Genomic DNA, 72,089 nt, shown 5'->3' with positions numbered 1-72,089 from the left:
TTATTAAAGATGCATTGCTAAATGGAGGTAAAAAATTTTCCACCATTGCATTTTTTTCATTATTTTGTGATGATTTGGTGAAGACGAAGTAGGAAGCAGAACAAGAATTGAAAATTGTAAGTGAATCATTTAGCCCCTAAATGATTTAGCTATACATTTTGGTAGATCGGTAATGGAGCTACAACACAAGTTAAAAGATTATGAAGGAGAACATGTTAAAAGAATGCAGTCTTTACAAGAATTACAGACACTTTTAATTCCTAAGGTTGAAATCTTGTAGAGAGGTTATAAAGAGACTGAAGCTATATTACTTACACCTAAGATGAGTACTATTGATGCCATGGAGGAGCTGGTTATCAGACCAGAACACATGTTGATATTACAAGCACTCTTTTGGAGACTTGGCACAATGACTTGAAACAGTTAAAGTTACATTTTACAGATGCTTTTTCTAAGATGTCATTGTAAAATCATTTTGAACTTTATATCTATATGTGGTAATGAAAATTTTGATGTATATTGAATTTATCTTTCATGTATTTGCTTATCTTTGTCGTTGTTGTCAAAGGGGGAGTAGTAGTATCAGTTCAAATTTCGTAATTGTAATGTGTCATGCCCAAAATTTTGGGCAAAAAACACAAGAACAACAACAAAAAAAATTAAACCTAATTACATGCAACCTATGCTTAATTAGTTGTGACAACTTAACAAGTTGTTTCAAACGAAATCTTAAATGATATTAAAATGGGTTTCTAAACTAAGCGATGAATTAAAAATTTAACTAGAAGTCTAAGGCTTCAACTCTAACTCCTAAAGTGATAGGAAAATATTTTTACTTCCGTAACAATTACGATAACTCCTATTATCAAAGCGGAACAAATTAATTTTGTAAGGACAATAATAAATTCACTCAAATGACCCTTGAATTTTAGTTGTGTTTTATAATACTTAAATATCTACCAACTTCTACTAAATTGACATTAATACAATTACTTGATTCAATATCAATTATTTAACTAATATCAAGTTTCCTCCATCATTGATAATTATATTCTTCATTTACAACTTAATTAAATCTTGCATCTGTTAATTAATTATTAATACGATTTTAACATAACAATATTAATTAATTGAGCAAAAAAAATTGGAGTGCCAAACATTAATACGTTAATTTATTTATTTAATATAAGGTTCCATCTGGGTTAAATAAGTTCGCAAGATCAAGTTCATTAACTTATTCTAGAAAAATATATTATGCCACTACAATACCCTCATACAAATAAACATTTAATAACCTATATTAAATTATTTCATCTAATTATAAATACCATTAAAATCTCTAAAATGTAATTATATAACTTACATCAAGTTTATATATTACTTCCCCAAACATTAATATAAATATTTAATATTCAACATTTACGTTACCTCTAGGTTTAAATTTAATCATTAAACTTTATTAAATTCCCATCAATAAACCTCTTTAATAAATCTACTAAAAAAGATTATGTTATTTTTCTATAAATAAACAATCCCCAAATTTAATAAATATTGACATTAAAAAAATACTCCTAAAACTTAATTTTAATCATCATACTATTTAAACTTTTCATAAATAAATTTTTCAATACATTTACCCAAAATATGGAAATAATACGATTATAAATAATTGATTCCTCATACAAGAAAAACCAACCCAAATAAATAAATAAAAAATTTAACAAATGGGGATAACCCATTTCAAATTTTAAAAGGGAACTCCCATCTTTCCCCCCCTTTATTATTTTATAATTATTCTCTTTTATAACCCTAACTAGGGTTTGTTTTATTCTTCTACTTTTAAAACTATAAAACTCATATCTTTATTTCTTTCCTATCTATTTGCCTCTACCCTAACCTAAAATTTGGGTTAGGGTTTATATTTTTGTGTGTGTGTGTATACAGGGTCCATGGCGGCGGAGGAGACCAATGGAGGCGGCCATGGTAGAGGACGAGGCAAGTCTAGCATGGCACAGGGGTGAAGGTACCACTGGGAACCACTATGGCGGCCCCGTACTGCTCACTATGGTTATCCACAAAGGCAACCCCAATGCCGCCCACTGTGGATACCCACAGTAGCGGACCCGATGCTGTCCACTGTGACTATCCCCAGTGGTGGTAGCTGCCCATTGTGGCTATCCCCAGTGGTGGCAACCGCCCATTGTGGCTATCCCCAATCGCGGCAACCGCCCATTGTGGCTGTCCATGGTGGTCGAGTCTGCCTTAGGCTATATTTTGCTTTTCCCTTTTTTTAAAAAAAAATGTAAATGCATTAAAATATGTATCATATAAAATTATATATATATATATATATATATATATTGACATAAAGATGCATGAGGATAAATATATTAAATAACCAGAATACTAAGATATAATGTATTTTTTTAATTTATTTAATTTTGAGCTTACTAACATTAATATATATATATATATATACCTCTGTTCATTTCCTTTAATTCCAGATTACTCATAAATCATTAATTTATATATTTATACTTTAATGTAGAATATGCAGTTATTCTTTTCTTTTAAAAATAAATACCACAGTTTATATGTAGGTTTAAAACATTGGGCATATTCATTACAATATACATATTTCTTTGTTTATATCTGTTTTGTTTTAGAGTATTATAATAGGATATTCTTAAGTGACAAGGTAGACTAAATTCATTTTCCCTTTAATACATGTAGTTGACTTTTGATTTAAATAGTCATAACTGGATTTATTTATTTCCTACTATACATGTATTTTTAGAATAGGAGAATATAACAGTAATAAATTTATTTACAGAATAGAAATTATGACAGTAAAATTTTCGTTTACAGTTGCAACTAACTATTCCCAAAAATAAAACTTCTAAATCAATAAACAACAAGACATAATGTATTATCAATAATAACTCTTAAAATACCTATTTATTCTTTCTTTGAGTTTAAACTATAATTGTAAGTCAATATTTCATTCCCTTATTTAAAAGTGACTACTTTATTAACATTTAGATTTCCATTTCTTTTTGCATAACAACACTACTAACTTTTAACTATTTTTATTTCCTTTCAAAAGCTCAATAAGGAAGAACTAAATTTCATTCCTAATCTATTTCAAGTAACAAATATCAATAGGGAAAATAACTCTAATCTTATTCTTTTCTTTGCAAGAATATGCTCAACTAAATTACATTTTATTTCATGATAAAAGTTAGACAAATATTTGCATTCAATACATCATGGTAAACTTTTACAACTAGGTAGATTCCAAACTTAGCCTCTCATTTCTACTAAATGAGGGCTTCCCAAATACATATAGTTTTGCAACTAAATACATAAGGCATAGGATCATCTCCAAGCTTTCCTTTCCAAAACTTTTCCAAGCAAACCTCCAATAAAAGTTTATAGGTTGTGACCATGGAGGCTCACCTCCCAACCTAGGCTTACTAGAAGCCACCCCCGAGTTAGGAGAATCAAGGATAGACGGGAAACACACATACAAACACGTACATGCAGAAAATAAAAACAACAAAAACACTCTCAACCCAAGGTTTAAACAATGTCACTTATGTGACATTTTAAGTGGGGTGAAGGTGGACTAAGTACCCTTGAGGAGAATTCTGCAACTAGTGAACATAATGCCATAACAACACTACAACAAGTGAACACAATGTCATAACAAGGCTGCAAATAGTGAACATAATATCACAAGTTCCAAACCTATCCCTATAATTCCTTATAACCCCCAATGCATACAAGCCTACAACTCCCCTTATGACCCCCATTGTATAAACAATCATAATGCAGCAAGGGTCACAAAATCCCTTGAGAATCACTCTCTTCCAAAGAGAGGCTCTCAGTCAAAAGGCTATCAAACAACCCTTCACCCCAAGGCCACTCTACCCTCCCAAGGGTGAGTTTGGCCTTCAAAACTCCCATAAACAAAGACATAAAAACACAACAAAAACACATAAGGAATATTTCTACTCCTTCCTACACAAAAACAACAACAATGGAAAAAAAAAAACAACCTCAATCTTTTCAAAAGCAAACAACATCATACAATAGTTAGAAATTCAACCAACCGTAATCTCCCAAAAAGGGTAAGGAAGTTTTGTAGGAGAGCTACCCAATTCCACCTATCTTCCTCCTTCAAGACCTAGACAAAAATCCTCTGCCAAAAACTTGCCAAAAATTCTCAAAATTTCAAGTCTCCAAAATAGAGAGTGGGTGATCAAACGTTTCCCTCCCAAACTATTCCCTATGAAGCCACACCTCACTCTTTCCAACCCACTTAGGAAGGGTGAAAGATACTCATTGGTTGGTCTTCCCAAAACCTTACACACTCCCTAACCAAGGCACCTCAAAAAGGGAAAATGGAATGGGGAACAGGAATGACACTCATGTAGTGGGTTATCTAACCAAGGAAGGCTCTTCTAAAGATGAAATTCGGCCAACTTGGGAAACTCACTTTTTGGGGAGGTTAAACATGACCTAGGGAGTCAACACATGGGTAAATTTGGCCTTCATCCATAGGTACATCATATGGCCCACTAAAAATTCCCTTAACTTGACCCCAGGAGTTAGTTTAACCCCTTGGAAGTCCACCCAAAGTTTACCTATGGGTCAAATCTGAGTTGACCCTTCTAATGGCTTCCTATCCTAGGTTTACTTGGGACCATTTTAGGAGAATTGAAAATATATGCATTGGTAAAAATAAATTTCCTCAAAAAGAGACATGACAATGCCAACTCAACTTACAACACATGTGTCAAGTGACACTACAAAAGAATTACACATCACTAAAACACACATGGCAAATGTCCCTTTTGAAATTTATAAAATAAACAAATTTCCAAATTAAACACTCATCCAAGCATAACATTTACAAATTAAAATACATTTACAAACGAGGGGTTGTCTCTCCAAATAGACAACCCATGGCTTCACAATCGCACATAGGCCCAGACTTGATTCTCCAGATAATTTCCATGGTCACATGGATAATTTTCTTGCACATATCACTCGCACATTAGTAATTCCAAAAATCACGTATAATATTATCAAAAAAATACAATTCAGACATCACATACAATTCAGACACTTTGCATATAATTTCAATCATAATGATCAATTTATCATTTATCCAATAAAATCCACATAATAAAATTTACTCAAAAAGCATCATCATAATCCTTATGAAACTCAATCATTAATACGATATGCATCCATGTTTTCTAATAGCCTAATGAAGTACTACAAATTCTGAGATAGCTGACATATGTCATATCAAGATTATCAAATCAATGGATCCTATAGGATCTAAATCTATAACACATCAAAATATGCACCGTAAGGTAAAATACTTCCATAACCTGGTTTAATTACTTTTCTCACTAATTTATCCATCTAACATAGTTCATCCTATTGAATTATTGCATTTATTAATATGGCCAACCTTGGTCAACTAAGTTAACCAGAGCTTGATTGGGGAGGGGCTCTACATGCTCCACCCTAGGGTTCGACTTACTCCTAGAAGTCGCATGACTAGGATACAAAATAGGGACATATCATTTCCCACAATTTTACTAGGTTACTCTAAATCTTATCTTGCCTACTTAGAAAGATGCAATACTAAAATCATCCTTCTTTTGTAATAGCTTATTTCCTCCATAAAGTACTTATCTATCATTTTTATTACATTTCCCCTCAACCTCAGTTAGGTGTTTACAAATTATATCTTACACATTCCTTACTTTCTTTACATTAATGCACCATCCAAATCATATCAATACCACACATCAACTCTCATGATCTAGGTTACACATATTAGGTTACTTATTAAATTTTTAGAAATCATATTTTGTTAAGGATTTTCTTAAAAACATATTTATCCCACTGCAATTCTCATTCATTACATGATACTAAATAAAAATGACATTATAACTTACTTTATCCATAAAGAGTCTTCTTATTTACTTCAAGGTGCCTCACAAGGGTGTAAATTTCATATTTGTTAAACCACCCTAGGTGCATGATTTCTTCCCACGTCATAAGGCAACAAGGTATATCCAAGTTTAAGTTCTTCCAATCTGCCCATAATTAGGGAAATTTTCTACCTCAAGGATTACAATCCTTAGACTTCTAGGCACCAAGGTTTAAGTTACATAGGTTACATTAATCACAAACCCAAATATTAAGGTATATAACAATCCCATTCTAAGGGAGTAATGAAAAATTATTATACTTAATTTAGATATCATCCATGCAGTCATCTCCATACACATGCCAAATTAGCAGATCTATAATTATCAACGCTTTCATAATTTATTAGGTCTAGATCACACTTTTGTTATTAATTTTCTTGCTTAGATTACTGCAAGTAATTTTCATTTAAGAGGATATTCCTTCCTTTATCCTAATTTGATATAATACTCTTTATTTATTCCTTGTGCCTAATTTCCCTCCTTGCAATATTCTCCCTTGACACACTATCAGTGGTTCAATAAACATGATAGACATTACTCAAAACACATTACTAGGGCTAGCTATATGAACATTCAAAATGACCACCTAACACTTTAAAAGATCAAAGTAAAAGTTACACTTGACAAATCCAATCAAAAGAAGAAAAATGTCGGCAATTGAAAAAGTTTTAAAATTAGCAACATGGCAAGCGCCATAGCTCCAATGAAAAGAAACATAAATTTAGTGGTCCTTCCATCATAAAAAAAATATATAAAAGAAATTTCTAGCCCCAAGGTCACAATATACTATTCAAAGAAAGTCGAAAACAATGTTGAATCAAAACTCAAAACAAGGTGACCATTTTAGCCACACTATAGGGAGTAACCGCAACACATCACCAAAACCACACGTCCTGAGTGCATTCAGAAGTGTTTATTAGACTCTTAAGGTTTTTTTTTTAACATTTATATTCCTTTAGTATTACGAAATATCTTATACATAAGATATTTCAATCAATTTATAGATCATGTTCCATTTAACCTTCACGTGATTATTATTACAAGCAACACTTTCCGATATAATCCGCTATCCATTTAGGGTTAATAACATCCATAATTATATTCTAATAGGTGATTGTACTAACTCTACCATTCCTCGCCAATTCTTCTTGGATTTACATTAAATATCATAATATGTTAAATCTTGGTTTAATGATACATGGTAACTCATGCATCGACACTTTTATGTCTTTCTTGTAATAACTCACCAAAATTGATCCAACAAAAATTGAGTATATATTTTTTTTTTTCCTTTATTATGTTTTATTCAATTGCATACTCTAGGCATCCATCCAATTAGGATTAGGCATTCATCCATTCGGGATGAGCTTCTAACCATACGGGTTAGGCAATTGTCCATACGGGACGTAAATTCCATCTATCCAATACGGGATAGGCATCTACCCATACGGGGTAGGCATCCATCCAAACGGGATAGGAGATGCTCTGGCCAGAGACTTAGACTCATCGGGACCATTCAGGTCCTGAGCCACTCACTAAGTACTACATTCTTCTAACAAGAATGCACCGAGGTCGCTGTCCTTAGGAGTAATTTAAAAATAACACAAGCTTGAATTCCGCCTCGGAATTTGGCTTAAAGCCTCGGAAAGTCAAGCGAATCCATACGGGATTCCTTCCGAGTATGCATTGAATTAAATTGATTATCTTATTTTTCATTTAGGATTCTTACTCAACCAAGCCTAGACCCCACCCACGAATGCCTGAGTACGAGGGACAACTCCGTCCCAAGACTGCCTACATACCCGCTTCGGCATGGGATCAAGGCGTAAAGTATGTAGTTCTATTTTCTAATCTATGGTTTGATGTAAACTGATTTGTGGGTATGCAACCCTTTCTAGGGTCAGTGTCCTAGACAGTTTCTCTGCGGTTGCTACCCATGATGGTAGCACTTAAGCAAAGGCTCAAGATGGCCTATTGCTTGTGGCCTAAGAAAAAGGAAATAACTAGATCCTAATACTTATCATGAACGTCACCCAATTGCAAAACGCCAATATCCCTTCAATAAAGAAATCAATTTCATGAGAGCTTTTGACTTGACCATCCCTAAGAGGGGTTTACTATGGTTTATCTCAACGGATGTGAAATTCGTTTAAAAGTTATCTTATTAAATTATCGATCCAAGAGGGATTACCTACCCCTTGGATTTTTAACTTCCAAATGTCCCTTATTACTCCCCGACGATTTATAGGGACGATGCCACAGACGTCGTTAATGCAGCTTTATTAGGCATTAAGTGCAGTAGTTCAACACAACGGCATTACCCGTAAGCGTGACCCAGAGGCACCATATATACCGAACGCTGCTAGTTTGGGTTATCCAACTTCCTTTGTTTAGTTTTCTAACTACGAATAACAAAAATGAAAGCGTAATTAATTGAAGTAACTACTTGAAGTGTAAATTGCATAATAATGACCGTCACGAAACTTGCATGATAGTAATTGCATGAAAGGTGTAATTATTCCATAAATAAGAACCATCAATGAAAGCAATTAATCTATGAGAAACTTGCATGATGTAAGAAGACTTAATGAGTCCAAATAATGATTAAATTAAGCGTTTGTATTAATGTAAGTTAATCTCTAAAGACCAATCAAGTGTCCCTATGGTCCTTAATGGGTTGAGTAATTTAATTTTAAGAGGATATAATCTACAATTTTTAATACTTACTAAGGGCAATTTAAATATGATCTTGCTACATATTAGCCCAAATTTTTTTTTTTCTAAGTCGAAATACGATATCTTAAAGTTTACACAAAATAAACAAAAAAAAAAAAAAAACATTATTTCCTAAATGCCATTACTATCAACTAAAAACTTAACTAAATAACCTAGTAATTGACATAAGGTATTCATTCCTGAATGTCATTACTATCAAACTAAAAATTAAATAACCTAGTAATTATCATAAAGTATTAATCTATTTACAAAATAAAACCCCAAAGTAAAATTTCAATTTACAATTTAGAAGGAAAAAAAAACTTTAATTAACGCACTGTTTTTGGTATTATATAGGGTGCGGGGTGGGGACCACGGGTCCCATCACCCTTGCGGCCCTGCATGCGCAGGTCCACAAAGATGAGGGGACCCGCGGGTCCCCCCCCGTACTACTGTGACGGTTACATCGTAACCGATGCATGCTGCCGACATAAAACGCCGTGCATTACAGAGTTCGAGGGGGAAATTTTAAAGTTCGAAATGCTTTCTCCTTTTTTTTTTTTTTTGGTTATTTATTTATATATATATATATATATATGTTCTTACATATAATATTGTTATTATTTTTTTTTTGTATTTTAATTTATTGAAAATCACCCAGAGCAGGGTGTTGAAAATATTCAGGACTAACCAAGTTACTAAGAGGGGAGGGGTGAATCAGTAACTCTTAAAACTTTAAATTCATTTCTGCACTTGCATATATTAAACCATTCATTCATTTAATCTACTGTATGCATGAAAGTATAACCATTCACAACACTTAACACAAAGATTTGGTGACCCAAAAACCTTCCAAATAGAAAGTAAAACTGGGGTGGGGATGGTACCCACAAAACTTTGGTACTGCAGTAAAAGTTGGCTGGTTAAGGCTTACAATGATCACTTCTGATGATCTGCCCTGTTAGAAGCAAATTTGGACTGCTAGGTCCACCTTGTTAGAGGATTTACAAACATACAATGAAGTATGCACTCGGTCAAGAGATTTACAAAAGACTGTTAAGTCTACCCGGTAAAAGGATTTACAAACTGATTCAACTGTTAGGATGAAACAGTAGATCTTGACTTACAACTTTATTGCTGATAAGATCCTTTGAGGATTGATCTCCTTCTGAGATAGATATGTCGATTCTGCTCCTTTACTGACTCTGCGAAAATGTTTTGGTCTGCTGCCTTAATGCAGTTTCTGCTCTGCTCTTTCTAATTTCGCATATCCATACATCTTACATACATACTACAGATGGTATAATACATTACATATATATATCATCCATAATTACATTTACATTTCATAAAGTCGGCCTCATACAAATTAATAACATAAACTCATTCTTAAGTCGGCCTTACATAGGTGAACAAAATATTACTGAGTCGGTAGATACTCGGTTCCTCAAGCTGGCTCGGTGATCTTCTGATACACGGCGTCCACTACAGTACTCGGCATCGTCATGCTCTTGGTAAGAGTAGAAGCTCGGTCCATACTAGTCCCGAAGTGTAGCTTGGAACTCAGTAGCTGTGGTGACTCGGTGGATATAGTGTCACTCGGTAACCACTGGTGACTTGGTTTGAACTAACTTCTCGATAACTGCTATTTGTCTCATATGCTCGGTGACAGTCTTACTGCTCGGTTGAACTGTTTAATCGGTGAGCTTTGCTGAATGCTCGGTACAGGCTGTGGACTGAGTGATGAGCTCGGTAACATTCAAAATCGAATAAGTGTTTTCACTAAGTGTATTCACTAATGACAAATATATCATTATTCCAACACAGGGTAGATAACAGGCAATAACAATGTTGCAGATTGATTTTCAGGGATAAAATACAATGAAGCAGTAACTAGAGAGGGTTTTTCTTCTCTTTTTTTTCATTTCTTTTGTTCTTTACACAGGGAGGTCTATTCATAGAGAAGGGAGATGATTTATTTATACACACAGGGAGATTTGTTCACAAAGAAAAGAGGAATTTGTTTGTACACACAGGGAGATATAATTTTTATCAAAAATGAACTGAAGGCAATGAATATAATTTCCATCAAGTGACTCTATTCTCCTAAACCATTTAATCTACTTCTTTCAAAACTGAAACTAATTTCTTATCAAGAATTTAGACAATGAATCTCATTTTCTACAAAATCTAAAACTAATTTCTTATCAAGAATTTAAACAATGAATCTCATTCTCTACAAAATCTGAAAACTAATTTCTTATCAAGAATTTAAACAATGAATCTCATTCTCTACAAAATCTGAAACTAATTTCTTATCAAGAATTTAAACAATGAATCTCATTCTCTACAAAATCTGAAACTAATTTCTTATCAAGAATTTAAACAATGAATCTCATTCTCTACAAAATCTGAAACTAATTTCTTATCAAGAATTTAAACAATGAATCTCATTCTCTACAAAATCTGAAACTAATTTCTTATCAAGAATTTAAACAATGAATCAAACAATTTAATCTACTTTTTATCAAGCATTTTAATCTATTTCTTATCAAAATCTGAAACTAATTCTTAACAAAACACAAATGAATTTCATTCTCATAAAATAATTTAATCAAATCTAATCTACCACAAGAATAAGATGCACAAACTAAGTTTAAAGGAACCTGGGTGCTTGAAAATGGTGTAGAGTCTTCCTTGATCCTCCAAATTGAAGAGAAGTCCTCCCAACAAAATCTTAGCTGAAAATGAAAATGGACTACAAAGGAGAATTTAACTTGTAGAATTTCTTATGGAATAGCCAACACTTATTTTGAAAACTTGTACCTCTTTTATAAAAGAAATTTCAATTTACCACTACCTAATTTTTAATTGAAAAGAAGAGATTCTCTCCCAATTTGGTCTCCATGCAAATTGATTAGGCTTAGTGGGAGGAGTTACATGCAAGGTGGTGGAGAAGTCTCTAGAAGCTTCTTATCCCTCCTACAACATGTGCCTTAATTTGGTGAGGGAAATTAAATAACTAATTAAAATATATATGCATTTTCCATGTGTGTGTGTGGTTTATTATTTTTATTCCCTTACAATATTCATTCAATAGTTTATCCAAGGAAATATAATAGAGTTTTGTATTTAAAAAAAAAAGTGATAAAGGAGGGTTGTGACATCCTCCCCCCCTTAAATCTGTGCATCGTCCAGATGCACTTATTAAATGCATTCAAAAGAGTTTATAGTTCATGTTCAAAACAAAAAAGGAAACAGCTGTTGCATCTCCTTAGTATCCTCCCACGTGGCATTCTTTTCATCATACTGGTCCCATTGCACTTTGCACTGATCAACCTCTCTGTTGCGCAACTGGCACTGATGCCTCTCCAAGATTCTGAATGGCTCTATCATTATTCCCCCCATTTCTTGGACCTGTAAAGCATCCCAATTCAAAATGTGTTTCTCATCAGGTACATACTTCTTAAGAAAAGATACATGGAAGACATCATGGATTCGGCTCAATTGGGGAGGTAAGGCCAACCGATAAGCAACTGGATTAATTCTTCCCAATATTTCAAAAGGTCCGACATAACGAGGTGCAAGCTTAGTCTTTTTCCCAAATCTTATGGAACTCTTGTGTGGCCTAACCCTTAGGAAGACTTTCTCTCCTACCTCAAACTCCCTTGGTGTTCTGTTTTTATCTGCATAACTTTTCTGCCTATCCGAGGCTTCCTTCAATCTTTGCCTAATTTCCTTAGTTTTCCTTTCCATTTCTTTCAACATATCTAGCCCAATAATCACTCTATCTTCAAGACTATCCCAACTCAAGGGTGTTCAACATGGTCTACCATACAAAGCTTCAAAAGGTGCCATTCCCAAAGATGTTTGATATGTATTATTGTAGGCAAACTCTACCAAAGGTAGGTACTCTTCCCATTTTCTCTGTTGGTCCATGCAGTACATGCGAAGCAAGTCTTCCATAATCTGATTTGTCCTTTCTATCTGACCATCGGTTTCCAGATGGTATGCAGTGCTAAAATTTAGTTGAGTTCCTAGAGTTGATTGAAGAGTGGTCCAAAACCTAGAAGTGAATCTTGCATCTCTGTTTGATATGATTTTCTCTGGTATTCCATGCAACCTAACTATCTCCTTAACGAAGCGTCTAGCCAAGGTGGGTGCATCATCTGTCAGATTTCCTGGTATAAAGTGTGCCACCTTAGTGAGTTTGTCAATTACCACCATTATTGCATCATGCCTAGAAGGTGACATGGGTAACCCTTGTACAAAATCCATGCTGATAACTTGCCACTTATGTTGAGGTACATCGTGCAATTGTAACAATCTAGTTGGGTGTCTATGTTCTGCCTTTACTCTTTGACACTCCAAACATTTAGCTACATACTTGACAATATCGCTCTTCAACCCTTGCCAAAAGTATAGTTTCTTTAGATCTGCATAAAGTTTGTTAACTCCTGGGTGGCCTGAATAAGGGGCATTGTGAGCCTCCGAAAGGACTACTTCCCTTAAGTTCCCTGAATTAGGAATATAGATTCTATTATTATATCTGAGCAACCCATCTTCATCAAATGTGTACCCTTCGACCTTAGGGTCGGTCGGGTTGTGTCTTATAGTTAATTTGACTCGCTCATACCATGGGTCATGCCCTTGTTCATCCATTACTTGCCTTTTGAAAGAGGTTTTGAAGGTTGCTATAGTCATCAAGTGTCTCCTCCTACTTAAGGCATCTGCCACCCTATTTTCTTTTCCCTTAATATATTCAATTTCAAAATCATATTCACTTAGAAACTCTAACCACCTTCTTTGTCTGGCATTTAAGTGAGGTTGGGTAAAGATGTATTTTAGTCCTTGGTTGTCCGACTTAAGCTCAAAGGGCTTCCCTAGTAAGAAGTGTCTCCACTTTTGCAGGGCATGCACAATTGCTGCCAACTCTAAGTCATGGGGTGCATAATTGACTTCATGAGTCTTTAGCTTCCTAGATTCGTAAGCTACTACCCCTTCATCTTGGACAAGTACTCCTCCTAACCCTTCAATAGAAGCATCTGTTATAACTATGAAGTGTCCATTTGGGTCTGGTACCTTTAGAATGGGTGTTGAAGTTAGTTTTCCCTTCAAGATTTGAAATGCCTTATCACTTTGCTCGGTCCATACAAACCTTTTGCCCTTCCTTTGCAACGAGGTGATGGGGTTTTCTATCTTAGAGAATCCTTCCACAAACCTCCTATAGTAACCTGCTAGCCCCATAAAGCTTCTTACCTCTGAAACATTCTTAGGGATTGGCCATTCTACTATCGCCTTTATTTTATCTGGGTCGACTGCTATTCCTTCCCTTGATATTATATGCCCAAGATAGTGAATCTTTTCCTCAAAGAAGGCACATTTGGACAATTTTCCATATAACTTATGTTCTCTCAATCTTTGCAAAACAATTTGTAGGTGCGCTAAATGTTCCTCTTCATTTCTAGAGTAAATCAATATGTCATCCAAAAATACCAAAACAAACTTATCCAAGTAGTCATGGAATACACTATTCATCAGGTTCATGAATGCAACTGGGGCATTAGTTACTCCAAAAGGAACTACTGTGAATTCATAATGTCCATATCTCGTCCTGAAAGCTATCTTCGGAATGTCTTCTTCCTTAATTCTGAGTTGATGATACCCTGACCGAAGATCTATCTTTGAGAAAACTGCCGCTCCTTTCATTTGGTCAAAAAGGTCCTCTATGTGAGGTAAGGGATACCTATTCTTTATGGTGACTTTGTTCAACATCCTATAGTCGATGCATAGCCTTAAGGTTCCATCCTTCTTCTTAACAAATAAAACTGGCGCTCCCCATGGTGATACACTTGGCCTTATTAATCCCTTAGCTAAGAGTTCCTCTAATTGCATTTTGAGCTCTTGTAATTCGGTTGTGTTCATCCGGTAAGGTGCCTTTGATACTGGTTCAGCTCCTGGGAGTACTTCGATAGAAAAGTCAAACTTCCTCTTAGGGGGTAAACCGGGTAGTTCTTCTGGAAAAACATCCTTAAACTCCTTTAAGAAAGGGGTATTTTCAAATGTTGGTGTATTTTCCTCCTTTCCTTCATCAATTTCAACCATAAAGATTTGTCCTCCTCTTCTCCTTTCCTTCTTTAATTGCATTGCTGAGATAGTTTCTATATTAATGGGTTTAAACTTTCCTTGGATTTTGACCCTTTTCCCCCCATCATCCAAACATTCAACAACTTTTCTATAACAATCTACATTAGCTTGATGGTCTGCTAACCAACTCATTCCCATAATTACATCATATAATCCTAAGGGTGCCACATAGAGATCTACCCTTGTTTCGAACTCAGGGAATTGTACCCTTGCCCTCGGTAAACACTTGGTTACTTCTCTAGTTGCCTTATCCCCATATTGAACCGTCCATGATGACTCCATTTGATTAACTTTTAATGCATATTTGTTCACTAATTCAGGTGAGATGAAACATTCAGATGATCCAGCGTCAATTAGAATTGATATTGGTTGTTCAAATAGTGTACCTGTAGTTTCCACGGGAACATTCTGGTATCTTCTTCTTTGGTTCCTAACCGCTGCATGAATCCTCTGTTGGGGCCCTTGTTGGGGTTGATTGGCTCTAATTTGTCCTTGCATCCTGGGGCAATCTCTAGCAAAATGATTTTCCCCACACATAAAGCATCCGCCTGGAGGACCTCTCCTACCTTGATTTCTAGGGGGATCGTTCCTTGTTTCATTTCCCCTGGGTGGATAAGTTATCCTGTTCTGCTGGTCATTCCTGTTATAGTTGCCCCTGTTATCATTGCCCCTGTTATTATTGCCCCTATTGTTATTGCCCCTATTATTATTGCCCCTGTTATCATCATTTCCATTCCTCTAATATTGGTTAGGCAGTGGTCTCCTTTCGGAAGAGTTATTCCTTTGACCCTTGTTGAAATTAGTGTTTCCATTGAATTCTTGCTTCCTTTTAAATGAGTGGTTCCCATTATAGTTCCATCCTGCTAGTGTTTGAATCTTCCTCTCTTGCCTTAGGGACTTTTCAAGTACTTCATTCATATTTCTGGGTCCATGCATATCAACCTCTGCCCCTATGTTGGTATTCAGCCCCAAAATGAATTTCCTTGCTTGGCCTTCTTCATCCTTTTGGTACATAGGCACATATTTAAGCAACTTGGCAAACTTATCCCAATATTGTTGAACGGATAGGGACCCTTGACGTAGATTATGGAATTCTGTCACTTTCTCATCAAAGAAAAATTGAGGGAGCCACCTATCTCGAAAATGGTGAACAAATTGATCCCATGTGATCGTATCCCTGTTATACCCATTTTGTTCCTTGGTGTTGGTCCACCAACTAGTCGCCTCCCCTGTGAGTTGATAGGAGCCCCATAAAGCCTTGGTTGTTTCGCTAAAATCTCTTAGCTCAAAATATTTTTCCATTTCATTTAGCCAATTCTCAGCCCCTTCACCAATCTGCCTCCCATCGAACTTAGGAGGGGTGATTTTCTTCAAATCCTTGGAGAGTTCCAATATGTTATTTTCCTTCCCATTACCCATCACATTTCCTTGATTGCTACCAGGGTTTCCATTCTCGGTACCACTTCTATTCTCATAGTCATTCTGCCTTTCCCTAAGGTCCTGCAGTGATTGTTCCAGGAAGTTGATTTTATCTCTTTGCTCGGTTAGAAGGTCGATTATAGCTTGGACCCCATCTCTGTTATTCCCTAGGTTGTGTCAAACCTCTTCATGATCTTCCTCATGGTTCCCTTCATGGTTTTCCTCATGGTTTTCCTCATGGTTTACCTCCCTTTGACTCCTAGTACGTCTTCCATTACCCCTTCCTCTTCCTCTTCCTCTTCCTCTTCCTCTTCCTCTTGCCATTCTAGGTTTTACCTGGAAGTTAAATTATGTAGTTAGTTTTTTTTTTGTGCAGAATAAAATTTAATTTCTATTATTGTAAAACATTCCCTTAGTTGAATAAATTGAAGTGAGCACAAGGCCTAGATTTGAACCTTTGCTCTGATACCACATGTAATAACTCACCAAAATTGATCCAACAAAAATTGAGTATATATTTTTTTTTTTCCTTTATTATGTTTTATTCAATTGCATACTCTGGGCATCCATCCAATTAGGATTAGGCATTCATCCATTCGGGATGAGCTTCTAACCATAAGGGTTAGGCAATTGTCCATACGGGACGTAAATTCCATCTATCCAATACGGGATAGGCATCTACCCATACGGGGTAGGCATCCATCCAAACAGGATAGGAGATGCTCTGGCTAGAGACTTAGACTCATCGGGACCATTCGGGTCCTGAGCCACTCACTAAGTACTACATTCTTCTAACAAGAATGCACCGAGGTCACCATCCTTAGGAGTAATTTAAAAATAACACAAGCTTGAATTCCGCCTTGGAATTTGGCTTAAAGCCTCGGGAAGTCAAGCGAATCCATACGAGATTCCTTCCGAGTATGCATTGAATTAAATTGATTATCTTATTTTTCATTTAGGATTCTTACTCAACCAAGCCTAGACCCCACCCACGAACACCTGAGTACGAGGGACAACTCCGTCCCAAGACTGCCTACATACCCGCTTCGGCATGGGATCAAGGCCTAAAGTATGTAGTTCTATTTTCTAATCTATGGTTTGATGTAAACTGATTTGTGGGTACGCAACCCTTTCTAGGGTCAGTGTCCCAGATAGTTTCTCTATGGTTGCTACCCACGATGGTAGCACTTAAGCGAAGGCTCAAGATGGCCTATTGCTTGTGGCCTAAGAAAAAGGAAATAACTAGATCCTAATACTTATCATGAACGTCACCCAATTGCAAAATGCCAATATCCCTTCAATAAAGAAATCAATTTCATGAGAGCTTTTGACTTGACCATCCCTAAGAGGGGTTTACTATGGTTTATCTCAACGGATGTGAAATTTGTTTAAAAGTTATCTTATTAAATTATCGATCCAAGAGGGATTACCCACCCCTTGGATTTTTAACTTCCAAATGTCCCTTATTACTCGCCGACGATTTATAGGGACGATGCCACAGACGTCGTTAATGCAGCTTTATTAGGCGTTAAATGCAGTAGTTCAACACGACGGCATTACCCGTAAGCATGACTCAGAGGCACCATATATACCGAACGCTGCTAGTTTGGGTTATCCAACTTCCTTTGTTTAGTTTTCTAACTACAAATAACAAAAATGAAAGCGTAATTAATTGAAGTAACTACTTGAAGTGTAAATTGCATAATAATGACCGTCACGAAACTTGCATGATAGTAATTGCATGAAAGGTGTAATTATTCCATAAATAAGAACCATCAATGAAAGCAATTAATCTATGAGAAACTTGCATGATGTAAGAAGACTTAACGAGTCCAAATAACGATTAAATTAAGCGTTTGTATTAATGTAAGTTAATCTCTAAAGACCAATCAAGTGTCCCTATGGTCCTTAATGGGTTGAGTAATTTAATTTCAAGAGGATATAATCTACAATTTTTAATACTTACTAAGGGCAATTTAAATATGATCTTGCTACATATTAGCCCAAATTTTTTTTTTTTCTAAGTCGAAATACGATATCTTAAAGTTTACACAAAATAAACAAAAAAAAAAAAAAAACATTATTTCCTAAATGCCATTACTATCAACTAAAAACTTAACTAAATAACCTAGTAATTGACATAAGGTATTAATTCCTGAATGTCATTACTATCAAACTAAAAATTAAATAACCTAGTAATTATCATAAAGTATTAATCTATTTACAAAATAAAACCCCAAAGTAAAATTTCAATTTACAATTTAGAAGGAAAAAAAAACTTTAATTAACGCACTGTTTTTGGTATTATATAGGGTGCGGGGTGGGGACCACGGGTCCCATCACCCCTGCGGCCCTGCATGCGCAGGTCCGCAGAGATGAGGGGACCCGCGGGTCCCCCCCCCCGTACTACTGCGACGGTTACATCGCAACCGATGCATGCTGCCGATGTAAAACGCCGTGCGTTACGGAGTTCGAGGGGGAAATTTTAAAGTTCGAAATGCTTTCTCCTTTTTTTTTTTTTTTGGTTATTTATTTATTTATTTATATATATATATATATATATATATATATTTATATATATATATATATATATTTATATATATATATATATATATATATATTTATATATATATATATATATGTTCTTACATATAATATTGTTATTATTATTTTTTTGTATTTTAATTTATTGAAAATCACCCAGAGCAGGGTAGATAACAGGCAATAACAATGTTGTAGATTGATTTTCAGGGATAAAATACAATGAAGCAGTAACCAGAGAGGGTTTTTCTTCTCTTTTTTTTCATTTCTTTTGTTCTTTACACAGGGAGGTCTATTCACAGAGAAGGGAGATGATTTATTTATACACACAGGGAGATTTGTTCACAGAGAAAAGAGGAATTTGTTTGTACACACAGGGAGATCTAATTTTTATCAAAAATGAACTGAAGGCAATGAATCTAATTTCCATCAAGTGACTCTATTCTCCTAAACCATTTAATCTACTTCTTTCAAAACTGAAACTAATTTCTTATCAAGAATTTAAACAATGAATCTCATTCTCTACAAAATCTGAAACTAATTTCTTATCAAGAATTTAAACAATGAATCTCATTCTCTACAAAATCTGAAAACTAATTTCTTATCAAGAATTTAAACAATGAATCTCATTCTCTACAAAATCTGAAACTAATTTCTTATCAAGAATTTAAACAATGAATCTCATTCTCTACAAAATCTGAAACTAATTTCTTATCAAGAATTTAAACAATGAATCTCATTCTCTACAAAATCTGAAACTAATTTCTTATCAAGAATTTAAACAATGAATCTCATTCTCTACAAAATCTGAAACTAATTTCTTATCAAGAATTTAAACAATGAATCTCATTCTCTACAAAATCTGAAACTAATTTCTTATCAAGAATTTAAACAATGAATCAAACAATTTAATCTACTTTTTATCAAGCATTTTAATCTATTTCTTATCAAAATCTGAAACTAATTCTTAACAAAACACAAATGAATTTCATTCTCATAAAATAATTTAATCAAATCTAATCTACCACAAGAATAAGATGCACAAACTAAGTTTAAAGGAACCTGGGTGCTTGAAAATGGTGTAGAGTCTTCCTTGATCCTCCAAATTGAAGAGAAGTCCTCCCAACAAAATCTTAGCTGAAAATGAAAATGGACTACAAAGGAGAATTTAACTTGCAGAATTTCTTATGGAATAGCCAACACTTATTTTGAAAACTTGTACCTCTTTTATAAAAGAAATTTCAATTTACCACTACCTAATTTTTAATTGAAAAGAAGAGATTCTCTCCCAATTTGGTCTCCATGCAAATTGATTAGGCTTAGTGGGAGGAGTTACATGCAAGGTGGTGGAGAAGTCTCTAGAAGCTTCTTATCCCTCCTACAACATGTGCCTTAATTTGGTGAGGGAAATTAAATAACTAATTAAAATATATATGCATTTTCCATGTGTGTGTGTGGTTTATTATTTTTATTCCCTTACAATATTCATTCAATAGTTTATCCAAGGAAATATAATAGAGTTTTGTATTTAAATCAAAAAGGTGATAAAGGAGGGTTGTGACATTTCTTACTCACGGGGTGATAGTTGGGTACAAAATTGATACTTGTAAACTTAGAACCACTTGGGATTCATATAATTCAATCACATAACTTCACTAGGGACGTCATCTATTCTCTTAGCACCTTTTGCTAGCTCTTGTATTTTCATTTCTAATCATCCATTTGTTCCCATCAAGTAGGAGCATGTTGCCAAATTACTAACACTTATGATTAAGAACCATTAGGGGTTGAATAATTATCAAGTAAAATCCATAACACTTGACAACTAATTCCTACTCCACACATACTATGACTATTTCACATGATGCAAAGAGTTGACTTATTCTCTCCTACTCCACTTATGCAATTATGAAAACAAGGGGGTGTGCACTTCAAGATGTGACCAACATAGAAACCAACACCCACCTTTTAATTTAAATTTTAAAAGAAATTATCTCTTTCCATATGACTTATTTTATATTTACTCGCTAGCCGATTCCGACGTATCACCACTTTTGGATTATCTTCATTCCAAATAAACCACCTTATCATTCAAATATCAAGTTACCCAATTATGACATAACACGAAGGTGTCCAATAATTACCAATGTCTTAAGACTCCCATAATTTCCAAGTTCTGCCTTATCTAACCACATAATTCGGATCCTTATCATTGTTCTCATAAAATATTTTATACTACCATCTAGTTCTCATTAAAACTTTGGTCTTATTATACTACCATACTATCCTTCCAAAAGCCTTATCCAATTGTATGTTGTCTCATCCATATTTAATGTTTCACATACTTTCACACTTGAGTGTCGTGATTTTCACATACCTACTTCGGTTGTGCCCAAGTAGTTGAATTGAGTTCCATACTATCATGCATCTAGCTACTAGTCATTATTGGGTTGCACTTTTCTCCTTAGGTTCTGAACGGATATAAGTTAATCATTCCTTGATTATTAGATCATGATTCTTCTATACTCTTTGTTATTTTAATAGGGATTTTGCATGGTTCCCAAATCATCTCTATCCTTTTCTCCATTTACTTAGTCCTTTAAAAATTATCTTCCCATAAAGGAACTAGTTGTGACTATACTTTGCTTGTTTCCCCAATTATCTAACTTATGGAAGGACTTGGGGTTTATTGCAATTACGTGTTTTAACCCAAGAAGTTCATGTCTCCTTTCTTCTTATCTCAATTCATCTATAGTATTACTAGAGTTCACTTATCAAGGAGATTTTCATTCATCATTTTAGTCCTTATCTTCAGGGTTATCCAACACTAGCTTCTCTGCATTGCTATGAGAATTTTGTAACAAATGTTCTTAATAAGAAACCTAGCATGACCACATGCTTAAGGTACCTATTCATTAGGATAGGTTAATGCTTCTTTTTGAGATTCGCAAGAGTACCTCTTAACTCTTCTTTATTGATGTCTCAAATGGTAGTCATGATTCTCGAACCACCATAATTTCGCATAGCTTAAAAAAAAGTTAACTAGTTTTGTATCTATCTTAATTATCTTGTTTATTGTGCCTTCATCTCATGTCTAATTATCTTGCTTGACTTGCCATGTCAAGAACATACCTCGATGGATGGTATTCTCTTAGTTACCATCAGAGGTATTTTATTGAAGAATTAACTCCTCATACTTGATTTGGTTAGGGCAATTATTGCATTTAGGTTCCAATTGAATGGTAACCTCATAAGTACTAATGATCTAAATTCCATTATTAAACATTGGAAATATTTATAATTTAAAATTTTTGTAGCCTTTGGGGTCTTATTACGCCATAATCATTATGACTAATAAGTTTCAAATTTCAGGGATTTTAGTGACCCTTGGAACCCCTTGAATTGATATATGTTGATTTGTTGGTTTTAAAGAATTTTCACTTATGTTTTACTTTGTTATTTCGCAAGTTTCCACCTAGGTGTTATACTCTGAAGTCATAGTTTGGTTCAACTAAGTTATGATTGTAGTCGATGTTCACCAATGTATGAACCTAGGGCTTTGATACCAAAATGTCATGCCCAAACTTTAGGGCAAAAAACACAACAACAACAACAACAACAACAACAAAAAAAAAAAAATTTAAACCTAGTTACATGCAACCTATGCTTAATTAGTTGTGACAACTTAACAAGTTGTTCCAAATGAAATCTTAAACGATATTCAAATGGGTTTCTAAAGTGAGTGATGAATTAAACATTTAACTAGAAGTCTAAGGCTTCGACTCTAACTCCTAAAGCAATAGGAAAAGATTTTTACTTACATAACAATTACGATAACTCCTATTATCAAAGTGGAACAAATTAATTTTGTAAGGACAATAATAAATTCGCTCAAATGACCCTTCAATTTTAGTTGTGTTTTATAATACTTAAATATCTACCAACTTCTACTAAATTGACATTAATACAATTACTTGATTCAATATCAATTATTTAACTAATATCAAGTTTCCTCCATCATTGATAATTATATTCTTCATTTACAACTTAATTAAATCTTGCATCTATTAATTAATTATTAATACGATTTTAAAGTAATAATATTAATTAATTGAGCAAAAAAAATTGGAGTGCCAAACATTAATATGTTAATTTATTTATTTAATATAAGGTTCCATCTGGGTTAAATAAGTTCCCCAGATCAAGTTCATTAACTTATTCTAGAAAAATATATTACGCCAAAACAATACCCTCATACAAATAAGCATTCAATAACCTATATTAAATTATTTCATCTAATTATAAATACCATTAAAATATCTAAAATGTAATTATATAACTTACATCAAGTTTATATATTACTTCCCCAAACATCAAAATAAATATTTAATATTCAACATTTACGTTACCTCTAGGTTTAAATTTAATCATTAAACTTTATAAAATTCTCATCAATAAACCTCTTTAATAAATCTACTCAAAAAGAGTATGTTATTTTTCTATAAATAATCAATCCCCAAATTTAATAAATATTGACATTAAAAAATACTCCTTAAACTTAATTTTAATCGTCATACTATTTAAACTTTTCAATGCATTTACCCAAAATATGGAAATAATATGATTATAAATAATTAATTCCTCATACAAGAAAACCAACCCAAATAAATACATAAAAACTTTAACAAATGGGGATAACCCATTTCAAATTTTAAAACGGAACTCCCATCTTCCCCCCACCCCTTTATTATTTTATAATTATTCTCTTTTATAACCCTAACTAGGGTTTGTTTTATTCTTCTACTTTTAAAACTATAAAACTCATCTCTTTATTTCTTTCCTATCTATTTGCCTCTACCCTAACCCGAAATCTGGGTTAGGGTTTATTTTTCTTTGTGTGTGTTTGTGTATACAGTGTCCATGGCAGCAGAGGAGACCGATGGATGTGGCCATGGCAGAGGATGGGGTGAGTCTAGCATGGCAAAGGGGCAAAGATACCACAGGGTACCACTGTGGTGGCCCCATGCTGCTCATTGTGGTTATCCACAGTGGTGACCCTAGTGCTGCCCACTGTGGATACCCACAGTGGCGGCTACCCGACGTTGCCCACTATGGATACCCACAGTGGCAGACACGACGCCGCCCACTATGGCTATCTTGAGTGGCGGCAACCACTGACTGTGGCTGTCCACGGTGGCCGAGTCTGCCTTAGGCTATATTTTGCTTTTCCCTTTTTTTTTTGTTAAATGTAAATGCATTAAAATATGTATCATATAAAATAATGTATATAATATATATGTATAAAAGTTATTATATATACCATATATATATATATTGACAGAAAGATGCATGAGGACAAATATATTAAATAACCAGAATACTAAGATAGAATGTATTTTTTTTAAAAAAAAATTCAGCTTATTAACATTAAAATATATATATAGTAACAACAACCTGTTCATTACCTTTAATTCTAGATTACTCATAAATCATTAAATTTATATATTTATACTTTAATGTAGAATATGCAGTTATTCTTTTCTTTTAAAAATAAATACCACAATTTAGATGTAGGTTTAAACATTGAGCATATCATTACAATATACATATTTGTTTGTTTATATCTGTTTCTTTTCAAAGTAATATAATAGGATATTCTTAAGTGACAAGGTAGAATAAATTTGTTTTCCCTTTAATACATGTAGCTAAATTTTGATTTAAATAGTCATAACTAGATTTTTTTATTTCCTACTATACATATATTTTCAGAATAGGAGAATATAACATTAATAAATTTATTTACAGAATAGAAATTATGACAATAAAATTTTTATTTACAGTTGCAACTAACTATTCCAAAAAATAAAACTTCTAAATCAATAAACAACAAGACATAATGTATTATCAATAATAACTCTTAAAATACCTATTTATTCTTTCTTTGAGTTTAAACTATAATTGTAAGTCAATATTTCATTCCCTTATTTAAGAGTGACTAATTTATTAACATTTAGATTTACATTTCTTTTTGCATAACAACACTACTAACGTTTAACTATTTTCATTTCCTTTCAAAAGATTAATAAGGCATAACTAAATTCCATTCCTAATCTATTTCAAGTTACAAATATCAATAGGGAAAATAACTCTAATCTTATTCTTTTCTTTGCAAGAATATGCTCAAGTAAATTTCATCTTTATTGCATGATAAAACTTAGACAAATATTTGCATTCAATACATCATGGTAAACTTTTACAACTAGGTAGATTCCAAACTTAGCCTCTCATTTCTACTAAATGAGGGCTTCCCAAATACATATAGTTTTGCAACTAAATACATAAGACATAGGATCATCTCCAAGCTTTCCTTTCCAAAACTTTTCCAAGCAAACCTGCAATAAAAGTTTATAGGTTGTGACCATGGAGGCTCACCTCTCAACCTAGGCTTACTAGAAGCCACCCCCGAGCTAGGAGAATAAAGCCTAGACGGGAAACACACATACAAATACGTACATGCAGAAACTCAAAACAACAAAAACACTCCCAACCCAAGGTTTAAACAATGTCACTTATGTGACATTTTAAGTGGGGTGAAGGTGGACTAAGTACCCTTGAGGAGAATTCTGCAAATAGTGAACATAATCCCATAACAAGTTGCAACTAGTGAACACAATGCCATAACAAGGCTGCACATAGTGAACATAATGCCACAAGTTCTAAACTTGTCCCTATAATTCCTTATGGCCCCCAAGGCATACAATCCTACAACTCCCTTTATGACCCCCATTGTATAAACAATCATAATGCAGCAAGGGTCACAAAATCCCTTGAGAATCACTCTCTTCCAAAGAGAGTTTCTCACTCAAAATATTGTCAAACAACCCTTCACCCCAAGGCCACTCTACCCTCCCAAGGGTGAGTTTGGCCTTAAAAAATACCATAAACAAAGACATAAAAACACAAGAAAAACACATAAGGAAGATTTCTACTCCTTCCTACACAAAAACAACAACAATGGAAAAACAAAAATAACCACAATCTTTTCAAAAGCGAGCAACATCATACAATAGGTAGAAATTTAACCAACCTTAATCTGCCAAAAAGGGTAAGGAAATTTTGAAGGAGAGCTTCCCAATTCCACCTATCTTCCTCCTTCAAGACTTAGCCAAAAAGCCTTTACCAAAAAATTGCCAAAAACTCCCAAAATTCTAAGTCTCCAAAATGGAGAGTGGGTGATCAAACTTTTCCCTCCCAAACTATTTCCTATGAAGCCACACCTCACTCTTTCCAACCCACTTGGGAAGGGTGAAGGATTCTCATTGGTTGGTCTTCCCAAAACCTTACACACTCCCTAACCAAGGCACCTCAAAAAGGCGAAATGGAATGGGGAAAAGGAATGACTCATGAAGTGGTTTATCTAACCAAGGAAGGCTCTTCTAAAGATGAAGTTCGGCCAACTTGGGAAACTCACTTTTTGGGAAGGTTAAACAAGCCCTAGGGAGTGGACGCATGGCTAAATTTGGCCTTTATCCATAGGTACATCATATGGCCCACTAAAAATACCCCTAACTTGACCCCAAGAGTTAGTTTAACCCCTTGAAAGTCCACCCAAAGTTTACCTACGGGTCAGCTCTGAGTTAACCCTTCTAATGGCTCCCTATCCTAGGTTTCTTGGGACCATTTTAGGATAATTGAAAATATATGTATTTGTAAAAATAAATTTCCTCAAAAAGAAATATGACAATGCCAACTTATCTTACAACACATGTGTCAAGTGATGCTACAAATGAATTACACATCACTAAAACACACATGGCAAATGTCCCTTTTGAAATTTATAAAATAAACAAATTTCCAAATTAAACACTCATCCAAGCATAACATTTACAAATTAAAATACATTTACAAACGAGGGGTTGTCTCTCTGAATAGACAACCCCTCGCTTCACAATCGCACATAGGCCCAGGCTTGATTCTCCGAATAATTTCCATGGTCACATGGATAATTTTCCTGCATATCTCACTTGCACATTAGTAATTCCAAAAATCACGTATAATATTATCAAAAAAATACAATTCAGACATCGCATACAATTCAGACACTTTGCATATAATTTCAATCATAATGATCAATTTATCATTTATCCAATAAAATCCACATAATAAAATTTACTCAAAAAGCATCATCATAATCCTTATGAAACTCAATCATTAATACGATATGCATCCATGTTTTCTAATATCATAATGAAGTACTACAAATTCTGAGACAGCTGACATACATCATATCAAGATTATCAAATTAGTGGATCCTATAGGATCTAATTCCATAACACATCAAAATATGCACTGCAAGGTAAAATGCTTCCATAACCTGGTTTAATTACTTTTCTCACTAATTTATCCATCTAACATAGCTCATCCTATTGAATTATTGCATTTATTAATACGGTCAACCTTGGTCAACTAAGTTAACCGGAGCTTGATCGGGGAGGGGCTCTACATAATGGAGACTAGTAGTATGAAAATTTTGTAAAAGGTAGTTGTATATATGTTTGTAAATTTTGTAATAGCATGCAATTGCTAAGGGGGAGTATGTATCATGAGTTGAGTCAATTATTGTATTGCACACTTGGTCAAAAAAAACCTAAGTGTTGCCATCAATGCCAAAAGGGGAGAATGTTAGTTTGATGATGATGTTTTGTTGTAATAGGTTGATTGATGACTTGTTTTATGTTGTCATTGATGGCAACTATGTTTTGATAGTCAACTAAGTCTTTTAGGCCAACCGGTAAAGCATAACCGGTATAGGAGACAGTTAAACAGTGAAACGACAAATAGGACTTCAACTAGTAAATGAGGAACATTATTACACTCAGGAAACCGGCATGGGTGATCGATGAAGAGTTAGGTGATTTGGTTACACTGGAGTGTTGGAGATAGGTATTGGAAGATATATCCCACACCACATTAGCAGATTCAATAATATGAATGAGTTATGATATACAGAGCAGTCAATCTTGAAAAAATATTAACCGATAGAGAAGAATGACATAAATCGGTTAATTAGTAGTGTTTGTGTTTTATTTTAGGGTTGTTATGTTGGTGGCCAACATAAGCGAAGCATGTAGTGCAAGATTGATTAAATTCATTGAACCTAGGAAATTGTTCCAAGGTTGTTAGCTGACTAAGTTGAGATGTTTATAAAAAGGTGTAATGAGTTATGAGATGCGGTATGAGATCATGAGCGAAGACTAAGAATTTGATTGTGCAGTTGACGGTGAAGTATTGTATTGATGTATTGTTGAATTGTGTAGCAGAATTGAAGTGGATCTTATCAAGCACAAAGGTTCTATATGTAGATCATCTAGTCGTTGTTTCCTAATAGTTGCAGCAGTCAAAATCCCTTAATCGGGTAGGTCCTAATTGTCATGCCCAAACTTTGGGCCAAAACACAGACAACAAAAAAAAATTTTGAGACACTTATTTACATGCAACCATTGCTTAAATAGTTGTGACAACTTAACATGTGGTTCTAACGAATTATTAATTGATATTAAATACTAACATAACAATTTACGATAGTTCCTATTATCAAGTGGGGCGAATAAAATTTATAAGGGCATGTTAAATTCTCTCAAAATTCTTTATCATTTAGGTTGCGATTATTAGTACATAAATTAATCTGCCCCTCTTAACTAGACATTAACATAATTACTTGGCTCTATATTAATTATTTATTACATATCAAATTTCCTCCATCCTGTAAATACGTTCCTTCTTAATAACTTAATTTTACAAAGAAAATGGCTTCTATTAATTCAATACCAAAGCTTATTTTATTGCGTTAATATTATCAAATGGAGTATTTACAATTAAAGTGCCTAACATCATTAAGATGTTTTAATTTACCTGATAAAAGTCCCCACTTGGGTTAATAGGGTTCACAAGGCTTAGTCCACTTAGAGGGAATAATTTTACACCCCTACACTACCCTCTTAAATTAATTATTTAATTACTTTATTAAATAATTCCATTTATTTATAAAAATCCATTTAGATCTCCAAAATTAATTTACCAAATTCATTAAAATTTTCCATAAGATTGAACTCCAAAACACAATTAAAATCTATACATCCTTTTAAAATATGCCCAATTGATTATCAAAAGCATTTATAAATTTATGAAAATATTTAGTCTAAAATTTGCCCTATTCTTTATATCAAAATGTTTATTTAACATTGATATAATATGAAGTTTTTTTTTTTTTTTTTTGAATAAACATTTACCTCATGGACTATTTATACTTTCCTAATTTAACTACATGTTTTCACATAAAAAGAATATTTCTTGTCTAAAATATACTTATTTCCATATAACTAAACTAACTATAAAAAAATATATAGAAACCCTAATTTAAAATGTATATTATAAAATACCCTATATATCCTTCTTAAAAATCTTTTTTTTTTTATATGTTACCCTAGCCCTACCCGAGCTAGGGTTTTATTTTTAGTTTCTTGCATTGCAGGGCTGATCGAATTCGAAATCACGATGGAGTGGCCGAAGATTTTTTTTTTGTTAAGAGGGAGAGGCAGTGGCACGGGGGTTTTACCCGGCCGCCACTGTGTGCGCACACAGTGGTGGCGCGGGCGCTGCCCATTGTGTGCCCACACAGTGGCAGTCTATGGGCTGCCCACTGTGTGTTCACACAGTGGCGATGCGGGCACCATCCACTGTGTGCCCACACAGTGGTAGTCCATGGGCCGCTCACTATGTGTCCACACAGTGTCGGCCTTTGCGCCACCCACTGTGTGCACACATAGTGGGTTTCGGCCCTCCGCCCGAAACCTTTTTTTTTTTTTAAATTATTATTACTTTTTTTTAATTTTTTTTTTAAAATAAGTTTATATATATATCTTTTACATTATATATACAAATATGGTTTAAATATGAATATAAATAAATATATATGTATATATATATATATATATATATATATATATATATATATATATATATATATATATATATATATACTTTCTATTTATATACATATAATTTAGATATAAACTTAAATAAACATATTTTGAATGCACTTAGATTTAGAGCTAAAATTTTCTGTAAGTAAATACATACTATTATTCCAGTCCTTTGAATAGATTGATTAAATTATCCCTAACTAGATCAATGTATTATATTTCTTTTCTTTCTTTGCTAACCTTGTTGCTTTAATCAAAAATAGGCAAAATAATTTAGATTTATTTAAATTTAGTTTTACTTTCTACCAAAAGTAAGGTAGTTATCAGGATTAAATTCACTAAGAATAGTATAGGTTTTATTTTTTGCAAAAAATTAACTAATAGAGTATGATAATTTTGACAGCAACTATATACATATGTGATTATTAAAACTAGATAGACCATTTAATTTCTAGACTTAAATTTCTGCAAATAAATATGTGAATTTAATTTCTTTAACTTAATTTATCTAGAATCCTTTAAATTTAGCCATGCAATAGGATTTAAACTAGAACTTTCATATTCGAAAACAACATGCATGCAATCATTAAATCATTTCTTTATTTCCTTAATATATTTCATATGCATAAAGGGGTAAAATAAATTTCATTTCTCTTTCCAAAATATTATATAACCTACAATTATTAAAGTTCAGAAAAACTTTAGGAACTAAATCCATATTCATTTCTTTAGTATAGCATAAAACAATATTTCATCTCTTTAAGGTACATCAAATTATGAAATAACCTTCAATACTAATGGATCTCTCATTTCTATTCAATGAGGCTCTTACAAACATTTGATACATTTCTTTTCGAAAGATAGATACGACATAATTTCCTATTACAATGTTGCTACTTAAAACATAAATATTCCATTCCCACATCTTTTCTGTAACAAATGAAATCCAGCAACCTCTACTTGTCCTCTTTCCTTTCTTCCAACAATCCTACAAATAAAACATAGGCTATGACCATGGAGTGCTCACCTCCCAGCCTAGGCTAACTAGTAGCCACCCCCGAGCTCAGAGAACCAAGCCCTAGACAGGTAACAAACATGCAACACAAAAGACAGAATACTCACAAACTCAAAACACACTCCCAACTCGGGCTACACTACACCACACATTGGTGATGTCCTTACAAGGGTGGTAGTGGACCAAGTACCCTAAGAAGACTGCAAGTATGGCAAAACAAATAGCCACCTCATGGAAAACTAAAGCATATAGCCACCTCATTGCAAACAAAATACATCAAGTATAACATAATCAGCCCCTTATTCCTTATGCCCCCCAAGGTGTTCATGCCTCATTTCCCTCCTTATGACCCCCAATGCATAAACAAGCCATGCAGCAAGAGTCACATAAATTCCCTTGTGATCGCTCTCATAACAAGAGTCTCTCACTCGAGGGCTATCACTTCTACCACCCACAAGATCCTCCTCTCTCCAAAGAGTAGGAGGTCTCAATTACTCCCAAACATACATACATTGCATAAAAACAAAACACCAAATAAATTTCCAAGAGAACATGCATGGAAACAAATATTTTACACAAACCTTACTTTCAAACACATGCAATAATAAATCCATTATAAGGAGATTTCAACCAACCTTAATCTGCCCAAAGGTAGGTTAGTTTTGTTCAGGATGAGCAGCCCAATTCCATGTTTCTTCTCTTTCTACCCTTAGCAAAATTCCCTATTCGACAATCTGGCTTATTCTTTTCACAATTCTCTTTATCTCCAAAAATGGAGAGTGGGTGATTACCCCCAAAATGTCTCTTTCTTGCTTAAGAAGACACTAGTGTGAGTTCTCTCAAGTTTCTAAAACTGAAAAGGAAAGTGAAGTGAAATGGGAAAAAGGAACTTTCATTCAAAAGGAAGGTTAACCACTTAGCTCAAGCCTTCTAATTTCAATTTTCTCACAACTTAGAAAACCTACTTTTTAGGGTGTCTAAAAGGTCACATGGGAGTAGAAACTTGCCTAAAATTACCCCTAACCCTTAGGTATACCTTATGGGCTTTAGAAAACCCTATTAAACTACCCCTAGGTGTCCATTTAACCCCTTTTAAACCCCTCTGAAGTTAATTTTCGGGTCAAACTTAAGTTGACCATCCCAAAGATTCTTTACCCAAGGCATTTATGGAAATCACATCACATTAATTGAAAATCTATAGTTAAACAATTCCCACCAAGAGACAATTTTAAAAATTCAAACATAAATCCACACGTGTCAAGTGACACAAAGAAAATACTTTTACAAATTCATACATGAAATCATGTCTCTTGTGGATTTTACATAAATCAATTAAATGACACTTAACACACATGCATCATTTACGGTTACGAATAAAATACAACACAATGGGGTGTTGTCTCTCCAAATAGACAAACCCTAGTTTTACGAACATACAAAGGTCTAGGTTTGGTTCTCCATAATATTTCCATGGTCACATGGATAATTCCTGCACAACTCAACTTACACATTAGTACTTCCAAATAATCTCATATAATATATAACACATGAATAATAATGCACTGCAAACACTCTACATACAAAATACATTTATCAATCAATACATCTTTCATCCAAATAACTCCACATGACCATTATCATCATTCACATAATTTTGATCCATTCATTAAAACATGCATTCCTATTTCTATCATCATAGTAAAGTCTTGGAAATCCAATAATGACATACCTCCTCTCAAATTTATCCTATTCTAGGATCATATAGGGTTCTGTATCTATAAAGCATATAAATGAAGCATCCACATTCATCATTGTTACCCAATCATAGAATCATATAAGTCCTACATCCCGACATAGCTAACATACGTTAAATCAAAATTATCCAATAAATGGATCTTTTAGGATTTCAATTTCTTAACACATCAATATGTACACCACAAGGCACAATAACTCTATAACTTGGTTCAATACCTTTCTCACAAATCTATCTGTCTAACACAGTTCATTCTATTGAATTATAAAGCATTTATTAATAGGGTCAAACATGGTCAACTAAGCTAATCAAAGCTGTGTTTGGGGAAGGCCTTACACTAACATGCTTGATTGTATAAATCCCTTGATCGGGTAGCTCAACAAATTGAGTTCAAATCCTCCAGGGAGGTTACTCCTAGCATGTTAAAGCTCCTAATAGGTATAAGTTGTAAATCTCCTCACAGGGTCTTCTCTTAACTGGGAAAGTTTGTAAGACCTTAACCGATCAAAGATTTATATTCTACAGATAGTGAATCTTGTGGGTACTAACTCTCATCATGGTTTTTCCCATTTGGGTTTCCATGCGAAAATCATTGTGTTATGGTGTGTATGTTTTATTTAGTGTTATCTTATGTGGTTATCTTTCTTGCATGCCTATTGATTTTAAAGTTTATTAAAGTGGTGATCAGATTTATATTGTTTTTGCTTGCATTGATTAACCCCCCCCTCCCCCTCTTAGTGCCTTATAAGTTTATCAAGCTACCACTTCAATAGTCTCCTATAACTCTTTTATCAAACTCCAATGTCTTACCGATATGAATTTTTGGCATAGATGATGTCTTCGATTTCTTCTTGAAATATCTTACCAAACATTAAGGCTACACCAAAATCAGTTCTTGTCTCACCAATATCTGTAAAAGATATGACTTATGCAAACTACATGAAGGGTCTCATCAAACCCAAATGTTATAATAAAATCTCTTTTCTCCCAGACCACTCAAAGGTCTCACTAAAACAAAACCTCATCAGAGAAAGAAGTCTTATGGAAAATGAACTTTGTAGAAATTGAATTTCATCTATTTATTTGTGCTCACAAGCTTGGGAAATGCATATAGAGCACGTATATCCTCTCCTAATCTCAACACGTCAACTACAAAGCATGTGCATACAAACACATACAACCCTAAAACTAGTTTGCATTGACATTGATTCAACATGCCTGTATTATTCAATCACACGTCATGTATTAACTTACCTATTCCTTCTTCAACAACTTATGGACATCACCAACCTGTATTATGATGACTCTGAGACAAATACCTTTTGACATCAATGAAAACATGCCAAATCCAACAATAAGTGTCAGAACCTATAGACTGCCAAATAGTAGTCCATGAGCTTCAACATCTAAGCATCAAGGAGTTTGACTATGCCAAGGAATATTATGATCCATTTAACAAATTGAAGCACATGATGTTGAATTCTTATAAAGGACATAAGCCTGCACTAGAAGACTTTTGGGAAATATTGTAAGATAGCTTTGATACAAGAAAAAGAAGATATTGAAGATTGACTTCTTGCCAGATAAAATCCTTTGAGTGATAAATTGATATACCAAAGGACTTCAAATATGATGGGATTATCCTAGATCCACTCTACTAGGAGAAAAAGGAAGATCAAAGACCCCTCTCCCCCATAAGATGTTCAAAACCTAAAAATGTAAAAATTGATTATGTCTCTGAGGAAGTGGTTGAAAGGAGTAGACATTGGATAGGACTCAAGAGAAACTCAAGAGTATGAGAGAAGAAAAAGAATTGATTCCAAGAATCCTACTCCTATTGAAGAAGAGACTCCTCTAACACAAGTAGAAAAGGAATAATTCTAAAAATAATTAGATAATAAAATCAAGGAGTCTTATAGAGTTGTTTTACAGACCAAAAAAAAAATCAAGGAGTCTGAGTCCTTGAAAGTGGAACCTGATCAAGGGGTAACTATTGGGTTGCTTGCTACACCATGAGCTTCAATTGCTCCAATTGTACCTACTGTTGGTATCATCCTAGGAGAAAGAACATCACAAGACCCGAATCAAGGACAAGAAACCACTTCTTCTCAAGCCCCTATAGCTACAACTAAACCAACTCATGAGCAGGTTACTATTCATAATATTGATTCTGATCCTAATTCGGATAATGAGCCTATTTTCTTTCGATAATTTTAAATTTAATTTTAAAATTAAGAGGCTCTTTCAACAAAGCCCTAATTTTTAAATTTAAATTATTCTTTGCTTACTTAATTGAATAATCTTTTTTTTGAAATTTTGCATTATTCAATTATTTTACAAGTTTCAAATTTCCCTCCTAGATCTCATTTGAATTACATGAATTTAGTGGTTGAATTTACAAAACCATTAATTTATAATTCTAAAGTTAACTTGTGGATTGCATAATTCTTCAATTGTTTTTTTTCAAATATAGTTCATTGCATTCACTTCTTTCATTGCAAGTTTCCTTTTCTTAAAAATGTCAAATTTCTTTTTGCAAGAAGAGTTTATTAAGTTGAAAGGATTTAAGAAATATGAAAACCCCCTTTATGATCCTTTCAATGATTCCTCTACCAAAGCTTCTCTCCATAAAGAGGACACATTGATGCAAGAAGATATTTTTAACACTTCTCTCAATGATCTCCCTATTTGGGATGAGGCATTGGAGGATGATGTGGATTGTTATCTTCATATGTACCTCCCTCATAAGGATTATTTGGTGCAAGAGGATCATATTATGGCTACTTTTCCTAGAAATACCATACCTTATTTTCATGATCTTCCCCCTAGAGATGAAGCATTAATTACATATGATAGTCCCTTTCCTAATGTTTGTCTTAATCATAAAGATAAAGTAGAGCAAGAGGATGATACTATTTCCCATCATTATAATACTTCCAATGCTCTCTCTCCAAAAAAAGAAGAGACCAACAAAGATCAAATCAATGACATTCATATTGCTATGAAACCAAAAATTGTTCCTGATTATCATGCAGTTCCTTACACATATAATAATGAAGTGTTTGCTTTGGAAACTAATGAAAACATATGAATTGAAGCACGATATGCTTTGTTAGTTCCTACAATCCTCTCTCCAATTCAGAAAAGTACACCATCTCCTACTAAAGAAGAACTCTTGGAGGATGATTGGGGGTCCTTAGATTTCACACCTTTTTCTAGAAAATCTAAGATGCCTGAATTTGATAATCAAAATTGTTATCTAAATGCATGTCTAGAAATTCATTGGACCTCTTTAAACTTCAATCCAATTCCACCTAAGAGTAAACTTCTTTTGATCTTACACATGGATATAATGGACAAGTTTTAGGATGTGTGCCACAAAGTATTGAAAGTCATGAGAAATCAAAATTTTCTAATAAAAATATAGGTTTCCAACCTCTTCCTTTGTCAACATTCCCTCCTCCATTGTCTAGTGAATCCACACCTTCTCATTTCAATATGGTATTATAGAAATAAAATGTTTTGTCTTGTCTTCTCCATGCCAAGTTAATCTCTCTTCATTGGCCTAAAAGAAGAAGGAAACATAGACAACATCTTGAAAATTCTCCTTTTTGCAAGTATCATCAAATTCAGGGTCATTCTACTAATGAGTGTCAAGCTTTGAAAACAAAAATACAACATTATATTGATATAGGTGTCATAAAAATAACATCTCACAATGAATGGCATATTTCTCATAATCATTTCAAATAACATTCAAGTCCCTATTATGTTGCTCCTCACTATGTGACATTGTTCACCTAAATCTTGGGGGCTCATTGTCATTCATGGTGGTACAATTTTAGGTGTAATCATACTTATTGAGCAACATAATAGTCTATTTATTCTTGTCTCTATTCTTGGGAGACAAGAATATTATCCTTCCTCTTTCTAAATGTTCTCCATTTCCTTTATGGATTGAATTCTTCATAACTTGATGGCATTTCTTGCATAGAATTATCCTTCATGTGAGTACATGTGTCCCTTTTTAGGAGATATTCTTTGTTTGAAACACTACATCTATTATGAATAATCTCTCCTAAGGAAATGTGTGATTCTTCCCCCTAATATATCCTTGTCTTATTACTTGGGGGGAAAGGATATATTTTTCCCTTTCTCTCTTGTTGTCTAAAGTGTCACTATTCCCTTTGGGGGTTTCATTTTTCATATGTTGATATCCTCTCTTACATGGAACAATATGTCTCTTATGACTAATCCTTGCTTAGGGGGAATTTGTGATCTTTCTTTCTTCTTCTTGCTCTTTATCTTCAAATATTACCTCTTCTTTTGTGTTGCAATATTCATGACTTTATGTCCTTTCTTGCATGGAATTATCCTTCATGCGAGAACATGCCTATTCCTTGGTTAGAACCTATTCCTTGATTGAAACGGTACCGATGAGACAAGTTTATAGTCTTGTTTTCCAAGGATTTATTATGTTGTTTATAATAATACTTTAGACTTTGATATTGTGATGTACTATTTACTATGCTATTTCCTTAGAAACTATTACCTTTTGGGCTTCAGTTTAACCTTGAAACAATTCATGATATTAATGCATATGTTATGTAATTATCTATTAAATGTGCATATGTTGGAAAGAATGTTGTTTCAAGATGATTTAGAAAATGTGGTTGTTTGTATCTGCTAACATGTTTTATGGGTCTGTACTAAGAAAGTGGTGTTATGATGAAGCTTCCAACAAGGATTAGGACTCTTAGCAGCTGGTCAATTATTGAAGTCAAGGAATAACCAATGTTGAGGAGATTTCTCTACTTAATTTTGCAATTGCCTTCTTAATTAATCATGTACAATCAATTGAGTCTATTTAGGGGCATGTTGAGCTATATCTCCATTGAGGAAGTCTTATCTGACTTGGCTAAGCGCAATCATGAGCTTTTCTTTCCTCTTTTTATGCTTTCAATAAATGGTGCCCTCCTTATGTTGTGGTGTTGGTCACCTAATTAGTTAGGATAGTTGGTAGTTTTTCTTCTATAAATAATTCTCAGATGATCCCTTATAGGGTTTTGAACATTCTAATGATGTAAGTTTACTTTCAGCTTTGAAATATAGTTCAAGAGCATCTTGCCATATCTTATTTACTTCTCCTTTGATGAATAAAGAGATATTCTGAGTCTTCAACACTTGTGTTAATCTTGGAAGTATCACTCAAGGGGCCCACTTGGTGAGAAATTTGTTTAGTTAGCTTACTAGTTATTCTTCATTTGGTAGTTAGTATCATTCCATCAATGGATTGTTCTTGCAACCATAAAACTTTGGTTTTTGTTTGTTCCTATAGCTAAAGCGGGTAGAGTACTTTCCTATCTATTTGTTTGGAATTTCATTCTGGTAGCTCATATTAGATTATTATTTTCATGTTCAGATTAGTTGTTGACTTAAGTTTAGTTTCCTTCATTAGTTGTTTGTAGTATTTCAATTCCAGCATTGTTCTTTACTTAAGTCATGATGGTTATAACATAGTCTTAGTGCACATACAATGCTAACCCATTTCAACTTCACTTCCCTGGGTTGATAAGTTAAATGAAAATTCATAATGAGTTTGATAGCTACTTAGTATGGATGTGTAATCTCAAAGTTATAGCTTTAAGGGCTTAGTTATTGAACCATTAAAGAAAACTGACATTTTGGTTTCGTTACTGAGGATGGTGTGAAACTAAGAAGTTATTTAGGGTTATTTTTTATTTATTCTTATTTAAATACTTTTGTAAATTTCTCTTAGAATATTCTCTCATTTGACTAAGTTATGCCCATAGTTATTTCAAAAATTCTTTGTGTGGAATTTGCTAATACTAAGTTGATATTGTATGCATAGCACAAGAGATGCTTTAGGGAGATTTCTTCCTAACGACCCTTATCCTGACAACCTTTTTGAGGAAGCCAACAATAAATCCAAAGAAGAAGACCAAGAGATAAATCCTTTGGCTGATATATTTGCCAACTTCAATAATCTAGAAGATCTAGCTAACCAAGAACTTGTTGATAACCCATTTTCCTTGATACTTTCCCAAGAAAGAATGGTCATTGTTGCATAAAATCAGCCTAACCAACCCACTTTTGAATTCCCCATCACTAAATAGCATGATAATAATCTCAAGAATATTCCTACTTCGGCCCTCCCTAATTTTTAAGGGCTTGTAATGGAGGACCCAGATAACTTTCTATTTAAATTCGACATCCTTTGTAGAAGTTGTGACTACACCATTAATGCTCATAGGCTTAATCTTTTCCTTACTACTTTGAAGGAAGGAGCCTTAAGATGGTTTGTCTCAAGGGCAAAAATCAGTAATTTGCCTTAAGGAAGAGGCTACCAAATGGGAAAATTATCTGCTAATGGGGTCTCAAGGGCAAAAATCAGTAATTTGCTTTCAAATTTTAAGAAGGATATCATAAACGATATGGCCACTCAGCTAGATACACTGAAAGTAAAGAAGAAATAAGAGGACATAGAAGCAATGTTGGTAGAATACTTCCCTTATTGCAAGTAGAAAAAGAAGGACTGTAAATGTAAAATGGTAGCCAATGTTGATTACAAGAAAATCCCACCTGAGGTCGAGCTGATTGAGATAGATCAATAAAAATTCTTCTATGTTGCATAAAGAAGACCATGGTCTCCAAGACAAGGTATGCCAGCTAATCCATTATCTTTTAGTGGACCTTACATAAATTCTTATGCACCTAATAACCAATGGAAGCACTGATATCCATCCAATTTTGGGGGCTATCCACCACACTCTTGGAATAAACCTCAAAATACTTAGCCTAATTACCAAAATGCTCCAACTCAATGGCCACCTTCTCAAGGGAATTGGAAAAAGGCCCAAGGGAATTAGCAACAAACATCCTAAGGGAGGGGTGGACAACAATGGCCAAACCATGCAACTAGTTACATGCATCCACCTTCACGACCTCAGCAACAATCTATCATTCCCTCCTAATACTAATGATAGTACACCCAGACCTACTCAATTGCTAACTCAACCCACACCTAATCCAAATAATAAACCACAACAGTAAATTTATTCTATTGATCCAAATTTTTACCCTTCATATGCTATGAGTTTAGGTGATATTCACCTATGATTAGGAACTACCATGCCTAATCCTTTCACTCCTCTCATAACTAAGCTCCTTGAGGAGGAAGAGGAGCATCCAAATATATCTGAGGCACCTACTTAGCTAGATCAATTCAAAGATCTTGAACTAGCCCACCAATCTAATCCAGAACCACCATTTCCTCAAAGGTTTGAAATTGTCAAGCAAAAGGAAGAGACCAACTTTGACATTCTGGATCAATTGAAACACATATGTGTCAAGATACCTTTGTTTCAAGCCATTAAGGATGTCCCAATCTATGGGATATCAATAAAATAGGCATGTCTCAAAAACCCAAGAAGGAAGATGAAAGATCCCAAAACTATTCATGTGGTAGGCCAATTGGCAGATATCATGTTTGGGAAAGTAACTATCCCCAAGTATGTTGATCGAGATAGCCCTATAGTTGTGGTCATCATCAATGGTATAAAAATAAAAAACCCTTTAATAGAACTAGTTGGAGCAATTAATGTGATGACTAAGGATATCCTGTAACAACTAAATATTGTCAATCGAAGACCCACTGCTACCATCCTGCAGCTTAATGATAGTTCTACTATCCAACTAGATGGTATAGTAGAATATGTAATGGTTACTATTGACTCCTGTGAGTATCCACTAGATTTTATGATCCTTTCCCCTAGAGCCACACTAGGAGGATATCCTATTATCTTGTGAAGGCCATGGTTGGCCACAACAGATTCTTATATAGGATGTCATCTAGGAGACATAACCATCTCTAATGGTAAGAATACTAAAAAGTTTCTTCTCTATCCACTTTCTCAACCAACCCAAGACATAGATAATCCTATTTGGCCAAATGTCAGAGAATAAGTTGAAGATATTAATTTAGTGGCTAAGCTCATGATGATAGATAGAAGCCCTTTCTTATAACAGTATGATGAAAATGAAATTTTGTCTCCAATAATCCAAAATCATTATGAGGCTCATACAAAATCATCTAACCATGAATTTAGTTCAAAAATTCCTTTTCCAATGCTTCTTTCGATTGCTCCTACTTCAGCAACATATATTTTGCCTACATTATTACCCAAAGAATTTAAAATGCCAAGTGTTAGTGAGACAACCATGATAGAATTGACTACACAAGTACAAGTTGTAGAAGGAAAATATCTGAACATCAATAATGAGCTTAGCTAAGAGAAATAGTTATCTTTGACAAATTTGTTAAACAAGTATAAGCAGGAATTTGCTTGGAGTTACCATGACATGAAGGGTCTTGATCCTAAATTATGCACTCATAGGACCAATATCAAAGATGATTGTGCACCAGTGAGGTAGCCACAAAGAATAATTAACCCTACATTAAGGTAAATTATGAAGGAAGAATTGTAGAAGCTCTTGGAAGCAGGATTTATCTACCCAATCTCAGACAGAGAATGGGTATCTCATTTGGTAATTGTGCCTAAAAAGGAGTTAAATGGAGAGTTTATGTTGATTACGGGGAATTCAACGCTGCAACTAAGGGTCATTTTTCACTTCCTTTCATAGATCAAGTATTGGATTCACTGGCAGGAAAGCAATACTTCTATTTCCTAGATGGTTTTAGTTGCTACAATCAAATACAAATTCCACTAGAAGATCAGGAGAAGACAACTTTCACCTGGCCTTGGGGAACCTACACTTATTTAGTGCTTCCATTTGGTCTCTGCAATGCACCTGCAACCTTTCAAAAAGAAGTGATAAGTATATTTTCATACATTTCACAAGAATATATGGAAATTTATATGGATGATTTTACTACTTATGGCACTAATTTTGTTGAAACAATACAAAAACTAGAAAAAGTGTTGCAAAGATGTGAATATCATAATTTATCCTTGAATACTAAAAAAGTGTTTCATGATGATGCAACAAGGAGTGGTCCTTGGCCACTACATCTCTCAAAAAGGAATATAGGTAGATCCAACCAAGATTGGAGTCATTTCTAGTCTTCCTACACCTGTGAAACAAAAGGATACCAAAAGTTTTCTAGGGCATGCAGGGTATTATAGGTTATTAATAAAAGACTTCAGCAAAATTGTAGCACCACTTTATAACCTTTTGACTAGGGATACAAAATTTCATTGGACAGAGGATTGTGATAAAGAATTCTCTAATCTAAAAGGAGCATCAACACAAGAACCTATGCTCAAGGGTCCTAATTGGGAACTTCCATTCCACATTCATACAGATTCATCTGATTATGCAATAGGACCTTTTTTGGGCCAGAAAGAGGCCTTAGTTGAACATGTAATTTATTTTGTTAGCAAGAACCTACATGGGGCTGATTTTAACTACACAGTCGCATAGAAAGAAATATTGGCAGTCATATATTCCCTCAACAAATTCAGGCATTATATCACAAGATGTCAAATCTTTATCCATATGAATCATGCAGCAATCAAATATCTTATGAATAAGTTCTTGATCATAGGAAGATTGGCAAGATGGTTATTGTTGATGCAGGAATTTGATATCACCATAATTGATAAGCTTGGCAAAGCAAATGTGGTAGCGAATTTCTTATCTAGATTGATTACGTCAAAAGATAATCAGGTAATTGATGATTATTTACCTAACGAACACTTGTTTTCAATCAAAATGCATACACCTTGGTATGCAGGCATAGCAAACTATTTCATTGCAGGAAAGGTGCCTCCTCACTTCTCTAAAAAGAGAGGAGAATTATAGTTGAGAAATATTTCCCTTTGAAGGGTTTTTGTTCTACACTAGACTAGATCATGTGATGAAGAGATGTGTTAGAGAAGATGAAACCTATGACATTTTGCATACATGTCATGATGAACCCTATAGAGGACATTTTGTTGCAAAAATGGTAGCAATGAAAAATCTCAACACGCGTTATTATAGGCCCACACTTCATAGAGATGCAATCAAGTACAGAAGCAAGTGTGATAGATGTCAGAGGATGGGATGACTAATGAAATCAAATGAGATGCCCCTCTACCCTCAAGTTGTTATCACACCATTTGAAAATGGGGCTTGGTTTTTGTGGGTCCAATCGATCCACCATCTAATGGTAAGTCCTATATCCTAATATGTATTGAATATGTCACTGAATGGGTGGAAGCTAAGGCCATTAAACATGCAAGGGATAATAAGGTTGCAAAATTTCTTTATGAGTATATCTTCACAAGATATGGGGTTCCAAGGGAGATAGTGATAGACTAAGGAGCTCAATTCACATCAACCCTTGTTATAGCACTAGTTAATGAATATTATGTTAGGCATCAGAAATATACCCCTTATCATCCTTAGGAAAATAGGAAAGTTGAGGTAACCAATCGGTAAATTGAAGGAATTATGACAAAAATAGTGGTCATTCATAGGAAAGATTGGGCCAATAGATTGCCTGAAGTTGTCTGGGCATACAGAACCACATAGAAAATAACAACAGGTTTTACACCATTTGAATTATTGTATGGAAAATAGTTATGATGCCAATTGAGTTTGAACATAAAACTCTAAGAATTGCATTGGATCTAGAAATAAACCTATTAGAAGCACAAAGAGAAAGGATCATGCAGCTTAATAACCTAGATGAAATGAGGAAGGCAGCACTTCACTGCATAGAAGTTGTGCAAGCTCAACGGATCAAGTGGTATGATAAATACATTACAAAGAATCAGTTCCAACTAGGTGACTGGGATCTTCTTTATGATTCTCGGTATCAAGAACGTGCAAGAAAGCTACAAACTAGATGGCTAGGACCATATGAGGTAGCACAAGTATTTTCAAATTGAGTTGTTCAAATTACCACAATTGACCCTTTTAGATTCAAATTTCTAGTCAATGGTCATCGCTTGTGTTTATATCACAAGACAACTTCAAAAGCAGAATTCATGTAGTAATTCACTAACTTTCCTGAAGCCAAAGGAAGCAGTCCAAGTGTCCATCCTTCTACCTAATACATGTGTGCCTCACATCATAATAAATATTTCCAATTCAATGGAAATCCAATTCTTTCATCATTTTGTGCATCTGCCTTCACTCCATCATTACACTCCATCTCATCCTTCATTTATTACTTAATTGATTGATTGACAGGTACTGCACATGCTGGACATGCAAATCCACTTTATCGGGCAGGTGCAAAAGATTACTTCTCCCATAATTATCTTAAATAATATTACTTTTCATCATGTTCATTAATTATGATATTTACATAGCATATTTTCATATAAACTTTAGCCTATGAGGACATATACCTTAATTTAGGTTGGGGGAAGGAAGAATACGCCCATTAGTTGCCTATTAGTTGATTTGAACCAATGATGTGACATTGCACCATCAATTTTCTTGAAAGCCCTTTCAAAATAACATTTATTAATAATTTTCTTGTCTTAGTCGACAAATTTCAAAACAAAGGGTAAGATGTAGCATCAAAAAACTATGAAAAGACCAAAATTCAGAGAGAAAATAAAAATTGACTCTTTCAGTGAAGATAGAACATGAGGGATTGCTTGAGAGAGTGACTATAGGAAAGAAGGGTGAGCAGCTAATTAGGAATAAACCCACTATTCATGATTGTAATCCTACAGGATGATGTTTGTCTAGTGGAATTTCAAAATTATGGGTAGCTAGACTACTTCAAATTCCAAAGTTTCAATGAAGATATTGCTACAGAATTTGCAAAGAATTTTTCAAATGGTAAAAGGATTGGAACTAGTAGTTACAGAGAAGAGAATTGTGGAAGTTACAGGGTTTCCCATTGATGGGGAACCATACCTTGCATCTCGAGATGCAAGAACAGCAAGGGCAAAATTTACTGAACCTGGTGACCCACCACTTGTTGTGGATAAACAAGGAGCAAGGAGAACATCATTGCCAAACAAGTGGATGCATGTAGCTATGCACATTTGCAAATATATTACCTATGACGATTACCAGTCTTCTCTACATTTCATTCATTTCAAGCTTTTAAACCACCTAAGACATGGAAGGAGAATGAACGTGCCTAATATGCTCTACAGATTGCTGGAGATCATGGTAGATGAAGCTCAAAAAGGTAAGACCAACTTTGTGTCTCACCACTATTTGATAAAATTTCTAGTTGAAAAATCTTTATGGGAAATTTTTGGTATGACATGGGAAGAATTTGAGAATGTGGATTGGTTCAGACCAAAAAATGTGGAATAGAGGAATTAGTCTCATAGGTCTAGCAAAAGGAGGAAGGTTAATGTTATCAAAAAATCTCGCACCCTTGCTAAGCTATCAACTCAACAACCTTAGGAAACATGGAAACAACCCCAAAGTATGGGACCTTGAGCAAGGGGGTTGAATCTTTGGAGAAGGTTGGCTTCCTTCTTAGTCCAGGTGCAAGTGTTGAACCAACTCAACACTTCAAAATTAACTCCTAAGCCTATCTTAACAACTTGTAGAGGTAAAGGGAAGAGAGAAATGCTTAAAATCAAAGGAGGTGATGCACCAAGATAAGAAATTGTTCCTCCCCACCCGAAATGGCACAAGGAATCAACTGAAATACCCAAGATATGCACAAACTTTAGTTGCATGAGTGACCCAAATACATGTATGGAGGTTAGAATTTGCTAAGTGTCAAGAAGGGAGAAGGATTCCCACAAGCCACACTTAGACACAACAAGTTAGCATGGCATATATGGAGAGAAGAGCCACAAAATATAAACCTATTATGAAGGTAAGGAAACATACACACCATGCATAAGTTGAAGGAAGGCAAGAATGTAATTCTAATTCATTCAAAGGCCAAAGGCCAAACTTACAGTTTCATAAATGCAAGATAAATACAAGAGAAGTGGGAGAGAATAGAATAGCTCAAGCCAACAAGGACAGAACCCTTTAAAATGAGGCTTAGTAGCCTTTATATAGAAAAATGGTTACAAGAGTGATCATGACCCTTGTATGTCAGTCTGGGAGTGCAAGGAAGTACATGCACTTGACTTGTACATGCAATCAACCTAGCCATACCCACAAAAGGCAATTTTGAGAAGGGTGGATTGACTGACCTTCCAAAGTCAGAGTATGCAGACATGACATAAGTCACCACAACAAGCATGGCCCCATACCTCCCTTGATGGAAATCCTGCCAAAAAATGTTAAATACACCCTTGTGGCTCCACAAAAGAAGGTGCATGAGTCACCAAAGTTGTCAGAGCATTTAAAGCTTTGAGTGTCGATCATGCCATCTAGAAGTGTTGCAAGCCGGAAGTAGTTTGGAAGACTTCAGAGACTTGGGTCACCGAAGTTGGGGGAACTTCAGAGACCTGGGTCACTGGATTTAGGGAAACTTCAGAGACTTGGGTCATTGAAGTTGGGAAGACTTAGCAACTTGGAAACTTTGGGGGTTTTGGAGTTCCAGTGTAGAAGAAAAAGGAACTTGGGAGCCTGGAGGTTCCAAACTTCCAGGGTTGAAGAACTTAGGAACTTGGGAACCTGGGGGTCCCATAGTTTCAGGGTAGAAGAATAAGGAACTTGGGAACCTAGGGGTTCTATAGTTCTGAGGGTAGAAGAACAAGGAACTTGGGAACCTGAGGGTTTGTAGTTTTGGGGTTGAAGAACTAGGAACTTGGGAACCTGGGGGTTCTGGAGTTCCGGGGTAGAAGAACAAGGAACTTCGGAACTTGGGGGTTCTAGATTTCTGGGGGTAGAAGAACAAGGAACTTGGGAACCTAGGGGTTCTAGAGTTTCGAGGTTGAAGAACTAGGAACTTCGAAACCTGGGGGGTTCCAGAGTTACGGGGGTAGAAGAACAAGGAACTTAGGAACTTGGGAGTTTCAGAGTTTTGAGGTTGAAGACTTTGGAACTTGGGAACCTGGGGGTTCTGGAGTTCTAGGGTAGAAGAACAAGGAACTTGGGAACTTGGGGGTTATGGAGTTCTAGGGTAGAAGATCAAGGAACTTGGGAACCTGGGGGTTCTAGAGTTCCGGGGTAGATGAACAAGGATCTTGGGAACCTGGGGGTTCTGAAGTTTTGAGGTTGAAGAACAAGGAACTTGGGAGCCTGGGGGTTCCAAAGTTTTGGGATTGAAGAACTTAGGAACTTGGGAACCTGGGGGTTCTGAAGTTATGGGGTAGAAGAACAAGGAACCTGGGAACCTGGGAGTTTTGGATTTTTGAGGGTAGAAGAACAAGGAACTTGGGAACCTAGGGGTTCTAGAGTTCTGAGGTAACTTTGAAGACCTGGGTCACCGAAGTTGGGAAGAATTAGGAACTTCCTTCTGACAAGACAACACTTCACACCTCATAAGTCCATTTCTTTTCTCCTTGATCAACTAGGGCAGCACTGGTCCATGGAACATATCTCTGATCGGTTCTCACTGATGGACCAAGGGTGTCATAAAATGATAATAGTTCTGCAGCCACTTCTAAGGTGTCTACCTCTCATGTAAGACCCAGAGCAAGCCTTCGTATAGCCAGTATGGCTATAGCCATTAATTCCTATAAATCAAAGGAAGAGGGAACTCCTTCTTCAAGCCATGATGGTGATACTCCACTGCAAACCACACGTCGAACTACGGAAGCTGCTAGAAAAGAAGAGGAACAATAGAAGAAAGAAAAAAAGGGAAAGAAAAGGTTAGGGTTAAGACTCATGAAATGGAAAAACCTAGAAAAACCTAGCCCTAGCCCTAGAAAATAGAAAAATGAGACATTGTTCCTCTTGTAGCTGCAAAAAATAGGATAACCCTCACAACCAAGACAAAGCCAGCTACAAATGTTGGTAGGAGGCCAAAGAAAAGCCCAAGATTGAAGAAAGAAGCTAGAAAAGTGTTAGCATCCTCAAATGAAGAGATACATGATGAAGAGGAAAGCACATTTGAAGAGCATGCATTTGAGGAACATGCAAAAATAGAGTTAGACCAACTTGCTGCCATAGCAGAGCAAGAAGAAGAAGAGGAAGTACCACATCAAGATTAGGATGAACCCTTTCAGTAGAAATTTGAGCAACCATCAATACTACCATTCAAACATGTTGTCGAGAAAATTTTGGTAGGTATGCATAGACCCCCTGCATCTTCATGGCATAGTGTAATGATAAAATTGTTGGATGAACCAGAAAAGAGGCATGAAGAAAACCTTAAATTACAAAAAAAAAAATTAATAAAAAGGATAATGAAATTAGGGATAAAGATGAGAATATTGTTAAATTAAAGAAACAAGTGGATGACGTAGTAGAATTAGTGCCACAATTAATGGAATGTGGGACCCCTCCAAGGTTTTACACATTGCATTTAAAGGAGAGATATCTTTCTTTCTAATTTTCTAGGGTAATTTCAAGGCTAAACCCTTCCATCAAGACCCCTCAGGAATTCTTTCAAGCCTACCAAGAATCCCCACTAGAGGTTAAGAATTTACTTTGTGAGTTGTACCTACATAATTATGTTGTCCTAGATGACCATCAATGGAACCCACTGATGCATATTGGAGATATCCATTTGAGGGCATTTATGTCCTAGATTCAAAATGAAAACAATTGTGGTATACAGTTTAGAGCTTACAGAGAGAAGGAATTACAAGAACCCTTGCCTCTTAGGGCTTAATCTCGTAATACTGTAGCAATTCTTTATAGCTGGCATTAAATTATATATAGGCGAGATATCAAGGACAAAGTATTGCATCTGTAGGAAGAAGCCTATGCAAAATATGAACAAGTGGAAGATACTACAAGAAAAATAGTCGTAGGGTACCTTTCATAGAGATGGGATAGCTTGACTCATCAGCTAAGGGAAGTTGAGCCACATTCACTATAGATTTATTATGCAGCAAAGAAAAGATGTATCAGATATATACAGCTTCGAAGAACACAGAAACATTACTATTTCCCATTAATATTCCAGCAACCCCTCTTGCTATTGTAAGTGCCAGACTACATATACTATCGTTATGATATAGCAGAAGAAAGCCCAAGATGGAATAGGTTGAAACATAGGAATGGATTTTATTGGGATCCAAATTCAGAGGATGTAGCCCATGATGTAGGATAGTTAGCAATTGGTGATATGAGAACCTTGGCTTGACTAAGGAATAATATTGTTGGAGGACCAACAAGATATTAGGTTGGGGGAAATGATGAGACAAGTTTATAGTCTTGTTTTCTAAGGATTTATTATGTTGTTTATGATAATACTTTAGACTTTGATATTGTGATGTCACTATTTACTATGCTATTTCCTTAGAAACTATTACCTTTTGGGCTTCAGTTTAACCTTGAAACAATTCATGATATTAATGCATATGCTATGTAATTATATATTAAATGTGCATTTATTGGAAAGAATGTTGTTTCAAGATGATTTAGGAAATGTGGTTGTTTGTATGTGCTAATGTGTTTTGTAGGGTTGTACTAAGAAAGAGATGTTATGTTGAAGCTTGCAGCAAGGAGCGGGACTCTTACCAGCTGGACAGTTATTGAAGAAGTCAAGGAATAACCAATGTAGAGGAGCTTTCTCTACTTAATGTTGTAACTACCTTCTTAATTAATCATGTACAATTAGTTGAGTCTATTTAGGGGCATGTTGCGCTATATCTCCATTGAGGAAGTCTTATCTGACTTGGCTAAGCACATGCATGCGCTTTCCTTTCCTATTTTTATGCTTTCAATAAATGGCGCCCTCCTTATGTTGCAGAGTTGGTCGCCTAGTTAGTTATGATAGTTGGTAGTTTTTATTCTATAAGTAATACTTAGATGATCCCTTGTAGGGGGTTGAACATTCTAAAGATGTAAGTTTACTTTCAGCTTTGAAATATAGTTCAAGAGCATGTTTCCATATCTTATGTACTTATGCTTTGATGAATAAAATGATATTCTGAGCCTTCAGCACTTGTGCTAATCTTGGAAGTCTCACTCAAGGGGGCCCACTTCATTAGAAATTTTTATAGTTATCTTAGTAGTTATTATTCATTCGGTAGTTAGTATCATTCCAACAATTAACTATTCTTGTAGCCACAAAACTTTGCTCTATGTTTGTTCCTGCAACCAAAGAGGGTATAGTAATTTCTTGTCTGTTTTTTTGGAATTTCATTCTTGTAGCTTGTGTGAGATTAATATTTACATGTTCAAATTAGTTATTGATTTAAGTTCAGTTTCCTTCATTAGTTGTTTACAAAATTTCAATTCCAACATGGTTCTTTGCTTAAGTCATGATGGCCATAAGAGAGTCTTAGTGTACATACAGTGCTAACCCATTTCAAGTTCATGTCTCCGGGTTGATAAGATAAATTAACCTCCATAATGAGTTTGATAGCTAATTAGTATGGATGTGTAATCTTTAAGTTATATCTTTAGGGCTTAGTTATTTAACCATTAAAGGAGGTCGATAGGTATGTCTTATGAATGATCTCTCCTTAGACAATTTTTGTGATCCTTCTTCTATATCTCTCCTTCTCTTTGAAGATTACCTATCATTTTATGTGATAACTTAATGTCCTTTCTTGAATATAATTATCCTTCATGTGAGTACATGCGTGTCCCTTGTTAGGACCTAGATTCTTTATTTTAAATGATATGTCTTTTATGAATAATCTCTCTTTGGAATTTTTATAATACTCATTGCCCTTACACTTGGGGGCAACGATTCATTTCTCTCTCCCTCTCCAAGGATCTACTTTTGCTTTGTTGAGTGATATTTGTTTCATTATTTGGTGCCCTTTCCTTGTGTGAAATTGTTGTTTGCTCAAGGATTTTCTTGATGAACTTATAAGGCACTGAGAGGGGGAGTGAATCAGTGCAAGTAAAATAAAACAAATCTGATTATCAATTTCACTAACTTAAAACTCATTAGGCATATAAGAAATAACATCAAGTATGCAATCACCACATAAAGAATAAACCACATAACACATGATTTCATACGTGGAAAACCCAAATGGGAAAAACCATGGTGGGAGTTAGTACCCACAAGATCCACTATCTACAATATAGAGATCTGACTAGTTAAGGTCTACAACACCTGGTTAGGGGCACACCTGGTTAGAAGTGTCTAAGACCAATTAAGAGCTATACAATAAGGCCCGTGAGGACCAGCCCTGTTAGGAGCTACCCAAGTTACTAGGATTTGCAAACACAAGTTAATGTGTCACCTAGTTACAGGATTTTAATGATCGGACCTGTTAGGATCCGACTGCACCCTGTTAGGAGTGACCTTGTGAGAGGATTTTCTTGCTGTAGCTATTAGGGAGACAACAAGTACAAATGATCTCAGTATAACACCTTTAGTGTCCAATAAGATCCACTTCAAAATATTACAGCATCATATAAAATCCATCTTTGAACTCCTCTGATCACCGCACAATTAGAATTACAAAATTCGCTTTTGATTTGTTACACATTCAAGCTCATACACTTTTCAAACTTCATGGTGCAGGAGCACCTAGTTTTGAGAGGTTCCATGAGGTCAAGAGTGATGTCATGAGTAATTTCAATAATTTTTGAGCTTATAAGGTCTATTTGAGTAATAGTAAATCATAATGTAAGGCTATGTAAGCCATTTTTCATAAATTGTCCAAAAGGTCCTCATGAGGTTGAAATGTTCCAAAATGTGTTAAAAGACCCAAATAAGGGTAATAAGTATGTAAAATGCATAAATGAGGAGTTCCAAATTGGTTAAAGGGTAGTTATGAGAGTTCCCAAGAATGGGACTCACTATTTAAATGATGTAATTTTGATCCAAACCAAAGAGAAAGAAGGAGTACATTTTGTTTGAAATTGGGAATTCAAAAACCTTTGTTTTGCAGTCCTAAAACAGTTATCTTCTCTATTTCTAGGCCTTGTATGGCCATGTAAGGCCTAGAAATGGTGTATAATTACTATGAAAAGTTAGGTCAATGAGTTATCCTTCTTTTGGCTTTGGTTTGGTGTTTTTTTATGAAGGAATGAATGAGTTATGTTAGTTTTTGTAAAAACAGTTTGTAAACCCTCATTTATAGAGGTGTGTGCAAGGGTTTGATCATATTCCAACTTTTAACTCTAGGAAAAATCTAAATCTTAGTTATTCTGAGAGTAGATCAAAGGGTCTTTCATATGGATTTTATTTCATATCAAATGGATTTGTATTTTGGAAGATATTTGATGCCCTAGGCAGACTGGGCATGCACATTTCTTGTTTTTTCTATGACAGTCAAAATGGTCTCGGTGCAGAGGGCATAAAGCTCTAACGAACCGTTGGATCTTTAAAAAAATTTAATATGTTTTAGAAATACTAATTATCTATGTCTCCACTAGAGAGATTTTCAAACTAATGTCTGGTTAGAAAGATGTTAATAACAGAATGCAGGGTATCAAAACTGTCACAACTGGGACAGATTTGGAAGGTGATTAGAAGCATGAATTGGATGGACTCATGATTGATTGGTATGAGTTTTTATGGATATGTTGGAAGATTTGTGATTAATTAAAGGTTATTGATTGAATGTTTGAGTTTATAGGATGTAAAGGTTGTAAGTATCTTTGATGAGATTGAGGAACCTATCATATTTGTTATTGATTCAATGATAAGGTATGTTGTTACATGAGAAATGCCTCTAAAATGTTGTTCAGATGATTGGATAAGCATGATCCTTGATGTTTGGTTGGTTTTACATGATGCTCTGCATCACTTCATAACTCATCATATATTTTAAAATCATCATTAGGTCGGCTAGAACCTATTACAATTCCCTAGGTTCAATATATCTATACAATCTTGCAATGTACGCCTCACTTATGTCGGCCACTGACATAACAAATCCAATTTTGTGTCATTTTACCAATCTGAGTGATTTTCATCACTATCGGTTGAGTCTCTAACCATTTTTATGTCCCGCCAATCTAATCTCATTCACCTGATTAGATCTGTATGTGCGGTCACAAACATATCTTCATCTAATAGTCTTCAATGTTGCTACAAAATTGCATCATCTCATTCTTCATGAATTTCACGTATCGGTTGTTGGAATGTAACATTGTCAGTCTTTTACCGGTTGAAGTCCTAATTACCAGTTCTAATGAAAATTGTCTCTACTAACCAGTTAAGCCTTGTTGGTTGAACTGTAGGACTTAGATGACTTAAAGAAACATAGTTGCCATCAATGATAACATACAAAATAGTCATCATATAGAAATCTAACCTCTAGACATATACCGGTTGCAACACATTACCGGTTCAGATCAAATGATCAAATACCAACATTCTCCCCATTTGGCATTGATGGCAACACTTAGGAAAAAATTATCCACTAAGTATGCAACACAAAAATTGACTATCTGACATACATGGACTCATACTCCCTCTTTGCAATTACATGTCATTACAAAAATGAAATCTACTCCCCCTTAATCTGTCATTACATACAAAATTTTGACTCTTAAACTACTACTCCCCCTTTGAAATCAATGGCAAATAAAAAAGTAAAAACATGAAAGATATATACATGTGATATCAAAACTTTTCATCTAAGCATTATATATATATAAAAATTATAGAATCATAGAGTCATAATGTTCATTACAAAACAAGTTTAGAGAATGCATCACCAAAATTGATCTTCAACTGCTTGAGATCATTAGCCCAAGTCTCCAATAGTGTTCTGATTATGTAATGCCCCGCTAGGAACCCTAAAGGAAAACAACACAACTAGGCAACTAAAGGGTGAAATAATTTTTTTTTTGTTAAAGACTAAGTGCACTTGTTGGGAGTATTTAAAACTGAGTCAAGTTTATAGGCCCATTTCAAAATTTTGCCCTGCATTTCCAAATGATCTGAATGAGTCAGTTTGAACGCCCTAGTTAGCAAGGGGGTAAAATGGAACCATTTGATTTTCAAAGGGTAAGGCTCCGGATTCATGTCCCACACCTTTCATTTGGCCTATGTAGTGATGTGCAACTTTTAGAATTCAGTTTGGATAAGTTTATTAGGTACCCATTTCGAGGGGTGAGCTGAAAGTGCATTCTAGGTACAAGTGCAAATTTTATTAAGTAGCCTACTTTGGGTGTTTATATCTTTTGCCATGTTTATTATCATGAAGAATTTCAAAATGGATTGAATTTTATGCATAAATGTGAGTCAACATACAAAATTTCAAGTCCTTATGAATCCGTTTGCTCAGTTTTCAAAGCTCAATCCGTTTGTAGTTTGTGATGTTTGCACAAGTGTAAAAATGTCTCGGTGATCATCATGTCAGAATGTTTGTTCCGAGCTAATGTTGGTATAAATGGTGAGCTACATTTCAAATTTCAAGGCTCTACCAATCCATTTGATCGGTTTTCAAAAGAGCTCATTTTGCCATCAAATTCAGTTATTCGCACTCCAGTGTTATATCAGTTAATGTAGCCATTTTTGTGAGCATGTCATTTGCATCCTGTTAGTCTGGTGATCAAACTAAGAATCCAAAGTTTTAGTATGTACTTAAAGGTACTTGTGTTCCAAATTTGAGGGCCTACGGAGGTCATTTGGTATTTTTGAGAAAGGCGTCATGTGTTGCCAGGACACTGACTTCATCAGGTCCGCAGTGTCGACAAAGCCAGTTGGGCATTTTTGGAAATTATTATCTCTTCGCTCGGGACTCGTCTTGAGAAACCGTTTGGTAGAAGTCATCCTTGTATATCAGAGTACACGCCTGTCAGATGGCGAGCTCCAGAAAGATGTTTTGACAGGTTTGAAAATTATGTCTTCGCGATGGCGTAATTGCCTGAAGGTTGTAAAATGCAGATTAATGATCCGAAAATGATGCCGATCATTTTCGGAGGTATTTTTGAGGTCCGTGAAGCATTCCAGGGGTCAGTTGCATGAAAACGAATTTTTTTTTAGTCGGACCCACTTTGGGGCCCGACCTGGCTCATGCCTGTGCCGTATTAGTTTATTGGTGACTTTGTTCACTAAGAGATTTTCAGAATATCTAAATATGGATTATAATCACGAGGAATGTCATAAGAGGTCAAGATGTTATTATGAACTTCAGGCAATTTAAAATTGGCAAGTTTGGAGCCAAATCCTCCTTCAGCGACAAAGAAGAGCATTAAAAAATATGAATGCACTTGGCAGCCATGGTGTGAGAAGACCATTTAAACTTTCAAATTAAATGCATTGGCATGTGAAAAGCCATTAAACCTTTCAACCAAATGTAATGTGGAAGGTGTAAGCCAAATTTCATGACTTTGCCAACATCCTCCATGCTTGAAGTTTGACAAAGAGAAGACTTTATAAACTCCAACCAATGCAAACAGCAGACCTCTTTCCCCATGTGAAGCTAGAGCAGCAAAAAACTTGAAATAACAAATGCCATTGGGCACTCCAGGATTCTATGTGGTATGGTAAGGAGGCAAACAATAAATACTTTCCAGCAAATGCATCGAAACCATTGGCATCTTTTCTCCTTGTGTGGTAATTAGAAGGCAAAGTTTTTAAAACAATGTTAAAATACAGACCAGCATTTCCTCCTCCCCCACGTTGCCTTTCCTTGTTGGATGTGGTGTTGGTTGAAGCTTCTGTGTAGATGGAGTTTGAAGAAGGCATGGAGATTGTGGAAGTCAGCAGCAACAAATTCCAAGGAGAAGCAAACAACACTCAACAAATACAAATGGTAGCATTAAAAAATGTTTCAAACAAACAAATTGCCAAGTCTTCCCTGTGCATGGTGCATGAACTGTGAAGCACTGAAGAAGGCATTTAAAATCACAGCAAATCCAACGTGGCTATGGCAGCAGAAGTTTTTTTTTTATAAAAAAATGAAAATGCTATTGGCTACTGTAAAGCCATCCCCTCCCCTATGTAAAAATGTGGCAGATGGCATTTTCTTTTGAAGAAGAGTCTTCCTCCTTCATCCCTACGTGGCTATCCCTCTGTCTGAGTTAAACAGCATGAAAAACTTTTAAACAAATGCATAGGGCAGCCTTCTCCATGACGTGGTGGATGGGGAAAGAAGTTTAATGCAAATTAATGTATATGGAAAATACAAATTCGACCCTGGTAGCAGTCTCTTTGTGTTTGGTATGAAGCAAAGGCCATCGAATTCCAAGCAAATGCAAAGAAATCACCATTAAAACTCAGAGAGAAGCTCCAAAGTGTAGCTACAGGCAAATAGCTTTATCCCACATTCGCTGGGAAAGGGACATTTTTGATGTTTATATGCAAATCCACATTGTAGTAATATGTCTAAGCCATAAAGGCTTTTGACAGATGGTGCCCTTGGGCGCCCAAGATGGGCCCACGCATGAGCATGCATCTCGAGGTGATTGAGGAGATGACTAAGCGATGGCCAGGTGGACCCCATGCAGACACGCTTCTCGAGACAGAAAGGCAAAATTTTGCAGAGAAAGGTCGGGTTAATGAGTGAGCAAGTTCGAGATGGATCGACGGTGCGTGCTATTTTGCGAAGGGAAGATGCACGCGAGTTACACCCTGCGAAATAGCGAAAGTGAATGAGAGTCGTCCACGTGTCATGATAGGTGGCAGTCCAGTGGCGATGACGTGGCGATGAAGTGGCGTACAAGCAAGCAGCCCAGTGGCGGTGACGTGGCCGACAGGTGGCAAAAGATGAGGTGTCATCCTAGGTGGCATCTGGTCAACCCCATCGACCAATCAGAGGCCGCCATGTGGCAAGGCGTCAGAGCACAAATGGAGGCAAAAAATCAAAATTAAAATGAATAAATGATATAGTTCTGACTATATTAAAATTCAAAATATTTAAATGACTGAGCACAAATAGGAATTAATTCGTCCAGGGTCTAAATTTTGGCCAAAATATAAAGTATTATAAATCGCCGGAAAGCTCTCGAAGTGAGGAATCTAATCATGAGGTTAATTTTGACAAATGTGGGATATTTTGGAGGCAATTTCTACTGGAACAAAATTCAGTTAGAGAGGAGACACTTGGCAATTCAGTTGCAGATTTGATTTGGTTCCCTCTCTCTTTTATTCCCAATTCTTCTCAGTTGTAAGGGTTCCAGAAATTTGGAAAATGCTCCAGATTTGATGGCTTCCACTTTCTGAATATCATGACCTAGATTTGTGAATGCTTCTATTTGGTTTCAGGGTACAGAGATTGCAGTGCACTGTTGTAAATATGGTTTTAATTGCAGGTCTTACTTGTGTCAGGCATGAGTAATTTCCCACAAGATTGTCTCTGTGATATGTTTTTTCATTATTATGAATTCAATCCTCAAGGAGGATGAAATTTGTCATCTCAAGGAGATTGTATGATTGTTTGTAGGCATTCTTCAATGAAGAGTTTAAATTCTATAGTCAATCATAAATATTGAAATATGTATCCAGATCTGATGAATTTGTGAATGAATCAAATAGTGCATTAATATAAGGTATTGATACGTGAATATCTTGTTTAAGGAAAACAAACTTGCATCTATGATTCATATTTGTAGTTCTGTGAGTGACTCTACTGCCCAATGAACAAGGCACTAGTCTTTGACAGATTTGGGAATGGTCTCAGATATACATTTTAAAAGACAAATCTATTTCCCTTTATGTTTAGGGGTTAATGTTCTATCCTTCCAAAGCTGTATTTCACCTATTATTTGTATAAGATCCAGCCCATCTGTACATGTTACCTAGTTTGGTGAGCTTGTGGAATGGTTTGTTTGCTCATTGTTGATGCAGTCTTATGTTTGTGATTGTTGTATTCAATGCATCAAAAGGGTGTCCCCCCCTAGGTCTAGCAGAACCTGAAGTGCAGGAGGATCATTAGGATCCTATGTTATGTTGTCCCAGCCCTGAAGTGTTTCATTGATTGAGATTGGCTATCTCATAGATAGATTTACAGGTGTCTTGGGTTATCACTTTTGGTGAACAACAAAAATGGCGACTCTGCTGGGGAGTAAATGAACTATCAAGAGCATCTGGTTAAGAAAGAATTAATTTATATAAGGTTGAGATTATCCCATCCGAGTCACCACAACAAAAATGGCGACTCTGCTAGGGAATAAATGGATATAAATGCTTGATTGATATGGTTAGAGGTTGAATGTGTTCTTAGTCCTGTCAATTTTATATCCAGCCAGTCTGTCCATGGTGTATGCACAGAGTGTAAATTGGTTTCATGGTGAAGAAAATGCTCCTTGTTTTGGATCTGCAAAATGATATGTGTTTCATATCATACTTTATGAAGGAGTAACAGTGAATGCATGGTTGAAAGTTGTGAGAAGTTCTTTCAACTGTATGTGAATTTTTCCCAATTCCTTAGTTGGGTGGCGACTCTATGGTTCATACCAGTATTGAACAACCTGGAAGAGTGTTTGTTGCAATGAGATCGAAGGAGTAAAGAGAATTAAATTTGTGATTGAATGGTTCTGCTGTTCAAAATATCCTCTGTGCAAGAGGTGGTGACTCTGATGTAAAAGACCATGCTAAAGGTGAAGTAAATCTCTAGATCTACAAGAGTTTATAGCTGCAAATCTCCAGGTATTTTCAGAGGTTTCAAATGCAAAGATATTTGTTCTGAAAATTAGAATGTGTAATGTTGTTTTCCCATTTAGTGAACAACACTAGTCTAGAGGGAAAGAAGAATTTCAAGATTAATTTGCATATCTATGCTACTGCAATATCCAGTGTTTATGATCTTCGGTAGTATGCAAATTTGAAAAATTAGTGACTGCAAGGTTTTAAAAGATTTTTTAAAAATAGTAAGATGCATGACAATGGTTCAGTGAATCCTATAAACCTGATGGATCCAGATGTAGTTCCTAGATCCGAGAATCCTTTGTCAAATTTGAAAGAGATCAATATAGAAATTGAAAAATGTCTTCAAATGATCCAAGAGAGATTTGTCTGGTTGTTAAAAGGGAAAGTAGGGCTAAGAAGTAAAGGAGAATCATCATATGTCTTCTATGAAAGATTTTTAGCTGCATTGAATGAGCTTTCAACTGATAATAGACCCCCTGAGTCTGTTTTAATTGAGATATTCTTAGAGCTTTATGAGCCTAATTCAGTTAATTGGTCTACTGCCTTTAGAGAAGAATGTGTTGAATCTATTAAAAAATGGATAGATATGATTGAAAGTAACCAATCTGAAAATATACACAAGATTAAAAATAATGAAGGAGATGAGCCCCTGAGTGGATGTACCTCCTATAATGTTGAATGTGATTATTCTCAGCATGAAAGTTCAAATGTGTATTCAGAGCGAGAAGAAATTTGTGAGAACAGTGATTGTTCAGCTAATTATGAACCCATTGAGGTTTTAGATGCTAATGATGTAGATCACCTTGTTGTTAAGTTCAATCCACAATATGTTTGCAACCCCAGTTATGAAACTATGTTGCAACATATAGCAACACATTATGAGCAGCATGATAAAGGATATGATGCAGATGCAAGTTGTTGTGATGATGAAACAAATGTGCATAGAGACATGAGCACTGCAGATCCAATACCCTTATCAGATTGGGACAATGTTTACAGCTTAGAGGATGAAGCCAAGGAAAATGAAAATGAAGAAGGAGGTTCACTAAGTAGTGAGCAAATTTCAGAACTCTTAGCTGCTGATTTTCAGAGACATGGATTCAAAAATGTGCCCAATTTTTCATACCCACTCAGTATATGTTTTGATTCTGATGATGTTTTTGAGGGTGTAAAAAATGATACATATGATGTTGATTCTTTTCCTATGTTTGATAGACAAAATGATAATGCATATATGGTTGATAGGTATGATAATGAAGGTTCATATGTTGATATGAATTTTAGCTTTGATATGCATTATGAGGATCTACCTATTAGAAGACATGACAGATCTGGGGTGTTTTTCTCAGATTTGCAAGGAGGAAATGAACCATTGGCAAGAAAAAATCATGTACTTTCATGTGTGCAAAATGCTGATAGTTTTTGTGATCAACAAGTGGAAGTGCAGTCATGTTATGAGGAAGTTTTCCTCTCTAGTTTGCAAGCCATCATTGTGGAGGAGTGTTCATCATTTGAGCAAACTAGTAATATAGATGTGCATGATGTTTTCAACTTTCAGAATGAGTTAGACTACTTTTCATTTCAGCTAGGAAAGAATGGTAAAGAGTATGACACTCTTATGTCACCTAGTGATCAGTCCTTTCAGCATGTGTTTGATTTTCAGAGATATCATGATTATGAACACGCTGTTGGTTATGTTTTATGTGATCAGCTAATTGGAAATGGAAGTGTTTTTGATCAGGCAGATTGGAATGATGATCTCAACTTACCTCCAGTTTGTGGAAATGAAAATCATGTGTTTGACAGAGATAAGAATTGATTTCAGTTTTGATGGCCCGGGGCCATTAATAAGTTGTATATTTTGTACAGTTTCTTTGCTTTCAGTTGTGTGGTTTTCAATAAAGTGCCCTGCTATTTGGGTAGAATAAGGAAGCCCTATTTTGAGGAGAAGAATTGAGAGAAGAATGACCGTCTTTTGGGTGGTCTGCTTAACCAAAGATATTTGGATTCTTGTGTTGATCTTGCAATCAACCATCCCTAGTCAGAGCCATTGTTGGGAGTATTTAAAACTGAGTCAATTTTATAGGCCCATTTCAAAATTTTGCCCTGCATTTCCAAATAATCTGAATGAGTCAGTTTGAACGGCCTAGTTAGCAAGGGGGTAAAATGGAGCCATTTGATTTTCAAAGGGTAAGGCTCGGGATTCATGTCCCACACCTTTCATTTGGCCTATGCAGTGATGTGCAACTTTTAGAATTCAGTTTGGATAAGTTTATTAGGTACCCATTTCGAGGGGTGAGCTGAAAGTGCATTCTAGGCACAAGTGCAACTTTTATTAAGTAGCCTACTTTGGGTGCTTATATCTTTTTCCATGTTTATTATCATGAATAATTTCAAAATGGATTGAATTTTATGCATAAATGTGAGTCAACATGCAAAATTTCAAGTCCTTATGAATCCGTTTGCTCAGTTTTCAAAGCTCAATCCGTTTGTAGTTTGTGATGTTTGCACAAGTGTAAAAATGTCCCGGTGAGCATCATGTCAGAATGTTTGTTCCGGGATAATGTTGGTATAAATGGTGAGCTACATTTCAAATTTCAAGGCTCTACCAATCCGTTTGATCGGTTTTCAAAAGAGCTCATTTTGCCATCAAATTCAGTTATCCGCACTCTAGTGTTATATCAGTTAATGTAGCCATTTTTGTGAGTGTGTCATTTGCATCCTGTCAGTCTGGTGATCAAACTAAGGATCCAAAGTTTTAGTATGTACTTAAAGGTACTTGTGTTCCAAATTTGAGGGCCTACGGAGGTCGTTTGGTATTTTTGAGAAAGGCGTCATGTGTTGCCAGGACATTGACTTCATCAGGTCCGCAGTGTCGACAAAGCCAGTTGGGCATTTTTGGAAATTATTATCTCTTCGCTTGAGACTTGTCTTGAGAAACCGTTTGGTAGAAGTCATCCTTGTATATCAGAGTACACGCCTGTCAGATGGCGAGCTCCAGAAAGATGTTTTGACAGGTTTGAAAATTACATCTTCGCGATTAAATGCGAAAATTGTGGCGTAATTGCCTAAAGGTTGTAAAATGCAGATTAATGATCCGAAAATGATGCCGATCATTTTTGGAGGTATTTTTGAGGTCCGTGAAGCATTCCAGGGGTCAGTTGCATGAAAACGAAATTTTTTTTAGTCGGACCCACTTTGGGGCCCGACCTGGCTCATGCTTGTGCCGTATTAGTTTATTGGCAACTTTGTTCACTAAGAGATTTTCAGAATATCTAAATATAGATTATAATCATGAGGAATGTCATAAGAGTTCAAGATGTTATTATGAACTTCAGGCAATTTAAAATTGGCAAGTTTGGAGCCAAATCCTCCTTCGGCGACAAAGAAGAGCATTAAAAAATATGAATGCACTTGGCAGCCATGGTGTGAGAAGACCATTTAAACTTTCAAATTAAATGCATTGGCATGTGAAAAGCCATTAAACCTTTCAACCAAATGTAATGTGGAAGGTGTAAGCCAAATTTCATGACTTTGCCAACATCCTCCATGCTTGAAGTTTGACAAAGAGAAGACTTTATAAACTCCAACCAATGCAAACAACAGACCTCTTTCCCCATGTGAAGCTACAACAACAAAAAACTTGAAATAACAAATGCCATTGGGCACTCCAGGATTCTATGTGGTATGGTAAGGAGGCAAACAATAAAGACTTTCCAGCAAATGCATCGAAACCATTGGCATCTTTTCTCCTTGTGTGGTAATTAGAAGGCAAAGTTTTTAAAACAATGTTAAAATACAGACCAGCATTTCCTCCTCCCCCACGTTGCCTTTCCTTGCTGGATGTGGTGTTGGTTGAAGCTTCTATGTAGATGGAGTTTGAAGAAGGCATGGAGATTGTGGAAGTCAGCAACAACAAATTCCAAGGAGAAGCAAACAACACTCAGCAAATACAAATAGCAGCATTAAAAAATGTTTCAAACAAACAAATTGCCAAGTCTTCCCTGTGCATGGTGCATGAACTATGAAGCACTGAAGAAGGCATTTAAAATCATAGCAAATCCAACGTGGCTATGGCAGCAAAAGTTTTTTTTTATAAAAAAATGAAAATGCTATTCGCTGCTGTAAAGCCATCCCCTCCCCTATGTAAAAATGTGGTAGATGGCATTTTCTTTTGAAGAAGAGTCTTCCTCCTTCATCACTGCATGGCTATCCCTCTGTGTGAGTTAAACAGCATGAAAAACTTTTAAACAAATGCACAGGGTAGCCTTCTCCATGACGTGGTGGATGGGGAAAGAAGTTTAATGCAAATTAATGTATATGGAAAATACAAATTCGACCCTGGTAGCAGTCTCTTTGTGTTTGGTATGAAGCAAAGGCCATCGAATTCCAAGCAAATGCAAAGAAATCACCATTAAAACTCAGAGAGAAGCTCCAAAGTGTAGCTACAGGCAAATAGCTTTATCCCACATTCGCTGGGAAAGGGACATTTTTGATGTTTATATGCAAATCCACACTGTAGTAATATGTCTAAGCCATAAAATCTTTTGACAGATGGTGCCCTTGGGCACCCAAGGTGGGTCCGCACGCGAGAACGCATCGCAAGGTGATGGAGGAGATGATTGAGTGACGGTCAGGTGGACCCCACGTAGGCATGCTTCCTGAGGCAGACAGGCAAAATTTTGCAGAGAAAGGTCGGGTTAACGAGTGAGCAAGTTCGAGATGGATCGACGGTGCGTGCTATTTCGCGAAGGGAAGATGCACGCAAGTTACACCCTGCGAAATAGCAAAAGTGAACGAGAGCCGTCCACGTGACGTGATAGGTGGCAGTCCAGTGGCAATGACGTGGCGATGAAGTGGCGTACAAGCAAGCAGCCCAGTGGTGGTGACGTGGCCGACAGGTGGCAAAAGATGGGGTGTCATCCTAGGTGGCATCCGGTCAACCCCATCGACCAATCAGAGGTCACCACGTGGCAAGGCGTCAGAGCACAAATGGAGGCAAAAAATCAAAATTAAAATGAATAAATGATATAGTTCTGACTATATTAAAATTCAAAATATTTAAATGACTGAGCACAAATGGGAATTTATTCGTCCAGGGTCTAAATTTTGGCCAAAATATAAAGTATTATATATCGCCGGAAAGCTCTCGAAGTGAGGAATCTGATCATGGGGTTAATTTTGACAAATATTTTATATTTTGGAGGCAGTTTCTATGGGAACAAAATTCAGTTAGAGAGGAGACACTTGGCAATTCAGTTGCAGATTTGATTTGGTTCCCTCTCCCTTTTATTCCCAATTCTTCTCAGTTGTAAGGGTGCCAGAAATTTGGAAAATGCTCCAGATTTGATGGCTTCCACTTTCTGAATATCATGACCTAGATTTGTGAATGCTTCTGTTTGGTTTTAGGGTACAGAGATTGCAGTGCACTGTTGTAAATATGGTTTTAATTGCAGGTCTTACTTTTGTCAGGCATGAGTAATTTTCCACAAGATTGTCTCTGTGATATGTTTTTTCATTATTATGAATTCAATCCTCAAGGAGGATGAAATTTGTCATCTCAAGGAGATTGTATGATTGTTTGTAGGCATTCTTCAATGAAGAGTTTAAATTCTATAGTCAATCATAAATAATGAAATATGTATCCAGATCTGATGAATTTGTGAATGAATCAAATGGTGCATTAATATAAGGTATTGATGCATGAATATCTTGTTTAAGGAAAACAAACTTGCATCTATGATTCATATTTGTAGTTCTGTGAGTGACTCTGCTGCCCAATGAACAAGGCACTAGTCTTTGACAGATTTGGGAATGGTCTCAGATATACATTTTAAAAGACAAATCTATTTCCCTTTATGTTTAGGGGTTAATGTTCTATCCTTCCAAAGCTCTATTTCACCTATTATTTGTATAAGATCCAACCCATCTGTACATGTTACCTAATTTGGTGAGCTTGTGGAATGGTTTGTTTGCTCATTGTTGATGCAGTCTTATGTTTGTGATTGTTGTATTCAATGCATCAAAAGGGTGTCCCCCCCTAGGTCTAGTAGAACCTGAAGTGCAGGAGGATCATTAGGATCCTATGTTATGATGTCCCAGCCCTGAAGTGTTTCATTGATTGAGATTGGCTATCTCATAGATAGATTTACAGGTGTCTTGGGTTATCACTTTTGGTGAACAATAGCACTAACTAAAACCATAACACATTGAATAACACAGCGAAAGTCTATCTTATGTTTTCCTAAGGGTAACCAACGAAGATTAATTTTATAGATTATATTAACACCACAGTTAATCCATTTAATTAGATAAATTGAATGCTTAAGTTTAAAACTACACATACATCCAAATTTCATAATAAAGAAATAAAAGTATTCTAATCTATCTAATTTCCATAAACCATTTAAACATAAGATCAAAACAATAACATTCATTTCACTGACATAATAATATTACAATATCCATAAATACATGGCTTCCAATAATACCACTGATTACAAAGATACAATATCAAGGTTACATTAAAGTCTGATTTCATGACCACAAGGTCTGAACATTACAATGTTCTTGAACAAGAGCCGGTACATAAACAACAAACCAGGAAACACTAGCGAAGCCTTTCCTTGCCTAAAGATACAATCTAGAACATCCAATGGGAACTAACACTACCACCCAACCATGTGATCCCGAAATGGAACCACCCCACCGTGCTAGGAGATAGTAGAAAACCCTCAAGCAAGCAAAGTAAGACAAGTACGAAAGGACTACAAGACTCTGCAAACATCCATGTGACTCAACTCACCAAACACTAGTGACTCTAAGAAGAGAGTGTCATCGCATAGCTTGATGGTTACCAAGGTACAGCCTCAATAGGTCCCGACCCCCATCCTTGGGTTTCTCTTGGTAACCTCTCCCGAGCCTCCAGTTCCAACTAAGTCTCATGCGGACCCTACCAATCCTTTCATGAAGACAAGGTGGTAAGTTTGCCATTCTAGGCCTTCTCGTAACATTATGAGCCATGTACTAGCACTCACCTATGCACGAGGTACATTTATCTTAATTAATATTTAATCTACCCACCCCCTAATCAATTATTAGGTTATCACTTTTTAACAGACTTTCGATGGGTTATCCTGTCATCCACTTCGGGCACGGCCCCCGCTCGAAAGCCACTCTCTCTCATATGACACTAACAGGAAATGTTTCTCTCTACGAGAACTCTATGGTGAAACATACAACCATAAACAATCTTGACAAGCACAGGTGAAGGATACACAAATACCAACCCAAGATTGACCATTTGGACAAAAACACACAATGGCTCATATCAAATAGGTTATACAACAACACCTGGTCTAGGAGAAATAATAACATAGGACACAATGACAATTCAACCAAAATACCAATGAAATTTAAGCTTGACTGAAAACACCATTTACACAAGATCCTAATACAAGCAATCTTTTCTTTAAAACAGCCAAAGCATAAATTATTTGCGAATAAAGATTTTTCCAATAATAAGAAAATACCACTATTTTAAAAAAAACATCCTTCTTGTCATTTGTCCAAAAAGATTTAAAATAAAAATAATTCTCCTAATGTATTTTCAACATATTTATAAAAATTATAAGCTCTATTCCTGAAACATTTCAAACTGTAATTAAATAATATTTAAAATACATTTAAAATATTATAATAACTACCATAAGAAAAACATATCTAATATATAAATATATATATAAAGACATATATGAATACACATATATCTATTTATATACATATATAATATAACACATAATAAATTTTATTTATCCAACCCTTGGGTACGAAACCCGAAACAGTCATACCAGAGTATGCACAAGGGTTAGAAATTAATTTAAAAATTAAAACCACGTTAAAACTTGTTTTATACCCCTTGGCACACTAGCCTAAGCTACCCCCGGTAGCTAGTACAACCGTCTGGTAGCACTGCTATCGTCGGCAGTACTGTGTACTACCGCCGGTAGCGGATGCTACCATAGGTAGTATGCCCTACCTTTATATATATATATATATATATATATATATATATATATATATATATATATATATATTAATTTCCAAATTCCTAAAAACATCATTTTACATAATTCCCATAGAATTTTAAAATTTCATATAAATTGAAATCTCCTTCACATAATTTTATTTCAAACACAATTTTTTTAAACTTAGATAATCAAATAAATTTAATTCACAATTAAATTTATTTCTAAGAAACCACAAGATTTATTTAAAGAACTATTAATACAAATTAAACCAGAGAGAATAATTTAATTTTCTCAATGTTTTCAAAAATTCATCCTTCCCATAAACTAGAAAAACACATCAGGCATGGATTTTAAAACAAAAATTGAATTCACCAGAAGAGGGTTTATATTCGACAATAATTTTATACACACACATCAAACAGAGAAAAATAGAAATATCTACTAAAACCCACAACTAAAAATTCATCCAACCTGTTATAGCTTTCCTAGAAGAAATCTGTAGAAGTGCCCTAACTTTTTCAATAAGCTTCCAATAAATTCCTTCACCTAAATTCCGGACCTGTTCCTGTGTGTACCTAAAATAAAGACCTATTCCCCTATTTAAACTAAAATTCTAGGTTCAATAGCTTTTCTAAAAAACCTAAATTTAGAATAAAAATAATTTTCTTTTCTTTTCTAATTTTATAACAAAAGATAAACTAACATGCAATAATTAAAAAACATTATTCTTTCTTTTCTTTTCTCATGCACATTAATTAATTTTCTAAATAAAGAAATAAAACAATATTTTAATTCTTATTAATCCTTTTATTCATTTATTTAATTAAAATTTTAGGAAATAATAAAAACAATTACTCTAATTTATTTTTTTCATTTAAATAAAAATATATTTCTAATATCATGCAGCTTGCAACTTAATTTAATAATTTCTTTTAATTAACTAAATTTATAATCTCAATGCATAAACAATACAACCATGAGATAATTCCATAAACCTAATTAATTAATTAATTTAATCCACTAAAACACTCAAATTAAACAAATCTCAAGCAATTACCCATAAAAAATAAAATGACAAAATACGAAGGCCGAACAAACTAACAAGATGACCAACTGACGACACTCACACGAGTGTAACTAAGTAAAATAGGGTCAACTACTATCTCCTCCACTTCCTTATAAGGCACGCTCAGACCTGTGAAGCCAGGTGGAGACGATACCTCGTACCTACCCGGTACTTGTACCTACAATATCCTGCATCACCGAACCACACATGCATATATATACAATATAGAAAACATGACATACACACCAATGAAGGAGAATCATGACATTCCCTGTCTCACTGAAATGAGTGAAGGAAAATCATCCCCTTGCATCCAATACACTCGTAAACACACAACATATAATTACACATTGCATAGATAAAGTAAAATGTCAGTACATAGCAATAATCCATAAAATGCCATAAATCACAAGTACTGAAATACTGCAAATAAATTATACATCTCATCTCCAGTTAAAGCATAATGTTATAAAAATCTGACTAATATATCATTGTAATGTATCCACTGAAAAACAACCAATAATAAAATATGAGTCTAATGAGTTCAAACTAGTAGGGGTACTACGTTCTCCCCCCAAAACTAGGCTTACTCCTAGAAGCCTAAAATAAATAAGAATACAACTCTCTCATCTTTGCTGCATCCTCCCAAGTAGCCAAGGTCTCATCATTTGAGTCCCATAGGACCCTTACCTGGTCGATGGTACGACCCCTGATGATCAAATCCCGACACTGAAGAATGCACATGGGCTCCATGGAAAGCTGCCCATCCTCGACCTGCAAAGAGTTCCAATCAAGAACATGTGTCACATCCGGATGATAAGGTCGAAGAACTGAAACATGAAAGACATTGTGGATGCGGGATAGACTCGATGGCAAGGCAAGACGGTAGGCAACAGGTCTTATCCTCTCAAGGATCTCAAAAGGTCCAACAAATCAAGGTGCCAACTTAGAACCCTTTCCATAACGGATCGGACTCTTCCGCGGACGCACTCTCAAGAACACACGATCACCAACAGAAAACTGACGATCTACCCTATGAGCATCTACATACTTCTTCTATGTATCCTGTGTTGCTACTAAATGCTCACGAATCCTATCTACCTATTGCTCCATCTCCCAAAGAATATTCAGTCCTATAAGCACCCTATCCTCTAACCGATCCCAACTCAAAGGAGTGTGCGAAGGATGACCATATAATGCTTGAAAGGGGGACATACCTATGGAACTATGATATCCATTGTTATAAGCAAACTCCACTAGATATATATAGTCCTCCTAGCGTGACTGTTGGTCCATCACATACATGCAAAGCATGTCCTCTAATACTTGATTCACTCTCTCTGTCTGACCATCTGTCTCTAGATGATAAGCTGAACTAAAATTCAACTGAGTTCCCAAAGCATGCTGAATTGAGGTCCACAATGCGGAGGTGAAGACAGGATCTCTATCAGATATGATCCACCTCGGAATCCCATGCAATCTCACTACTTCTTCTAAGAAGACTTGTGCCACCACTGCTATTGTGTAGGAAGCTTGAATAGGAACAAAATGAGCAACCTTAGTCAATCTATCAACTATGACCATGATGGCATCATGACGACATGAAGAGATAGGCAAACCAACAATGAAATCCATGAAAATGATATCCCATTTCCAATCTGGTACTAGATTAGGCTGCAAAAGCCCTGCTCGGTGCTGAATCTCTACCTTCACTCGCTGATGCTCTAAACACTTCGACACAAAATTAGCAATGTCACGTTTCATACCCACCCAATGATAAATCTGTCTAAGATCTGTGTGCATCTTCTTGACACCTGGATGTGCCAAATAAGGTGCACGATGGCCCTCGATCATGATCAAAACACAAAGACCCTCCAAAGGAGGTACATAGATCTGTCCATGGTGACGAAGGAGTTCATCTGCCTCAAGGTTATACCCAGAAAATCTACCCTCTAAAGGCCTTCCAGACTCTATCACAGCTCTAACATCTTGATACCAAGTATCCTGAGGAAGAAATCCAAGAATTCTCTCTCTCAAGTCTACTCCAAGGGATAATGCTGAAACTTCATGCTGCCTACGACTCAAAGCATCTGCTACTACGTTCTCTTTCCCTTGAATATAATGAACCTCAAAATCATATTCACAGAAAAATTCCATCCATCTTCGCTATCGAGCATTCAAGTTTTTTTGTGTGAATATATACTGCAAACTGCGGTGATCACTATGCAGCTCAAACCAATGCCCTAACAAGAAATGCGGACATCGAACCAAACCATGAACTATAGCTGCCAACTTTAAATCATGAACTGGATAGTTCAACTCATGGTTCTTGAGTTTACGAGACTCATAAGAAACCACACGTCCATCTTGCATAAGTATTGCACCTATACCTTCCAAAGAGGCATCTGTGCATACCATGAAATCTCTAGATGGATCAGGAATTGCCAAAATCAGAGCACTAACAAGGAGTTCCTTCAAGGTCTTAAAAGCTACTTCACACTGTTCTGACCAAACAAAATTCTTCCCTTTTCTCTGAAGAGAAGTAATCGGGTGTCCTATCCAAGAAAAGCCTTCAACAAAGTGACGGTAATATCCGGCCAAACCCATAAAACTTCTAACTTCTGAAACATTGGTCAGTGCTAGCCAATCAACAATGGCTTGGATCTTTGAAGGATCCATAGATATACCTTCTCCCAAAACCACATGACCAAGATAGTTCACCTCAGTTTGGAAGAACTCACACTTTGCTAAATTGGCATAGAGTTGATTTTCCCTTATGCACTGTAGTAGTTGACATAAGTGACCCACATGCTCCTCTACAGATCTAGAATAAATCAGAATGTCATCCAAGAATACAATGACAAAATGATCAAGGTAGGTGCAAAAAACCCCATTCATTAAGCTCATGAAAACCGAAGGTGTGTTCGTCAACCCGAATGGCACCACTGTGAACTCATAGTGACCATAACGAGTACAAAACACTGTCTTATGAATGTCTGCATCATGAATGCACAACTGATGGTATCCAAACTTCAAGTCAATCTTAGAGAACACCTTGGCTCCCTTAACTTGATAAAAAAGGTCATCTATATGAGGCAATGGATATCTATTCCGGATGGTTACCTTATTCAGCTTTCGATAATCATTGCATAACCAAAGAGAACCATCTTTCTTCTTAACAAAGATAACAGGCACACCCCAAGGGGAAACACTAAGATGAATGAATCCCTTGGCCAATAATTCTTCTATCTGCAATTTCAACTCACTTAACTCCTGAGTAGTCATCCGATATGGTGCTCTCAAAATAGGTTTTGCACCAGTAACCAAATCAACAAGAAAGTCTATGTCTCGCTTCAGAGACATACCAGGAATATCCAATGGAAACACATCCGCATACTCTCTAAGAATAGGATGACTATCAAGAATGATTTCTCAACTCTCTGACTCATCCAATTCCTCAAGAGAAATTGCAAATAGCTGACATCCTCTACGCATACACTGCTTAAGTTGCATAGCAAAGATCATACGCAGGGATATCGGCCTCTGTACTCCAACAATCTCCACTTCTTTTCCCAGGTCATCTAAACACTCCACTGTCTTCTTGCGACAATCTACATGAGCATTGTGAGATGATAGCCAATCCATCCCCAATACAACTCCATAAGATCCCAAAGGAATAACCCGAAGGTCAACTGAAGTAACTATGGTTCCTAGTTTCAACTCACAACTAGGAATAAAAGCATCTACAGAAACACAGACACCTGTAGCCAACTCTACTTGCCACCTATCCACCTTCTTAGCAGACGTAAGTCCGCACCGCTCTACAATGGATGAAGAAATAAAAGAATCAGAAGCTCCAGAATCAAAAAGTACAGAGATAGGGGTTCCATGCAACATATCTATTGCCTCAATGACTGTACCCTAATGATCAGCTTGGCGGTCATTTACCACTACAAATACTCTATGGGATCTCCCTGCATCTCCTACTATAGGTTCAAATGCTGCTAGCCTCTGACTACCTGTGTTGTGGAAATTTTGAGGGCACTGCGCAACTCTATGACCAAACTGCCCACATGAGAAGCAAGCTCCTCTATTACTTGTCAGTCCACTAGATTGTTGGAAACTTCCCTAACTAGGGGCGTGAGATGCACTCTATGAGGCCTGCCCTGTAGGGCCTTGTTTGCCCCTCTGCCAGTTCCTCCCCTTCTTATACTAAGAATTGCCACCTTGTTGGCTCTAGAACTATTTTGGTTTTGACTGTTGCTTCTATTGTTGCCCACTCTTAGCAGGTGCTTGAGGAGTTCTAAATGGTGCAACTGACTAGGACTAATTTCCCCAAGCTTTATTTCCACTGGTAGGTGCACTTCCTATCTGCACACCTGTCTAACCACCAAGTGCACGACTAAGGTTTAGCTCAACTAATCTGGCCTTCGCCATGGCTATCTCCATTGAAGCTGGTTTGAATACTCTCATACCTCCACTGATACGATTGTTCAAACCTCTCAGGATATGTTGGACAAGCATAGCCTCGTCATTACCAATTCTAGCATATTGTTTGAGCTCATAGAACCTATGTTCATACTGGTCTACTGTCATCCCATACCAATGCAAGGCATAAAACTCATCTGCTCAAGTCTACCTACACTGGGGTGAGAGGAATCGTGCCCTGAATCTCTCCAGAAATAGTTCCCATGTGATCGTGTTAATGCATACACCGATCTTCTCCTCCTCTAATCTCCACCAGATTGAAGCAAATTTATTGAGATGCATAATAGCACATCTTGCCTTGGTGTTGTTGTTGTATAGAAACATAGTGAAACATCGGTCCAAGCCGATAAGCCAGGTCTCTGCCTCAAGACCAGTA

This window comes from Cryptomeria japonica, chromosome 9 (genome assembly GCF_030272615.1).
Source record: "Cryptomeria japonica chromosome 9, Sugi_1.0, whole genome shotgun sequence".
Classification (NCBI taxonomy): Eukaryota; Viridiplantae; Streptophyta; class Pinopsida; order Cupressales; family Cupressaceae; genus Cryptomeria; species Cryptomeria japonica.
The sequence above is the reverse complement of the archived record's forward strand: the minus strand, read 5'-3'. Positions refer to the sequence as shown.